Source organism: Schistocerca piceifrons, chromosome 7, assembly GCF_021461385.2.
Source record: "Schistocerca piceifrons isolate TAMUIC-IGC-003096 chromosome 7, iqSchPice1.1, whole genome shotgun sequence".
NCBI classification, from domain to species: domain Eukaryota; kingdom Metazoa; phylum Arthropoda; class Insecta; order Orthoptera; family Acrididae; genus Schistocerca; species Schistocerca piceifrons.
This window is the reverse complement of record NC_060144.1, coordinates 78,455,824-78,516,771: the sequence shown is the minus strand read 5'-3', so window position 1 is coordinate 78,516,771 and position 60,948 is coordinate 78,455,824. Positions and strand designations below refer to the sequence as shown.

The 60,948-nt window shown below is 42.5% G+C and overlaps 1 protein-coding gene across 1 annotated transcript; it reads right to left on the bottom strand.

Annotated features, from left to right (window-relative positions):
- Positions 1-475: 475 nt before the first annotated feature.
- LOC124805442 (myrosinase 1-like) lies at positions 476-49,474 on the bottom strand. Its single transcript, XM_047266004.1, has 11 exons — positions 49,339-49,474; positions 47,049-47,182; positions 36,983-37,117; positions 31,370-31,492; positions 31,107-31,290; positions 26,325-26,419; positions 22,610-22,757; positions 16,517-16,632; positions 5,179-5,313; positions 4,985-5,091; positions 476-614 (listed from the first exon to the last, which is right to left on the bottom strand). Exons 1-11 carry the CDS (start codon positions 49,472-49,474, stop codon positions 476-478), a joined length of 1,452 nt encoding a protein of 483 aa, XP_047121960.1.
- Positions 49,475-60,948: the final 11,474 nt, after the last annotated feature.

Below are 60,948 nucleotides of genomic sequence, written 5' to 3'. Positions count from 1 at the left end.
ACCTTCATAAGGAGAAATGACATCATCATAAAACAAGAGAAATCAGAGCCCGCATGGAAATTTTTGAGTGTTTGTTCTTTTCCGCGCACTTCTCGAGAGTGAAACGGTAGAGAGTTAGCTTACAGGTGGTTCGATGAACCCTCCGTCAAGCGCTTATTTGTGAACTGTAGAGTAATGATGTACATGTAGATATACATGAATAAAAAACTAGATAGCCTCTAAATTATATATCAAGAGTCATTTGTTTAGGTATCAAGATGCCTTCACGTGTTATCATCTCATTACTTTTATCATATTTTGTAATATGGATGATGCAAAGGGGACAAAGGAAAGTAAAAATTTCAATTAAAAACAGCTGTGACTTAGGCTAATAGATTCATTAGTACTGAAAGTAAGAACTTAAACGATTGACAGTGTTAGCCAGAGTCATTTATTTCACCATTACAGACAGTCACGTAAAGTGGTAGCAACAATTTCAGACAAGGCTGTAGCGGAAGTACTCTTGAGGCACCTCTCTGCTCTCGTAGATCTGTGATATGACACCTGCAGAAGCCTTCGGCGTCCTGGTTCTGTTAGGGCTGTCAAAATCCACCTCGTACAGCCCGAATTTTACTCTGGAAAGAAATAAAATGAGTAAGAACAGGCTACGACATATTCGAGAATAGAAACGGAGATCCAGAAAGTGTAGAATTCATTTCTGTCATTCTGGTTGATGATGAGAATCTATTTTTCTCCTTTGATACGGATTATGGTCAGTGGTGACCATTTTCAGATATTTTTAAAACATATCTTAATATGACAAAGCCAGGATGACATCGTCAAAAATACGAACAAAATCAGCTGAAATAAACGAAAAAATGAAAGGAAAAATGTAACCTATACAAATCAAACGTGATGATACAAAATATCATTTATCACAGATTTGTTAACCAGTATGAGGAAGAGTGAGTAATAACATAGGAAAGGCAGTTGAAGAGACAACGAGAGGAAATTTAGTCTCGATACGAGACGGAAAGAAACAGAAAATGAAAGAGGTGAGGAAAGTCTTGATAGTGGAACCGCTGTACTGGTTTCTCTACCGCTATGGTTATACGTAGGCCTGCTCTCCTCAAGCCGATACACATTGCACAATTGAGGGTACTTTGAATCAAGATTGGTGATCTTCTTTTCTATTCTACTCGTGTCTGCCTAAGTCACTTAAACTGTCTTTAGCTTGTTCTCATCATCCCTAAGCGAGATATACCATACTGGCAGCATAATGCTCACCCATTCTTCCTACAGTACCTGGTCACTATAGTTACACAAGTTTTCTTGAGAAGTAAGTCGACTTTCTTCCAAAGTTCCCATGTAAGTCCCCTGAGCATCTCTGTTATGTTTTCGTATGAGCTGTACAGACTTGTTACAATCCTAACGACGTATCTCTGAGTTTGTCTGATGTCTGTAGTCTTACCTGCTTGATAACGAGTCCAAACGCTGGTTCCAAACTGCAGAACTGCTCCCACTAACGAATTCATTTATAGATGAACTGCATTTTCATAGGATCCTTCCAAAAATTTAAGTGTTCTGTTCGCAATTGGTAATACTGCTTCTACGCGCTCGTCCAAAATCACTTCGTTTGATTGTAATACTCGGAAATACTTACGTAATGTGACATACTCAAGGTGTTCACTGCTGACCTTGTAATCGGCTGCTATCACATTCTTTGTCCTTGTTCGTTGCCAACAATTAATCTGCGGTATGATGATAACGAAATTAAACTGATGATAACGCAGAGAGCTCTGATTTCGTCTAAAACGAAGCGTGTTTTTATCAGACAAAACTCAGTGTATATCCTTAGTGACACCTGTTCGTGAAATAGCTGTGCAACAGCTGTTGTTGATACCACCATTATTTTTCGACTTTTGGATAGATTAGTATATCAGTTGCTTTCCTGAAAGGCTTCACATTATTTTGTACACAGTATGTTATATTTCAAGCTTAAATTTATGAAAAGCAATTACTTTATAACAAATTTTAGTTCTGATTTTATAATGATTAAGTACTAGTTCATAATGTACAGTTAAAATTATTTTTTTAGAAACATTTGAAATTACGAAATATTTGCACACCTAAAATATCTATTATTAATGACGCAATCCTGTGCTGTTTACTGTGTTTATTTCTGGATTCATTTATGAAATAGTAATCGAAATTAAAGCTAGTAAATATACATTTGTTACGAAAAATTGTAAACCCTTTGGAATATAATTGTTTCTGCAGAGGTGAGAGTTGTAAGCGTGTCTGATGTGATCGAAAGTATTTCTGTGTGAACAATGTAATTTTGGCTTTGTTAATGTGAAAAATCAAAATACTGTATGATATACTAAAATGTGAGAAAAAATATTTACGTAAAAAATGCTGCAACAACAACCTCCAGATTTATTTCGTTCAAACCAACCGTGAGAACCTGATTTGACATTCTGACCGTCAAGAATCAGACAAGAAGATCTGGAGCCATCTCAACATGACAAGCTAACAAAACTTTAAAGTTTGTTGTAATCTTCGCTCCTCTCAAATCTTCATAAAAGACTTTAATGTGGACAATAGATGGTCGTAGCAAGGAGGAGGTAGATTACATAGTTACAGTATCTGATCACAAGTATCCAGACAAACCTATAAAATGTGACAGTGATCGCTAGATGCCACACGAGGGTGGGGTGGGGAGCCGGGAAGTGTTGCGTTGTTTGTAGAGAAACAGTTACAGTGGGTCGGTCAGACGACCTCAGTGACCTAGAACATAAACTAGTCACTGGGTGTCACCTGAGTAACAAATCCATCGGCAACATTTAAACCCTTCTAAAGCTCATCAAGTCGACTATTGGTGATATGAAAGTGAAGTGGAATGTAGAAGGAACCACCAAAGCTAAACCAAGACCAATCAGACCTCCTATACTGATGGACAGGAACCTCAGACCACTCCGCAGGTTGGTTGTAAAAAATGCATGAAGTCACCTGAAAGAATCATTCGTGAGTACAGAAGTGCTACCAGCTGTCCAACTAGGACAATGTGCGTAGGGAGTTAGAGAAAGTTGGGTATGATGGTCGAGCAACTGCTCGTATGCCACGTGTCTCTGTAGTCAATGTTATGAGACACCTGAAGTGGTGTAAAGAGTGATCCGGAGTGACCAATCACGCTATAAAGTGTGTCCCTCCCCCCGTTGGAGGATTTTTTTGGTGAATTCGTGGAAAGCGATACCTACCATCATGCATAGTGCCAACAGGAAAGTGGGGAGGAGGTGGTGGTACAGTATGGGGATTCCTTTCGTTGTCAAGGTGTGGTTACCTTGCTGCGCTTAAGAAAAACGACAAATGCGGAAGAAAAAATTCTGGAACGATGGCTGTACCAGCATGACAACCTACGCTGTCACAAAGCAGCATCTATAAGTCAGTGAGTTGCGGACAATAACATTCCTAAAACAGACTGGTCCGTCTAGAGTACCTACCTGAACCGAATTCAGCACCTTTGGGATAAGTTAGAACGCCGACTTTGTTCCAGACTCTGCGTCCAACACGAATACATTTTCTGGTTTCGGCTCTTGAGGAGAACGGTCTGCCATTCCTCCAAAGACATCAGACATCTCATTGAATGTGTCCCCAGCTGAGTTCAAACCGACATGAAGACGCAGGGTTGACACACCCCACGTTAATGCCCAGTAATAGGTGTCCAGGCACTGTTGATTGTACAGTGTATGTACAGGTGTAGCTGAGGTGCTGTGTATGCCAGATCTTGGGTTCTAATTATTGAATGAGGATTGATGAGGATTGAATGAGGGTATATGTATTGCTAACTATTGATTAAGATGCTTTTGGAGAAATCAGCGGGTGTGGAAAATAACAACTCGGTTTCGCCCTAAACGAACATGTAAAATAAAATAATGACAAGCGAAAGTTAGTCAAATACTCTGTTCAAGTATTTATTATTAACTCTACTCTGTAGAGTTTCTATTTGTGATACATCACAATTACAGAGACGTAGCAGACTAACAGTTGGACTGGTTTAGTTTTATTTAAGATGGAAATATTTTATAAAAATGTTTTATTGTATATAGGTAAGAGAGTAACATCTTCCATGTTGTGGCAGTCCATTCTTGATTAATTATAGCTTCCTTTAATATTGTTATGTCTCATTATCAAAGAGTAAGGGGGAAATAGCTTATCGAAAACGTTCACTGGTCATCATTCGTTAACATGCAAGAATCACCTGTGAGTTTTAGGGTTACTTTGAGACCCATTATTTGACCTCCTGTTGATGCTAATCGCAGATAATTCATTCGTAGTACAGGAGAACCGATCTTCTTACAGCAGGAATTTAGATACAGCTGGATATTGTCAATGTACATCTCATATTTACAAGAACGCAAACACATGATATAACACGTGAGAATCATATGCAGGAACGGAATGAAATACCTCATGAACGTGCCCTTGTCTATGAGTATTTCTCTGAAGCAACAAACGACTCGAGGTTGTCGCTCAGGCATCTGTAGAGTTTATGAATGAACTGTGTAAGAAATGTCATTTTTCCAAATCAAGCAGTGTAAAGAAGAATGTTTAACGTCTTTACGTGGCTTCTTTGAGGTTGTACACCAATTTGATCAATGTAGGTACTTCTCTGTAATATTTTGGGATCGTGACTGATATTCATTTTGGAAGTTATAGGTATTGTGGTAGTACTCCAGCTGTTCAGGAACCTTGAAATCCGAAGAATTCTGTACTGCTAATAGTATGTCAGTCACACGATGAGTTTTGGTTCTCGTTCACACTCAATAGTATGTACCGCGGACGAGAGAGAGTTCTTTACAAGACCTAGAACAACAGTCTCGACAGTGCCTGTGTTAACTCTGTTATTGCCTATTGCCGAAGAAAATTCTTAAGATAGGTAAAAAGCTACTGCTGTTCCCAATTTGGGAGCAAATGCAAAGGAAAAAAATGCATAAGCACTCACGTGAATCCACTGTTCCATTCCAAGTTGTCCATAAGACTCCATGCAGTGTAGCCGATTACCGGTATGCCGTCTGTGTTGGCAGCTTGTAGAAGAGCCGTTAAGTAAGACTGTAATGTACATCCAACATATTTAAAAGGCACATTTTACGGCGGTAAACTGCTAATGTTAACTGTGACAGAAAGTAATGAACTCACCGTATAGTAATCGATTCTGTCGGTGTCATTGAGGCCACCAGAATTTCCCAAGCCGTTTTCTGTCACTATGATTGGATAACCTGGATATTCGTTAGCGATCCAGTTCAGCAGGTTGCGGAATCCCCATGGATATTGCTGGAACCATAGAAAATGAAGCTTCATTTAACACAAATATGATGAGAGAAGGGGCTCTGACATGGTAAGCCCCCTAGACAAAAAATTTGTCGTGGTCTCCTTCTCTTTCCACCTCTCCTTTTCATCTGTCCGCTGGCACTGCCCGTTCTGTATGAAATAGGTAACAACAAGGAGAAGGAAGATATAACAACGAACAAAACCAAAACCAGCGTCACCATGTTATTAGAATACGACTGTTACAAAACCAATTATTTTTTTATCTGGTTAGGTATCTCAGTTTATATATAGTTTTTAATTTTCTGTTGTTTGTTGTTATTGACTGCTATAAAGTGATTCTTGAGTTTCCTCAGATTTTCATTTTTAGTGCACACATCTTCAACTTTTTCCAGCGTCACTATCTTCGAGTCTGTCCGATTTTCTACACAGACTCAGTTCCTCTGCAGTAAAATATCTCAATTATGACGCTTCACTGTGCTTCGCTTGCCCTCTGTAACCCATTATGCGCTTGATGTAACACAGGTGAAACAGCAACTGTTGAAAACAAAGTTTAGTCGTGAAGAATTTTTGGACTGTGGCAGCAAGAATGCCATGAGAAGCCAATATATCAGTCCATTTGCGAACTCCAGCCATCGTGAACCTCTTTACAACGCAGTGATAAGCAGTGTTAATTTATACTCATCAATATTGATCATGAGTTCGTTATAAATAATTTCGACAACGTTGATTTTTTGCCTTCACGTACGATTTGCAGAAGAATCTGTGTGACCACTTAGAAGCAAATGCTTGATAATGACGATGAGGCTGAAATTGGACAACCGCAGATCAAAGATCTACTTAAAAATTTTCGCTCAGGGGAGGCATTTCATCATTTAACCAGTATTTGCTCTATTGGAACCCAGTTATGAAGAAAGCGTTTGAAATAAAGATAATAATTACTCGAAAATTGACAAATCAGCCACACAAAATAGATACAAGACACTGAAAAACGTCATAGATTAGCACATTGCATTGCCTACCAGAATGTACAAGGCTAGTTATTGTGCACATACTCATCATGTGGTAGGACGAAAACTAATCATAGTAAACTATCACACAGAGAGACACACACACAGCAGCATTGCAAGCACGAGAATAACAAACACATTCAGATGTAGACACTCAACTAGAATCAGGAAACTTTCTTTTGGTTTGCATTAGTCAGAAAGTGCGATTCAATCATTAAGGTGTTGTTGTTGTTGTTGTGGTCTTCAGTCCTGAGACTGGTTTGATGCAGCTCTCCATGCTACTCTATCCTGTGCAAGCTTTTTCATCTCCCAGTACCTACTGCAACCTACATCCTTCTGAATCTGCTTAGTGTATTCATCTCTTGGTCTCCCTCTACGATTTTTACCCTCCACGCTGCCCTCCAATACTAAATTGGTGATCCCTTGATGCCTCAGAACATGTCCTACCAACCGATCCCTTCTTCTGGTCAAGTTGTGCCACAAACTTCTCTTCTCCCCAATCCTATTCAATACTTCCTCATTAGTTATGTGATCTACCCATCTAATCTTCAGCATTCTTCTGTAGCACCACAATTCGAAAGCTTCTATTCTCTTCTTGTCCAAACTATTTATCGTCCATGTTTCACTTCCATACATGGCTACACTCCATACGAATACTTTCAAAAATGACTTCCTGACACTTAAATCAATACTGGATGTTAACAAATTTCTCTTCTTCAGAAACGCTTTCCTTGCCATTGCCAGCCTACATTTTATATCCTCTCTACTTCGACCATCATCAGTTATTTTGCTCCCCAAATAGCAAAACTCCTTTACTACTTTAAGTGCCTCATTTCCTAATCTAATTCCCTCAGCATCACCCGACTTAATTAGACTACATTCCATTATCCTTGTTTTGCTTTTGTTGATGTTCATCTTATATCCTCCTTTCAAGACACTGTCCATTCCATTCAACTGCTCTTCCAAGTCCTTTGCTGTCTCTGACAGAATTACAATGTCATCGGCGAACCTCAAAGTTTTTATTTCTTCTCCATGAATTTTAATACCTACTCCGAATTTTTCTTTTGTTTCCTTTACTGCTTGCTCAATATACAGATTGAACAACATCGGGGAGAGGCTACAACCCTGTCTTACTCCCTTCCCAACCACTGCTTCCCTTTCATGTCCCTCGACTCTTATAACTGCCATCTGGTTTCTGTACAAATTGTAAATAGCCTTTCGCTCCCTGTATTTTACCCCTGCCACCTTTAGAATTTGAAAGAGAGTATTCCAGTCAACATTGTCAAAAGCTTTCTCTAAGTCTACAAATGCTAGAAACGTAGGTTTGCCTTTCCTTAATCTTTCTTCTAAGATAAGTCGTAAGGTCAGTATTGCCTCACGTGTTCCAGTGTTTCTACGGAATCCAAACTGATCTTCCCCGAGGTTGGCTTCTACTAGTTTTTCCATTCGTCTGTAAAGAATTCGTGTTAGTATTTTGCAGCTGTGACTTATTAAGCTGATAGTTCGGTAATTTTCACATCTGTCAACACCTGCTTTCTTTGGGATTGGAATTATTATATTCTTCTTGAAGTCTGAGGGTATTTCGCCTGTTTCATACATCTTGCTCACCAGATGATAGAGTTTTGTCAGGACTGGCTCTCCCACGGCCGTCAGTAGTTCCAATGGAATATTGTCTACTCCGGGGGCCTTGTTTTGACTCAGGTCTTTCAGTGCTCTGTCAAACTCTTCACGCAGTATCGTATCTCCCATTTCATCTTCATCTACATCCTCTTCCATTTCCATAATATTGTCCTCAAGCACATCGCCCTTGTATAGACCCTCTATATACTCCTTCCACCTTTCTGCTTTCCCTTGTTTGCTTAGAAGTGGGTTTCCATCTGAGCTCTTGATATTCATACAAGTCGTTCTCTTATCTCCAAAGGTCTCTTTAATTTTCCTGTAGGCAGTATCTATCTTACCCCTAGTGAGATAGGCCTCTACATCCTTACATTTGTCCTCTAGCCATCCCTGCTTAGCCATTTTGCACTTCCTGTCGATCTCATTTTTGAGATGTTTGTATTCCTTTATGCCTGTTTCACTTACTGCATTTTTATATTTTCTCCTTTCATCAATTAAATTCAATATATCTTCTGTTACCCAAGGATTTCTACTAGCCCTCGTCTTTTTACCTACTTGATCCTCTGCTGCCTTCACTACTTCATCCCTCAAAGCTACCCATTCTTCTTCTACTGTATTTATTTCCCCCATTCCTGTCAATTGCTCCCTTATGCTCTCCCTGAATCTCTGTACAACCTCCGGTTCTTTTAGTTTATCCAGGTCCCATCTCCTTAAATTCCCACCTTTTTGCAGTTTCTTCAGTTTTAATCTACAGGTCATAACCAATAGATTGTGGTCAGAGTCCACATCTGCCCCTGGAAATGTCTTACAATTTAAAACCTGGTTCCTAAATCTCTGTCTTACCATTATATAATCTATCTGATACCTTTTAGTACCTCCAGGGTTCTTCCATGTATACAACCTTCTTTCATGATTCTTAAACCAAGTGTTAGTTATGATTATGTTGTGCTCTGTGCAAAATTCTACCAGGCGGCTTCCTCTTTCATTTCTGTCCCCCAATCCATATTCACCTACTATGTTTCCTACACTCGAATTCCAGTCACCCATGACTATTAAATTTTCGTCTCCCTTCACAATCTGAATAATTTCTTTTATTTCATCATACATTTCTTCAATTTCTTCGTCATCTGCAGAGCTAGTTGGCATATAAACTTGTACTACTGTAGTAGGTGTGGGCTTCGTATCTATCTTGGCCACAATAATGCGTTCACTATGCTGTTTGTAGTAGCTTACCCGCATTCCTATTTTCCTATTCATTATTAAACCTACTCCTGCATTACCCCTATTTGATTGTGTGTTTATAACCCTGTAGTCACCTGACCAGAAGTCTTGTTCCTCCTGCCACCGAACTTCACTAATTCCCACTATATCTAACTTCAACCTATCCATTTCCCTTTTTAAATTTTCTAACCTACCTGCCCGATTAAGGGATCTGACATTCCACGCTCCGATCCGTAGAACGTCAGTTTTCTTTCTCCTGATAACGACATCCTCTTGAGTAGTCCCCGCCCGGAGATCCGAATGGGGGACTATTTTACCTTCGGAATATTTTACCCAAGAGGACGCCATCATCATGTAATCATACAGTAAAGCTGCATTAAGGTGTACCTCCGGTAATACTAGCCGTAGAAGTAAGCCCCTGTCATGAAACTAAAGGGCTCAAAACAACGCGCATTTTCATATACCAGAGAGATCTCTAAATCATTAACTTTAGTTTGTAGATATTTTAGATTATTTGAGGTCATCATCCTGTAAGTGGAAAGAAAGCAGGTGTTGACAGATGTGAAAATTACCGAACTATCAGTTTCATAAGTCACAGCTGCAAAATACTAACGTGAATTCGTTACAGACGAATGGAAAAACTGGTAGAAGCCGACCTCGGGGAAGATCAGTTTGGATTCCGTAGAAATGTTGGAACACGTGAGGCAATACTGACCCTAAGACTTGTCGTAGAAAATAGATTAAGGAAAGGCGAACCTACGTTTCTAGCATTTGTAGACTTAGAGAAAGCTTTTGACAATGTTGACTGGAATACTCTCTTTCAAATTCTGAAGGTGGCAGGGGTAAAATACAGGGAGCAAAAGGCTATTTACAATTTGTACAGAAACCAGATGGCAGTTATAAGAGCCGAGGGGCATGAAAGGGAAGCAGCGGTTGGGAAGGGAGTGAGACAGGGTTGTAGCCTCTCCCCGATGTTATTCAATCTACACTCCTGGAAATTGAAATAAGAACACCGTGAATTCATTGTCCCAGGAAGGGGAAACTTTATTGACATGTTCCTGGGGTCAGATACATCACATGATCACACTGACAGAACCACAGGCACATAGACACAGGCAACAGAGCATGCACAATGTCGGCACTAGTACAGTGTATATCCACCTTTCGCAGCAATGCAGGCTGCTATTCTCCCATGGAGACGATCGTAGAGATGCTGGATGTAGTCCTGTGGAACGGCTTGCCATGCCATTTCCACCTGGCGCCTCAGTTGGACCAGCGTTCGTGCTGGACGTGCAGACCGCGTGAGACGACGCTTCATCCAGTCCCAAACATGCTCAATGGGGGACAGATCCGGAGATCTTGCTGGCCAGGGTAGTTGACTTACACCTTCTAGAGCACGTTGGGTGGCACGGGATACATGAGGACGTGCATTGTCGTGTTGGAACAGCAAGTTCCCTTGCCGGTCTAGGAATGGTAGAACGATGGGTTCGATGACGGTTTGGATGTACCGTGCACTATTCAGTGTCCCCTCGACGATCACCAGTGGTGTACGGCCAGTGTAGGAGATCGCTCCCCACACCATGATGCCGGGTGTTGGCCCTGTGTGCCTCGGTCGTATGCAGTCCTGATTGTGGCGCTCACCTGCACGGCGCCAAACACGCATACGACCATCATTGGCACCAAGGCAGAAGCGACTCTCATCGCTGAAGACGACACGTCTCCATTCGTCCCTCCATTCACGCCTGTCGCGACACCACTGGAGGCGGGCTGCACGATGTTGGGGCGTGAGCGGAAGACGGCCTAACGGTGTGCGGGACCGTAGCCCAGCTTCATGGAGACGGTTGCGAATGGTCCTCGCCGATACCCCAGGAGCAACAGTGTCCCTAATTTGCTGGGAAGTGGCGGTGCGGTCCCCTACGGTAATGCGTAGGATCCTACGGTCTTGGCGTGCATCCGTGCGTCGCTGCGGTCCGGTGCCAGGTCGACGGGCACGTGCACCTTCCGCCGACCACTGGCGACAACATCGATGTACTGTGGAGACCTCACGCCCCACGTGTTGAGCAATTCGGCGGTACGTTCACCCGGCCTCCCGCATGCCCACTATACGCCCTCGCTCAAAGTCCGTCAACTGCACATACGGTTCACGTCCACGCTGTCGCGGCATGCTACCAGTGTTAAAGACTGCGATGGAGCTCCGTATGCCACGGCAAACTGGCTGACACTGACGGCGGCGGTGCACAAATGCTGCGCAGCTAGCGCCATTCGACGGCCAACACCGCGGTTCCTGGTGTGTCTGCTGTGCCGTGCGTGTGATCATTGCTTGTACAGCCCTCTCGCAGTGTCCGGAGCAAGTATGGTGGGTCTGACACACCGGTGTCAATGTGTTCTTTTTTCCATTTCCAGGAGTGTATATCTTGAGCAAGCAGTAAAGGAAACAAGAGAAAAATTCGGAGTAGGTATTAAAATCCATGGAGAAGAAATAAAAACTTTGAGGTTCGCCGAAGACATTGTAATTCTGTCAGAGACAGCAAAGGACTTGAAAGAGCAGTTGAACGAAATGGGCAGTGTCTTGAAAGGAGGATATAAGATGAACATCAACAAAAGCAGAACGAGGGTAATGGAATGTAGTCGAATTAAGTCGGGTGCTGCTGAGGGAATTAGATTAGGAAATGAGACACTTAAAGTAGTAAAGGAATTTTGCCATTTGGGGAGCAAAATAACTGATGATGGTCGAAGTAGAGAGGATATAAAATGTAGACTGGCTATGGCAAGGAAAGCGTTCTGAAGAAGAGAAATTTGTTAACATCGAGTACCAGGTTGAGATTCATTGGGAGAGTCCTTAGAAAATGTAGTCCATCAACAAAGGAGGTGGCTTACAAAACACTCGTTCGACCTATACCTGAGTATTGCTCATCAGTGTGGGATCCGTACCGGATCGGGTTGACGGAGGAGATAGAGAAGATCCAAAGAACAGCCGCGCGTTTCATCACAGGGTTATTTGGTAACCGTGATAGCGTTACGGAGATGTTTAACAAACTCAAGTGGCAGACTCTGCAAGAGAGGCGCTCTGCATCGCGGTGTAGCTTGCTCGCCAGGTTTCGAGAGGGTGCGTTTCTGGATGAGGTATCGAATATATTGCTTCCCGCTACTTATACCTCCCGAGGAGATCACGAATGTAAAATTAGAGAGATTAGAGCGCACACGGAGGCTTTCCGGCAGTCGTTCTTCCCGCGAACCATACGCGAGTGGAACAGGAAAGGGAGGTAATGACAGTGGCACGTAAAGTGCCCTCCGCCACACACCGTTGAGTGGCTTGCAGAGTATAAATGTAGATGTAGATGGAGATGTATGGAAGTGAAACATGGACGATAAATAGTTTGGACAAGAAGAGAATAGAAACTTTCGAAATGTGGTGCTACAGAAGAATGCTGAAGATCAGATGGGTAGATCACATTACTAATGAGGAGGTATTGAATATTGAATAGAATTGGGGCGAAAAGGAGTTTGTGGCACAACTTGACTAGAAGATGGGATCGGTTGGTAGGACATGTTCTGAGGCATCAAGGGATCACAAATTTAGCATTGGAGGGCAGCGTGGAGGGTAAAAATCGTAGAGGGAGACCAAGAGATGAATACACTAAGCAGATTCAGAAGGTTGTAGGTTGCAGTTAAGTACTGGGACATGAAGAAGCTTGCACAGGAGAGAGTAGCATGGAGAGCTGTATCAAACCAGTCTCTGGACTGAAGACCACAACAACAACAACAAGTGGTGGAAGAAGAGAGATGAACTACTTTCGCAAATTCTCATATGCTCTCGTCATCTTATACTGAAATTGCGCCCTGCCTTCGTATATAAAATTTATTGCAGTCGTGACATTCGATTTTATATGTGCGTGGGCTTGTCTCTATAGGTAGTTTTGCTCTTACTGAATGAAGACTGTGGCTAATATTGTTGTTCGTTCCATATGTATATTGGATACTTGTGTTGTTCGTTAGTATGTTTAATATGTGTGCTGTTGTGGCTGAATATGTTATAAATATATATATATATATATATATATATATATATATATATATATATATATATATTGGTTAGTCCTTTTTTGGTGCCTCTGTGAATAACTTTATGACCTTGTGTATTATTTATTGGGCAGGTGTAGTTTTTCTTTTGTATATTTGCATTAGTATACCTGGATTGAAACCATTTTGTTACGCTATACATCGCAATGTGTCGAGTTCTTCTTGTATGTAAAAGTGGTTTAATGGTAGATTTTGTACTCTGTTGGTCATGGCTTGGAAGTATTCCTCCTTGTGTGCCTCTGGGTGGCGTACTTCCAAGCTGTCTCGACGGGGGAAAAGGGTCTCTCTGTGATCGTTTCCGAACGCAGTTGTAGATGGCATCGAGTCTGCATTGTTGCGGCGTAAAGTCAAGCGCCGGGGCGCGAGTCGGAAACGAGAGGGCGGAGGGGGCTGCGGAGAAGTCGTCAGCCAACTGCACGCTGACCGACCCCTCTCCAGGACGACAATGCGGCGGCAGCGGCCCCTATGCGAGGAGGACATAAGTTATGCGACCGACTGGTCGCGGCCCACTTCATCTGGAACATCAACATTAGCCACTTCAACATTACCGACTTAGGAATAGCATATACCAAAGAATAATTTTGTCTGTCGCCCTTTGCTTACGACTCATCAGTGTAAATGAAAAGTTAAGTATTGTCATTATTTCCCGTAATAAAACTCATTAATGTGATTTGCTTAAATTGTCTAGCGATCCGAGAAAGGCGGTCTCCTATACCCCCATAGTTGACGACTAGGCAGGATTCAACATGCATGACACGCGAATTTTTTAGTGGACGCCAGCGCAGGACTTTAAATTTTCCTTGTACAGTGCAGTGGCGACTTGGGTATATCCCGCGAGTATCTGGAACAATGAACTTTACTTCTGCTAATTATAAAATGCTAGAACTTTATTACTATATTGGGGGGGGGGGGGGTGGAACTAATTGGACTGCTGGATTTAAAACAAATCAAATGGCTCTGAGCACTATGGGACTTAACTTCTGAGGTCATCAGTCCCCTAGAACTTAGAACTAATTAAACCTAACTAAACTAAGGAAATCACACACATCCATGCCCGAGGCAGGATTCGAACCTGCGACCGTACGGGTCGCGCGGTTCCAGACGAATCTGAAACAGCTTCAACGAATCTGGAACTTTGAATAATTTAATTTAGGTACGGTGACTTGATTACTTGCTTATTTTTTCTAGCTCCTTCAGAACGTAGCCGGCCGCGGTGGCCGAGCGGTTCTAGGCGCTTCAGTCCGGAACCGCGCGACTGCTACGTTCGCTGGTTCGAATCCTCCCTCAGGCATAGATGTGTGTGATGTCCTTAGTTAGGTTTAAGTGGTTCTAAGTTCTAGGGGACTGATGACCTCAGATGTTAAGTCCCATAGTGCTCAGAGCCATTTGAGCGATTTGAATCAACACCTAACGTTATCTGGAACTTTTCAAGTTTAAGCTGACCAAGCAAAGCAGTCTGTGGGCAACACCGCTCGAAGGCGAGCGCGCGACGCCCCGGCTGGCTGATTTCAATGATAAAACTCGGAAACGGCGCAACCTACCGGACTTTTTTCTTCATTTTTATTTCTTAGTACACCCTGCCCTGCAATATCCCGGCAAGCGTTTCAGACATTTTTGTCGACCCTGTGTAAAGACAATATACGAAATTTCTGGCTTCCACTTGAGCTGTCTTTATAGTTACCAGTGTTTATCTCAGAAGTTCCTCGCAGACAAGGATAACGAATGTGTATAGCTTCATACCACGATGGTTTAACAAGAATATTCTGTACTGATTACTACTATTATTTTTATTTCAACGTGTGTCTGACAACAATACTCTACGTAAATCCATAACTTAACAGCTGATGTGAACAAATAACGATCTAAACAATGCTTTCATTTTATGAATATATGTTTATTGGTGTATATACAAAAATCCAATAAGGAATTTACTTTACACTACGTGATCGAAAGTATCCGGACACCCTCAAAAACATACGTTTTTCATAATAGGTGCATTATGCTGCCACCTGCTGCCAGGTACTCCTTATCAGCGACCTCAGTACACATTAGATATTGTGAGAGAGCAGAATGGGACTCTCCGCGGCCCTCACGGACTTCGAACGTGGTCACTTGCGTCATACGTCTCTACGAGAGATTTTGACACTCCTAAACATCCCTAGGTCTACTGTTTCCGATGTGATGGTGAAGTGGAAACGTGGAGGGAGGCATACAGCACAAAAACGTACTGGCGGACCTCGTCTGTTGACTGACAGAGAAATGGTTCAAATGGCTCTGAGCACTATGGGACTTAACTTCTGAGGTCATCAGTCTCCTAGAACTTAGAACTACTTAAACCTAACTAAGGAATCACACACATAAGTGCCCGAGGCAGGATTCGAACCTGCGACTGTAGCGATCGCTCGGTTCCAGACTGAAGCGCCTAGAACCGCTCGGCCACAACGGCCGGGTGTGACTGACTGAGACGGCCGACAGTTGAAGAGGGTCGTAATGTGTATTAGGCAGACATCTATCCAGAGTAAATTTGGATTTCATTGTGGAGGGTCTGCTCATAAGCCACACATCATGCCAGTAAATGCCAAACGACGCTTCGCTTGGTGTAAGGAACGTAAACATTGGACGATTGAACAGTGAAAAAGCGCTGTGTGGAGTGACGAATCACGGTACACAATGTAGCGATCGGATGGCAGGGTGCGGGTACGGCAAATGCCCCGTGAATGTCATCTGCCAGTGTGTGTAGTGCCAACAGTAAAATTCGGTGGTGTTATGGTGTTTTGCGTGGCACTATCACACCACAGGCCTACATTCATGTTTTAAGCACATTCTTGCTTCTCACTGTCTAAGAGCAATTCGGGGATGGCGATTGCATCTTTCAACACGATCGAGCATCTCTTCATACATGAGAATAACGTCCCTGTAATGGACTGGCCTGCACACAGTCCTGACCTGAATCCTATACAACATCTTTGGGATGTTTTGGAACGCCAACATCGTAGCAGGCCTCACTGACCGACATTGATACCTCTCCTCCGTGCAGCACCCATGAAGAATGGGCTGCCAGTCCTCAAGAAACCTTCCAGCACCTGATTGAAATTATGCCTGCAAGAGTGGGCCAACACCGTAATCATTTCCAGCATTACCGATGGCGGGCGCCACGAACTTGTAAGTCATTTTCAGCCAGGTGTCCCGATACGTTTGATCGCATACTGTGCTTGATCTAACCTCAGTTAGCATTACTGAAAGTCGCCCATCTGGCGGAAGGTCTTGCACAGCTTACTTACCCCACCGCCGACACTGATGACGCCCGAGTCTCTGCTCTTGGATGGGGATATTCCAGCTTCACCTGACGTTACGATACTCGTGAAATAATGATTCACTCCAAAGAAGTCGGATGAACCTACAACAGAGTTTTATTTCTGCTATGAATAAACATTTCGGAAGAGAGCGTTTCCTTGAGGGGTACATATATTAGCATTCAGTTAAAGCTAGAATCTATGTTCATTATGCTTAACACTCTGTGAGGTAGTCTGCACTTTGTACCTGCACAGCGAGTGAACTAATGTGTGCGAACTTAGCTTACCACTTAGCGCGCAAATGAACAAATCATCTGAACTGCTTTCTCAAACCCATGGTGTTAAACAGAAATTCTATATAAGTATGGCCCTGTAAAGCAGCTAATATCAGGTGCGGATCATAACAAAATTCATTAGAAATGCTGCTGTCACGTAATTAGGATGCATGAATTAATAAAAGTGGAAGTTTGAGGACTATTCTAGAAATACAAAACAGCTATTCCCTTTTTTTCTACATATAATTTATCAACTGTGCTTTGAGGGGTCAAATGGTACACAACAATCATGTTCAATTACTTTTGACAATAACCAAATATTTAACTCTTGGAGATTTGAACTGACGATTATTAAAATATTTATCTCTATATATGAAAAAAAATTTATCACATGAAAGAATGATTAGCTCATTTAATCTGCAATGTCGTAGCTGGTCAATGCACTGAGTTGGAGGAGAATAAATTTACTTTTTGAACCAATGAAAAAACTCCCATGTACTCAATGTGAGGTTAGGTTAGTATCCTAGCTTTTGATATTCAATGGTCAAAGTGTACGCAGGTTGGAGTGAGCAAAATCTCGACTCAGCATTTACTGTGGCCTAATGTGTGATGCTACTTTACCAAGCGGCATCTGCAACAGTGTTGTCTCTGTGGTGGATCTGAAACGCTAATTCCCTGCTCTGGCTTTGATTCAATTCGATCAGTCTCAACATTACTGCATTCCGTAGAACGTTAATTTTTCCCTAGTCGCAATAATGGCAATTGCACACTCGCTAAGGGTTGGAGCGACGCCCACAATTTCTTTGCCCGCAAAAATTACTGCAGGAATAATTAACTAACTCTTTGCTATCTGTTGCTACGATAGCAAATCTCTCAACGCCCTCGCTATTTTCCATACACTTGTGCAATCCGCTGCGAGACGAGAGAGATATCTAGAAATTTTAGTTCTCAAAATGCTTTTATATAATAAGGGTGTCTCCATCGTGTCGCGTCTGCGTCGCCCAGTATGGCTTCAGCCAATCGCCGTCTCGTTAGAGGTTAATTTTATTTTTCTTGCCGTATCGCAGCCTAGCCCTGTTAAAGCCGTCCACCCACTTATCCTTGGTCCCTGCCGTATTTACGTTAAAAGGAATAATGTATTGTTCTGGCCTTCTCCCTCTTTGCACTAAAGCTCGTCGTTCTCTTGTTAAGTGGTGATTCCGATGCCATTACACACCTGCTCGGTTCGTCTCCAAAATGCATTTCACTTTAACTTGTTTATTTATGCACCTGTTCATATTGATAGATATTGTTTTGTTACTGAAGTTAAAATCTTCTGGGTTATTAGGACGCGTCATGTTTCTTCTAAAATGTTCGACGTTTCGACCCCTCTGCTGGGATCTCCCTCGGGATATTTTTGTGTCCACTACTGCTAGAACACTGTCTAAGACGAGTGTCGCGTCTACGTATAAAGGGGAAGTTTTCTGGCGTTCGGGCTGGAGAAGTGATAGCATTGGTGAAAATTCAAATGGCTACCATTGGTGGGCCATTGTCATAGGCTAATATTCCGGCTCTGATGCAGAAGAAGGGGCGTTGGTAGCTCATCTCCTGTGGATACCATTGGCGGTCCATCGTCATTGGATAGAAAGGCACTATTCCACACTTATGCTGGAGAAGGGTTGTTGGTTGAAATGCCTGCTACCACTATTCGTTGGTCGTCATGAGTGGCTAGATTCGAAACGGACAGATCAAGAGAGGGGCAATGTTTACCCAAAATATTATTGTCCGCCGAGGTGACTTGCAGTGCGTTGTTTGTGCTGCTCACAGACCACGGCCGCGTATTTACTTCCTTACATATTGTTTTGTTAATTTTCGGTACTTGAGATTACTGCAATTAGCTTTTGTTGATATAATATGATTATTATTTTCTGAAGATCTCAAGCTGTATCGTACTGTCATTATGGATCAAGCTCATGTAAGGTCTGTAAAATCCAGATGCCTTACAACTCGTATAGTATTAGGCGGTTACAGTAATGCGCCATCAGTTCACACAATAATCATGTCAGTTTTAAGACAACATGAGTAATACTAAATGTTGGCAAAAAATATACGTACCATCAACAATGAATACATCAAGTTAATTCTGATTTTTTTTTTTTTTTTTTTTTTTTGCTTATGATGTTGACTGCATCTACAGCTAATTGATATGGTAAGTACAGTTGATTCTTAATCATTTTAAATTATATTAAATTAAGCAGTTGCAGACATATTTACAATGAATTTTTTCTGTATAAATAAGCTGCGATAACCTGATCTCAAAATATTTAGAATAATTCAAAACATATGTAACGTAACACTGTAATAGAGTCGGAGAAAGAAAATCCCTAGCAATTGGCACCGCTGTTGTCAGGTTTCGACTATAAAACGCAAATGCAACAGGCGAAAACAGTAGCCACATGTACATTGAGGCGCAAAAAACTGATAAGCAAAACCCTATGACCACTGCACATAGGACGTTTGACGCCGCCTGGGGGCGTTTTGGGGACGTAACGTGGTAATAAAGGTATATAATCTGAGTAGACACGGATGGGGATCGCCCTAGCGAAGATATGGGCTGCAAATGGGGAAATCCATTGAGATAAGCGACTTTGACAAAGTGCAGATAATTATTACGCAGAGCCTGTAAACTAGTATTTCTAAAACGTTGAGGCTGGTCGAATTTTTACGTGCTATTGTTGTGAGCATCTACGGAAAGAGGTGGAAGGACAGTGAAACTACCACTAGGCGCTAGATGGTCGGACGTCCAGGCATGTTTGCTCTGTAAAGTAGGATAGATGGCGATCTCCGGCATCTTTGCTGAAAAACCACAATGCTACTGCATGCAGAAGTGTTTTGGACCACATCGCTCATCGGACATTGTTGAACATGGAACTCCGCAACAGACCCACTCCCCCCCACCGTCCGTATTCACACGGTGACCCAATGACATCGTCAATTACGACTGCGCAGGGCACGGCACCGTTGGGATTCGACTGTCGACACGTGGACACGTGGACGCTCTTCGGGCGAAACCCATTTTGCTACCCTACGTCTCTGTGGAGACGTCCACAAACGCCGTCATCGAGGGAAACGACGGCTCGAAGCGTGCAGCGCGCCGCGGGAGCAGGCTGGTGGGATCAGTGGTATGCTATGGGACACATATCCTGCACTTGCGTGAGACCTGTGGTAGTACTCGAAGATGCGCTGACAGCTGCAAACCACCTGCATCCATTCATGCTTGGTGTCTTCCCCGACGGCGATGTCATCTTTCAGAGGAACAATTGTCCATGTCTCGGAACCAGAACTGTGCTACAGTGGTTTGAAGAGTATTATTGTGAACTGACGTTGATTTCTCGGTGACCAAATTCGGCTGATGTAAATCCTGTAGAACTCATTTGGGCCGCTATTGGACGCCATCACCACGTACGCAAATCAGCGGCCCGTTATTTACATAAATTACGTGACCTGTGCGTAGACATCTAATGCCACACGCCTCCACAAATCTAAAAACAAACTGTCGGATCCCTGCTAGTCAGAATCAGTGATGTATTTCTCTCGAAATACGGACAAAGAAGCTATTAAGTAGGTGGTCATAATGTTTTGGCTCATCATTGTAGAGTTGCGATGCAACTGAGGGCTATCCATAGAAACGTACACAAAATAGCGTTACGTGACAGATTGAGGTGGAAGTGCGAAGTAGCCACATCAAGGCCACGACAGCCGTCAAGGATTATCTTTCGACGACTCGCAGTAGACGAAATTATAACTGAACCCACTGTTTTTGCATTCTCCACTTGGCCCAGTACTCTTGCAATCACCATGATTACTCAGAGGACGAAGCTAAGTTCAACAGCCAAGAAAAATTGTGACTGTGAACGATTTTGAAGTGTCGTTATGATGTTATGTACCGTTCCAAAATTCCCTCAGGTGTAAAACTGGAAATAACCCTTAAAAGATGGGTTCCTGGCAGGAAAATAAACAGTGTGAGCTCTATGAAGTCATGTTCAACTCTAGGAGACTGGCATGACGTGGTGAAGCAGCTGAGTTGTGAGGGACCCATATCAGTTTGGACTTACACGAGACGTCAGATAAATTTGTAGGCAATAGAGTGCAGCGTCAAAGATTAGTGGCCTGCTTATGTCACGGGAGAGCATCGGAAGAACTTCTTCAGGAACCTACATATCGCTCCTACGGTAATCTTGAGGGGTTCCACTATCTGCTGCCTCCAGTATCTTATGAATGAACGGAGGAAGCCGGGTTCCCTTCCATTTGAGCCCACACAAGCAATATTGAATTCTACACGGAGTTGTTCGATCTCCAGCCCTTGTACGAGTACATGAAAGTAACTTCACTGATATAGTGCGCACTAGTCTTGTTATCCTTCGTATGGAATGGAACGACCTGCGCCTTATTCCTCCTGCATGCCACCCTCCGTCGGTACAACAATCTGCAAGAGACTGATGGTAGAGGAGGGACCATTTTCTTTGCATACCATTTTCAAACAAACCGTGTAGTACTTCAATGTTACCAGTTCCGCACGCATAACAACAGTGGTACAAGCAGAGAACGTATCGTTGACAATAACAAAGGGTATGTGATTCTGCGTCCCGTGACACTGCTAATAGCGAATTCATACAGGTACCATATAGCATTAGCAAAACAAAGTTTGTATTTGCTGGTGCATATTCCTGAGACATATTTTTGCTGGCAGTCAGTCTTCAGAGCCTTATAGACATCACGTATATGTAACTGATTTTCTGTCCATTCCAAATTTATCAATAAAGTTGTGACTTTGAAAATGCATCAAGGCTACATAGAGATCCATTTTATTTACTGCGTCACGAATTTCGTTACGAAACGCCATTACATACTTCACTTTTATACTTTATTTACAAAGCACGGAAAATGACCTTTCACTAATTCACAGATTTTTTTTCTTGGTGCTGCTATTTTCACGGCCGGCCGGAGTGGCCGCGCGGTTAAAGGCGCTTCAGTCTGGAACCGCACGACCGCTACGGTCGCAGGTTCGAATCCTGCCTCGGGCATGGATGTGTGTGATGTCCTTAGGTTAGTTAGGTTTAAGTAGTTCTAAGTTCTAGGGGACTTATGACCACAGCAGTTGAGTCCCATAGTGCTCAGAGCCATTTTTTTGCTATTTTCACAAAAACTAGTATGTGTGTTTTAAGCAATAGAATAGTATTTGTTCAACGCTTAATAGTTTCTCGACACTTGTTTCGAACACAAAAGTAAAAACTTCATGTGTTGGGTCTCATCCGAGATTTCATACTGCTGTTCAGCTGTTTTCAGAAACTCATGTTGACATTGTGACATTCTCTTGCAGCCCTCTACGTAAAGTTCATTAACCACAATTTATTCACGTCATCTTCCACATCAACGCTCGACAGTGCTCTATGAAAAATGATTGGAAGCTAACAAGGGATACTGGTGCATAGGACATTGGTCTCTCATTTTTTATGGTTCTCAACCAAATACTGGCAGAAACAATTTCTTCCAAAAGCTACCACCTGATGGCGAGTGGGCAAAGGGGGTTGGATGTTAGTGACTCGTTACGTGCAATAAAGATCCGCATGTGACAAATGTTAAGCACAAACTGTGCTTGAACTACATGAAAAATTTCCTTCTACATTTCTAAACGAAATAAGAAGAATGTGAAGAGTAAAAATAGTACGTACATTATTATATCTGATGCTCTGTTGAGGAAATCACAGCGTTAGTTCTGTACTGAGCATCGAGGGAAAATGGAGATGGTAAAACAGCACATGCTTACCCCTGATGTATGCGATCTCCTCTTGAGTGAAAGTTGGCAACCGTGATCGGGGTCGCCCCTCTGCTGCACTGTTTGCATCTACCCTCTGACGCACTACAGCTGGGTAGTCGCCGTCTTGACTGTAGATGGGATGTGCGTAGAGTCCAGCCTGATCAACACCAAGGAATATAGATCTTGAAATTTTGTAAACATGCCAAATATTGTCAACTATTATTTCAACCACAGAAAAAGATTTGTTTATGAAAAACCAAATGCTATGGTATCAGCAAAGAATTTTATGTGACATGACAGTTTATGTGCAACCAGTAGATAATCAGCTATTGGCAGTTAGTATGGTTTCCTCTACTGAAGTAAGATTCCAAGACTTTCAGCTGGAAACATTTTAAATTAATACATTATGCTGTGATATTCTTCTCAGGTTTGCAACCAGATCTTCAAGTCAAGCTGAGACGATATTTCAGCGCTTCACCAAGCTGTCATCTTCAGGTGAAATCCAGCTGATGCTGCTGTGCAACCAGTGTCCCTACATGGACCAGCATAGAGTAATCTGCACATCTGCCAAATGCTGTTAGTGCTGCCTCCACTGCAAAATATACAGTAGTCCTGTCAGATTATGAGGATCCCTGACAGTTGGCAGCGCTGTTACTGGCTTTCAGCTGCTTAGTGCTCATGCCTGCAGACGAAAACAATAGTCATCTGTAGAACTACGACGACACTGAGGCGCTCCATAGAGACGTTTACGAAGTCGCCTTATGGGATTGGTTGACTTAAGCGGACCCCACTGCAGCAGCTGCCAGCGATTCTCTTATGCCGATTCGTCTATAGCAGTGCTACCAGTCGTGAAGGCAAACAAAAACGAGGTATCACTACCACAACTCATCTTTAGATCCTTCTGTCAATGAAGCGCGTCGTGTTTTAATGAATGTCAGCACTAGGTCCCACGACTTGCTGGGAGTATACAGCCTTTGACCCAAAAATATGTTCACTAGCCAGACCAATTTCAATAGACTGTCGCAGAACACAGTTCGAGATAAGAGAAGTGGCAGCAATCATCTGAGTCACATTAAGTTTCATTGTCTTTCCCTTGGGTAAACAATGCTCTACCAAGCGGATTTTTTTGGGTTCTTGTAACATTGCGTGGTGGTACTGGTACATCCACCTGTACTCAACAGTAGGAATCTTACCACAGTGGCATGGAATCTTACAAAAACTGGACTTCTTTGACACCAAATCACCTGTATCAGAATCCAAAAAGACATTTACGATGGCTGGTGGGCGAAAGACAGTCTTGTTAAATTTCTTAAAATTCTCCGTATTTTAGCTGGTATGCTCCCAGTATATGGTAGGAAAGCAACTGATGTCGACTCACCTCGCTACAGTGAATATATGAACATGGAGGCATGACGGATCTGCCTCTCAGAGAATCTCTTCCACTTAAATACAGAATTTAGGAGTTCAATTTCCTGTGTAAAGCTCCCCGTGTGAGATATGGTATATGCTGTTTGTAGCAGCGACCCAAGAATCCCACTGCGTTGGTACCGTGTGTGATAGCTATACTGATCCAGATAGCGATCAGTATGCACAGGTTTCGAATATATACTATGTCTCAGAGTGTCATCATTCTGTTTGCAGACGAGAACGTCCAGGGATGGGAGCTTTCCACCAGTTTCCACATCCAGGGTTAAGGGAATTAAAGTGTTCCAAGGAACAATTAAGGACATCGGATCTATGTGGCCAAACTAGAAAAGGTCCTTAACATTTCTCTAGAAATATCTTGGTTTTAAGGTTGCTGCCCTCCATAAATTAATTAGAATGTGTGGGCCATAAGGTACTACCCGTAGCGAGTCCCATGATGCAACACTGAGGACTCCCTGCTGACCCATATGTAGGGGCCCCGGCTCCAGAGCAGCATTAGTTGGACGACACTCCGCAATACCAGCGTCTCCCCTGAATTCGACGCCCAGGTGGGCCGTTGAAATACTGAGTCAGCTTGCCGTGAAGATCCGGCTGCAGAAGCCAGAAGACCAAGTTATAACGCTGGGAAAGCTTATGAAATCACAATGTACAGGGTGGTTATAAGGTCTCGATCCATTTCTGATTGTAAGGAGTAACGGGTGTATTTATGTAATACATGATTATAATCATTTAATGTGATAGCATGGCCTGTTGTATTTTTCCAGGATAATCAAGAAGACTACTTATGATAGGAGAATGTGTGGCTGTTGTTAATGCATGATTGCGACATGCGTGATTGTGCAGTTTATCTTATCTAGTCCGCCCCCGGTAACTGAGTGGTCAGCGCGACAGACTGTCAATCCTAAGGGCCCGGGTTCGATTCCCGGCTGGGTCGGAGGTTTTCTCCGCTCAGGGACTGGGTGTTGTGTTGTCCTAATCATCATCATTTCATCCCCATCGACGCGCAAGTCGCCGAAGTGGCGTCAAATCGAAAGACTTGCACCAGACGAGCGGTCTACCCGACGGGAGGTCCTCGTCACACGACATTTCATTTCATTATCGTATCTGGAGGCTCAATAGGAGTTCACTAGAAAATTTCATAAACAAACACCAACGAGGGCAAACATCCGGTTATTTGTTAACAAATTCCAAAGAAATGGAAACCTTCCCAATGAATCACACTACGGGAGAATTCTAGTTCCCCAACAGACTATTCAGTTAATCAGAAAAGCAATCGAAATGTGTCCTAACGCATCAAAACGTCGTTTAAGCAAAGATTTAAACGTTGAATTTGACAGTTTAGACTTCACGCTAAAGAAATGCTTCACAAATTAGATAATGAAGATTATCCAGCTCTCAAAGCTTTGTGTTTTAATTTGACAGAAGGTGCACACAATGAACTTCTCATGGATCACAGTTTGTTTACTAATGGCGCCACATTCCACATCTTCGCAAAAGGTAACAAATACAGCTGCCGTTAATGGGTAAGGATCTACCTCAAGTTACCATCGAACGGGGAACGAGACACGAGTAAAGTGAATATGTGGTTTGAATTCACAAAGACTGTGATTTATGAACCCACCATGTTTGCAGAAGAGACAGTTACAGGACACATTCATCTTGATACGCTGGAACAACTCCTGTAACCTCAGTTCCAGCAAGAAAGCAATGCTGACACGGATGCAGCCCGTGATTTTGCTCTCATTGTAAGCGAGTACCTAAATCGAAGATTCACCTGAAGATGGAGAGGCAGAGGCTCAGCAAGGCTGTGGCCATCACGTTCATCTGATTCCGGACTCTTGGATTTCTCCCCTTGGTACTTCAGAGTGTATTCAAGTTAGGAGAGTTAACAAAAATATTGATCCTCCCACGTATGTGTCGCGAAAAGATCATCAACGTAAAATAAGAGAGATTCAAGTTCAAGTGCAGTCTTACCAATAATCGTTCTTTCAGTGAAACATTCGTGACTGGAACGTAAAAACGTGGGGGGGGGGGGGGTGTCGTGATAAAGAAAGTACACTCTGCCAAGCACCGCAGAGTGGCTTGCTGGGTACAGATGTAGATATAGATGTATGGTATGGTAGTCCATAATTAGAACTTGACAGCGACAGACTGAAAGTTCTGAACTGTCCTCGGGCATTTAGCCGAGTGACTATCCCAGAATATTTCAAAATAATTTTTCTCTCTGAAAGCCTGAAATAACACAACGGTCAACTTGTTTTCGAACTAGAAACACAGCTGTAGCAGATACCGTACTTACATCAAACTGTAGCTGTCGGTCTGCGGCTTCCAAGTCTTCTGTCGAATTTGATGCCGGTTCACTTCCCCCGATACTCAGCGTGATTCCTACGCTGCCTGAAACAGATTGCCATTTAGATAATCACTGAAATATACTATGCAGAAATTCTCGGCTTCGATCTCAGGTTATCACCAGGATTTTTTGTCTTACCATTTTCACTTTTTTCTCCTCTCGCAGTATTTGTTAAAGTGAAAAATATCTTTACGAGCCCCGTAGACGAATCCACTACTCCATGCTCGGAGTAAAGCTCAGACTGGTGCAGACCAAGTGTACAAAAGGCACAAGCTGGGAGAACAGACAAAGGCATGGAATTCATGGATTGTCTTGTCTGCAAATGTGGATCATGGACTGCGTCCAACAGCTTTGGAATTTGGTCTTCCGTCTTGCTCTCTATAAGATGTTGTTTGCCTCTATGTGCTTTTGTAGGCCCTCAGATCCAAGTCAATAAAGCCTTCAAACTATCCAAACACGCTTCGACTTTTGCGGCGGAGATAGTGGCAAGCACACAACTTCCTGCTTAAAAGATATTAATCGTGTGCTACTCACAGTGTCCTTAAAAATATTCACCACCAGAGATACAATAAAGCAACCAACACTTACAAACAGCGTATGCTAATGGAATATGTCCAGCTGCATCTACAGGGACTGTCCTCAATTCGAAATTGATATATATAGATCACCTGATTGCTTGTGATGTTTGGAGCCACAGAAAATGTCAGTGGCAAGAGATGTGGAATATGCCCCAACAAACGAAATGTGGAGATAATGCAGCATGACAACCTCAAGTTCCTTCAAGACCATTGTTTACGAGGACACACTTGGAGCGGTCAATGATTTCTACCATCATTCGACAGCACTTTATCCACGCATATTTTCTCTACATAGAAACTACTTTACCGGTTCTCATGTCTGTGAGTGTGATTCTGAGTTGGAAACTGATGTAAATCACTTCTTCCTCTCGTGTCTCAAATATGAATGTGGAAGACTGGTATTTTTGAAGACCCTGATGAATGTCAGATACCGTCTCAGTGAGCATCTTCTATTTTGCTTAGTAAAGACGTTCACCTTTATAAAGTGAAACATTTACTCTGCAGCAGAGCGCACCCTGGTATGAAACTTCCTGGCAGATTAGAGCTGTGTTGCGGACTGGGACCCGAATTTGGGGCCCTGGCCTTTTGCAGGCAAGTGTTCTTCCAACTGAACTACCCAAGCATGACTCGCGACCAGTCATCACAGCCTTGGCTGTTAATCTGCTTAAAAGTATAGGAAAAATGTTCAGGTTGTAATGGTAGTCATATTTTCATTAATGATTAAGATATTGTGTGAATTAATAATACAAAAATGCCTAATTTACTTATAATTCTATTTGTTAAAAAATTGTGACATCTTGAGCCTTTAAATCTGTAAATATACATTAATGTATTTTCTCCACATACATACAATGGTTTGATACGCATTTGAGAGACGTCTTTGTATGTATAGGCCAATATCTCCATTTTGCATGACGGAGTGTATACGTCTTTAGGAAGTCACGTGTTTATATCATTGTACAAAACGATCAATGGACGAATAAAACTGTTATTATTATTATTCTTGATTAAGATTATTATTATTCTTGAATAAGAACATGGATTTCCTATAACTCCCCACCAGTCATTAAAACTTAAACTAACAATAAAAGCCTTGTGATAACTGGGTGTTGTGTGCTGCCCTTAGGTTAGTTAGGTTTAAGTAGTTCTAAGTTCTAGGGGACTGATGACCATAGATGTTAAGTCCCATAGTGCTCAGAGCCATTTGAACCATTTTTGAACAATAAAATTTAGTTTAGGAGGATCCTAAAGATTTATTGGAGCTCATCTCCTTCTACTCCACTGATGAAATTCTTAGCAGAACCTCCTGATGTGTATATGGTACTAATTATATCAAACAATGAGTGTCGTGTACAACCAGAATTCTATTCAAATTCAGAGCAGTAATGCCATCCTTGTAAATATGAGTTGTAAAATGATTTTTATATTTCACATCTACATCTACATTTAAATACATATACGCAATCCACCATACGGTGCGTGGTGGAGGGTACCTCGTACCACAACTAGCATCTTCTCTCCCTGTTCCACTCCCAAACAGAACGAGGGAAAAATGACTGCCTATATGCCTCTGTACGAGGCCTAATCTCTCTTATCTTTGTGGTCTTTCCGCGAAATATAAGTTGGCGGCAGTAAAATTGTACTGCAGTCAGCCTCAAATGCTGGTTCTCTAAATTTCCTCAGTAGCGATTCACGAAAATAACGCCTCCTTTCCTCCAGAGACTCCCACCCGAGTTCCTGAAGCATTTTCGTAACACTCGCGTGATGATCAAACCTACCAGTAAGAAATCTAGCATCCCGCCTCTGAATTGCTTCTACACTCCTGGAAATTGAAATAAGAACACCGTGAATTCATTGTCCCAGGAAGGGGAAACTTTATTGACACATTCCTGGGGTCAGATACATCACATGATCACACTGACAGAACCACAGGCACATAGACACAGGCAACAGAGCATGCACAATGTCGGCACTAGTACAGTGTATATCCACCTTTCGCAGCAATGCAGGCTGCTATTCTCCCATGGAGACGATCGTAGAGATGCTGGATGTAGTCCTGTGGAACGGCTTGCCATGCCATTTCCACCTGGCGCCTCAGTTGGACCAGCGTTCGTGCTGGACGTGCAGACCGCGTGAGACGACGCTTCATCCAGTCCCAAACATGCTCAATGGGGGACAGATCCGGAGATCTTGCTGGCCAGGGTAGTTGACTTACACCTTCTAGAGCACGTTGGGTGGCACGGGATACATGCGGACGTGCATTGTCGTGTTGGAACAGCAAGTTCCCTTGCCGGTCTAGGAATGGTAGAACGATGGGTTCGATGACGGTTTGGATGTACCGTGCACTATTCAGTGTCCCCTCGACGATCACCAGTGGTGTACGGCCAGTGTAGGAGATCGCTCCCCACACCATGATGCCGGGTGTTGGCCCTGTGTGCCTCGGCCGTATGCAGTCCTGATTGTGGCGCTCACCTGCACGGCGCCAAACACGCATACGACCATCATTGGCACCAAGGCAGAAGCGACTCTCATCGCTGAAGACGACACGTCTCCATTCGTCCCTCCATTCACGCCTGTCGCGACACCACTGGAGGCGGGCTGCACGATGTTGGGGCGTGAGCGGAAGACGGCCTAACGGTGTGCGGGACCGTAGCCCAGCTTCATGGAGACGGTTGCGAATGGTCCTCGCCGATACCCCAGGAGCAACAGTGTCCCTAATTTGCTGGGAAGTGGCGGTGCGGTCCCCTACGGCACTGCGTAGGATCCTACGGTCTTGGCGTGCATCCGTGCGTCGCTGCGGTCCGGTCCCAGGTCGACGGGCACGTGCACCTTCCGCCGACCACTGGCGACAACATCGATGTACTGTGGAGCCCTCACGCCCCACGTGTTGAGCATTTCGGCGGTACGTCCACCCGGCCTCCCGCATGCCCACTATACGCCCTCGCTCAAAGTCCGTCAACTGCACATACGGTTCACGTCCACGCTGTCGCGGCATGCTATCAGTGTTAAAGACTGCGATGGAGCTCCGTATGCCACGGCAAACTGGCTGACACTGACGGCGGCGGTGCACAAATGCTGCGCAGCTAGCGCCATTCGACGGCCAACACCGCGGTTCCTGGTGTGTCCGCTGTGCCGTGCGTGTGATCATTGCTTGTACAGCCCTCTCGCAGTGTCCGGAGCAAGTATGGTGGGTCTGACACACCGGTGTCAATGTGTTCTTTTTTCCATTTCCAGGAGTGTATGTCCTCCCTCAATCCGACCTGATAGGGATCCCAAACGCTCGAGCAGTACTCAAGAATAGGTCGTATTAGTGTCTTATAAGCTGTCTCCTTTACAGGTGAACCACATCTTCCCAAAATTCTACCAATTAACCGAAGACGACTATCCGCGTTCCCCACAACTGCCATTACATGCTTGTCCCACTTCATATCGCTCTGCAATGTTACGCCCAAATATTTAATCGATGTGACTGTGTCAAGCGCTACACTACTAATGGAGTATTCCAACATTACGGGATTCATTTTCCTATTCATCTGCATTAATTTACATTTATCTATAGAGTTAGCTGCGATTCTTTACACCAATCAGAAATCCTGTCCAAGTCATCTTGTATCCTCCTACAGTCACTCAACGACGACACCTTCCTGTACATCACAGCATCATCAGCAAACAGCCGCACATTGCTATCCACCCTATCCAAAAGATCATTTATGTAGATAGAAAACAACAGCGGACCTACCACACTTCCCTGGGGCACTCCAGATGATACCCTCACCTCCGATCAACACTCACCATCGAGGACAACGTACTGGGTTCTATTAGTTAATGATACATGGCTACAGTGGCCTAAGAATTGTGATGTGCAGCTCAGTGTATTGAACATTTATAAGGGTTATAACAAATTTGATATTACCTTATAAGTAAAACACGTTTACGATTTTTGCGCTATTGCACATCCATGAGAAGTATTTAACTTGAGATCTTATTAGATACATTAACATGGTTTTTCTTCGAAAATGTTTTTTGCGTAATATTGTTTTCTGACGTGTTCAGCTTCCTGAAGGATCCCTTGAGTGTGGATATATTGAAACGAAATGTACATCTAACCTAATTCAGTGTATCAGGCAAAGCGTAGCGATGTTTAAAATCATACCATTTTGCGTGGCCCTGTACTGTTCGTCGTACAGGCGATAGACGAGTCCATGGGCCCTGATCACGGTGTGTGAGGCCAGGTAGTCGCCGATGCCAGACGCGTTCTGCGAAGGCGCCTGACCGCCAGAAGAGGCGTAACCACCGGTGAAGACTGCCGGCTCGTTGAACGTGATCCACCATTTCACCTGAAGAATCACGGCTGTCAGGGATGCGTCACAACAGAAAGAAACCCGTGTGACAAATAGTGGAGGCATGGGTACTCACTCTGTCGCCAAAGTTGTCAAACAGCACCCTAGCGTACTCCACGAAATAGTCGGCAAGGAGCGGGTTTGGCCATCCGCCGATGTATTGCAGTGCTTGTGGTAGGTCCCAGTGATACATCGTCACCTGTACAGCAAATGCTTCATAATTAAATTTATAGTTTCAGTCTCATACCATATCATATTTTGATTACGTTTCTCCAGTCATAAAATTGGCGGCTTTCTAATAAAACCATGCCTCTATACAAAAGTTTTACAGTGGGAGTACCTATTTTCGATGGACTGTAACGAAATGTCCATGTCTCAGTAATGGCTGGCTGATCATGCTGTAGTTATTATTGCGTTAGGGCCTGACAGAAATTTCGATTTCCCAGCAAAAGAAGGTTTGGGGTTAGCACTTTGAAATGTGCGCACTGCCACACAATGCGGTCACGTAGCCAGGTCAGACACACGGATATGGGCCTTAATGCTGGAGCGCTGTGCTCCTCAACTTCACGTTGTGTACTTGAGTACCTTCTCGACAACGTGTTTTATGATTCCTGAGAATAACTTGTGTTATAGACTAGATTTATTACGGACTCTCTATTGCTGCGATAAACTACTGTGCGCTTACCTCGTGAAAGTAAATTCCACTAGCATATGTGGCTGTTCAGTTACTGGATATTAGATCCAAGTGAGCTTGTTCATTTGTCTGATTTAGTGACTGTCTGATTCTAACGCTTATCTAAACTCCTGACTGGTCCTATGCGGCATATGATCGATTCCTCTCTCGTGTCTACCTCTTCTTATCAGAGAAGCACATACACTCAACGACGTCAAATATTTGCTATGTTTTGTCTTTTCCTTCCTCCTGCAGTGTCTTCCCTTTATACGAGGGTCACTCCAAAAGAAATGCACACTTTTTTTTTAAATCCATCTTTTGTTCTACATGTTTGAAAGCTTTACAGTGTGTAGATACATCCTTGAGGAACAATATTTTCATTTCGCCACATAACTTCCATCCCTCTCAACTGCCTTACGCCATCTTGGAACCAGCGCCTGTATACCCGCAAGGTAAAATTCTAGACCAACCTGTTGCAGCCACTGTCTGGCAGCGCGCACAAGGGAGTCATCATCTTCAAACCTTGTTCCACGAAGAGAGTCTTTCAGTTTCCCAAAGAGATGATAGTCACATGGAGCCAGGTCAGGACTGTGAGGCGGGTGTTTCAGTGTTGTCCATCCGACTTTTGTGATCGCTTCCATGGTTTTTTGACTGACATGCGGCCGTAAATTGTCGTGCAACAGTAAAACATCCTGCTTCTGCCGATGTGGTCGAACACGAATCAGTTGACCTAGACGTTTCTTCAGTGTCGTCACATATGCATTAGAATTTATGGTGGTTCCATTTGGCATGATGTCCACAAGCAAGAGTCCTTCGGAATCGAAAAACACCATAGCCATAACTTTTCCAGCAGAAGGTGTGGTTTTCAATTTCTTTTTCTTGGATAAATTTGCATGATGCCACTCCAATGACTGCCTCTTCGTCTCTGGGGAAAAATGATGGAGCCATGTTTCATCACCTGTCACAATTCTTCCAAGAAATTCATCTCCACCATTCTTGTACTGTTCGCTGCATACCGTTTTTCTTGTTTCTTTGTGAACCACTATCAACATCCTGGGAACCCACCTGGCACAAACCTTTTTAACGCCAACACTTTCAGTATTCTGCAAACACTTCCTTCCCCTATCCCAACGTAGCGTGACAATTCGTTCACTGTGATGCGTCTGCCAGCAGTCACCAATTCGTTAACTCTCTGCACATTGGAGTGTGTGTAGTACGAGGCCTGCCGCTGCGAGGACAATCCTCAATATTGCCGTGCCCGCTTTCGTCACGCAACCTGCTTGCCCACCAACTAACTGTACTGAGATCAACAGCAGCATCTCCATACACCTTTTTCAACCTCTTGTGGATGTTTCCCACTGTCTATTTTTCACAGCACATTAATTCTATGACAGCACGTTGCTTCTGACGAACGTCAAGTGTAGCAGCCATCTTGAAGACATGCTGTGATGGCACCACTCACGGGAACAGGTTGAACTAAGTTTGAGAACAAGCGGGAAGCATGCATCTATTCACTGTAAAACTTTCACACATGCAGAATGAAAACTGTATTTTTACAAAAATAGTGTGCATTTCTTTTGGAGTGACCCTCGTAAATCCCTCTGGTGATATGGAAGCTATTAACTGATGTTTGAACACTTCTCCTGCATCTCCTTTTAGTTAATGTTCTACGTGTTCTTCTCTCTCGCCGATTCTGCGGAAAGCATCCTCATCGCTTATCACTACACTTAATTTTTAGTGTCCTTTTCCAGCACCACATTTCACACGCTTCGATTCTAATGTTTTGCGTTTTCCCCACAACCCCTGTTTCATCCCCAGACGTGTATTCTCATAAATTTCTTTGTCAATTAGTGGCTGTGCTTTACTATACTTGCCTTCTTTGTGGAATGAATACTGCCTTTGCCTGTGGTAACCCACTCCTTGCTTCATCCATCATGCACGGCTTTGTTTCCTAGTTAGGTGAATACCTTCATGTTGCCTAGTAAATAGTCTCTAGTTTTGATGTTAATTTAGCTGCTAATCTCATTTCTGCTGCTTCTTATAACTTTTGGCTTTCTCTGGCTTACTCACAATCGACATCTGTGCTCAGTAGCCTGTTCATTCCTTGCAACAGGTCCTGACTTATCCGCAGATTGGCTACAGGCGGCAATGTTGTAAATGAATCTTGACCTCCTTCACCCAATATTTGAATTAAATCTCTGAATATTTCTCTTTTTTCACTCATTACTTCTCCTCTGAAGATTTCTCTTATTTCACTCATTACTTCTTTGACGTACACATTCACCCGTGGGGAAGAATAGCTTCATTGTCGCTTTGTTGTTCTGGTCTTCAGTTCTTCACTTAACTACCGCAACCTGTATCCATGTGAAGTAGTTTACTGTAGTTAAAGCCTTGGTGTGCCTCCGTAATTTTTATCACTCGCCTCTTCCTCCTCACCCCCACCGTTCCCATTACCAAAATGACTATTCCATAACGTCTCAGGATGTGCTCTATCAACTGAGCTTTCAATCAAATTGTGCCGTAAGTTATTTTTCTCCCAAAAACAATTTAGTACCTCTCCATTAGTTATTTAGTCTACACACGTAAGCTTCAGCCTCATTCTCTGGCACTTAATTTCATATGCTTCTATTCTACTTGTTGCAAGAATTTACTATCAACGTTTCACCTCAGTACAAGGTTACAGTTCAGACTAATACAATGAGAAAAGACTTACTACAACTTAAATTTATATTCTATGCTAGCAAATGTCAGAAACGCTTTTATCACTGGTGCCAGTCTTCGTTTCATATCCTTTCTACTTCGACTAACGTCAGCTGTTTGCTGCCCATACAGTAATACTAATCTACTACTTACAGTGTCTGATTTTCTAGTCTAATTCCCACAGCATCGACTGATTCACCCCATTACACTTATTTCAATTTTATCGATTGTCTCCTTATAATATCTTTTCAAGACACTTTCCATTCTGTTCGACTGCTCTTGCAAGGCATTTTCCGTCTCTGAAACAATTAAGTGGCTATCGGCACACCTCAAAACATTAATTTCCTCTCCCTGTAGTTTAATTCCCTTCCTTTACCGTTTGCTCAATGTACACACTGAATAACATCGTGGGTAGGATACAACCTTTTCTCACTCCATTCTCAACTACTGCCTGTCTTTCACGTCATTCGGCTCATGTAACTGTTATACAAGAACTTTCATCCTCCGTATTTTATCCCTGTGTTCTTCATTATTTAAAAGTGTGTATTCCAATCAGGATTGTCCAGTTTTCTCCAAATTTACAAATACTATAATAGAAGGTTTGTCTTCCTTCACTCTACCGTCTAAGATGACGCATTACCCTGCATGTTCGTACATTTCGCCCAACCCCAAACCGACCTTCCCCAAGGTCAGCTTCAACAATGCTTCAGCAAATAATTCTTGTCAAATGTTGCATCTATGTCTTATTAAACTGATTATTCTGTAATATTCAAACCCGTCGCCACATCTTTCCTTCGGAACTGCTATTATTACATTATTCTATAAGCCTGAGGGAACCTCATCTGCCTCATGTGTTTTACACACTAAGTGAAACGGTCCTGACATGTGTTTCCTCAAGCGCCTCAGTAATTCTGAGGGAGTCTTGTTAGCTAAAGGTGACTTGTTTCGATTTATGTGTTCCGTCAATTTTTTCTCTCAATATCGTATCACCTGCAGCATACTCATTTACTGCTTCTTCGCTTTCCATAATACTGTCTTCCAGTTCTCTTCCCTTGTGTAGCTCTTGTATATATTTCTTCCATCTTTCTCTTTTCCCTTCTTTTCTTAGTACTGGACTGCCAGCCGAGCTCTTGGCACTCATGCAGCATTTTCTTTATTTCAAGGGCCTCTATGATTTTCCTTCAGGTGGCACTTATCTTTCCCATAATCACGCATGCTTCTGCAACCCTGAATTTCCCTCCGCCCCTTTCCGATTTTGTCACTTAATTGTCGATCATATTCTTCACAGGCTCTCCTCTGTCAACTTCAGCGGCTGCATTTTTAAGTCTCCACTTTCCCCAATTAAATTCAATACCTCGTGCGTTATGCGGAGATTTCCACAGGGTTATTTTTGACTTTTTTTATCCTCACCTGCCGTCAGAAATCACTGCTCATAGCGACCAATTCGTTTTATATTTCTTTCCTCTGTTTCAGCTGATCGTTCCACAATGCTCCCTTTGAAACTAGAAACAAACTGTACCTTCCAATTCACCCAAGCCTTGATTTACTACTTTTTCAAATATAATCTCCAACATTTATGGTCGGAATCGTCATCAGCCCCTGGGACTGTTTTGTTGTTTAAGATCTGGTAGTCGAAAACCTGGTAGTTTAAAACGTGATTTCGAAAGCACTTACTTTATATAACGTAACTAAAACCCTCTAGTGGCTAGAGCTCTCTTACACATGAACAACATTGTTTCAAGATTTTTAAACAAAGTGTCTAATCATTGTGCTACATGCAAAATTCGTCCAGGGGGATTCACAGCATTATTAATGCCATTTTGAACTACAGTCATGTGCAATGAACACTAACGAACTTCTTTTTATGTGTACCGTTGTAATTATTCATATTCTTACTTCCTTTGAACTGGGCTAGTTTATTAACAAAAGATGACGTTGGAAGGTTTGTACTGCCAAACTATTGTTAAAATAGCCAAGGCTTACTGCAGGATGAAGGTCGTGTCTTAAGACAAGATTTTGTGGAACGAAATCATCACTTAAAGATATACTGACATCCCACAAACAACTAGCAAATAAGACTTGTAATATATGTTAACGTATTTATTACTTGGTTTGCAAGACTTCCCACGACCCACCATGTAAGAAATTCTAAGTCTAGTTGAGCATGAAACTAGAGTAGACTTCTTTCCTTTTCAGTGCAAGTTCACGTGCGCATATACGTGAAGAAAGAAACACTTTGCCCCGTTTATGAGTTCTTGATTACACACCAGCAACGTTTTGTTTGCTCAGTCCTATACCTATGTGTGTCCCTCTTACCATGGGCTGGATTCCGTTGGCGAGCAGCTCGTTGATGAGGTTGTTGTAGTAGTCGATGCCTGGCTGGTTGATGACGTCAAGGTCTCCAGTGGGCAGGATGCGTGCCCAAGAGACGGAGAAGCGGTACACGTCCGCCTGTTAGAAAATAAGTAGAATAATGTGAGCTACATCGTAAAACCAGCATCACTATTCCTAAATACTAAATTGAAAGAGTACGATAACGGTCTGTTAACTTCATCGTATGTGTCCTTCAAGAGTTGTTCTGCAATGTTCAATAAACCACAATATGTGAAAAGTAACGGTAAATACTGTGTTGAGAGTAATAAATACACATCATTGTGTGTTAGAGTATGATATAGAGGTTTGTAATGAATGGGTGTAGTTCTAATTCGAGTGCTGAATTTATCGAAATATCACCGAAAGGAGCTATTTTATTACACATAATTAGAGAGAATCATTTTTCAAAATTCTGCAGTAAAATTAAGAGAAGTAGTAAGTACACTACTGATCCTTAAAGTTGCAACACCAGGAAGGACAGCAAAACACGAAATTTTACGTATTGTGAATATACAGCAGAGCAGGAATGATACATGATTAAATTTGTAGATGATTTGGATGAATACAGATGCGAAAATTTGCCCACTTAGCTGACATTTCAGGCAGCAACATTGATTCTAACCTGGTTAGGTCATCCAGTTGACATAATCTTGGATCATTTCATTTCATTCTGTCTCAGCCTTACGCTAGCTACATTTCACAGATTCGTGAGTGCTGGTCTGCTAGTCTCTCAACACCCCATGATCAGATGGTTTCGGTAGGTGAAAGATCTCAAGAATGTGCTGGCACGTGAAACAGCTGAATAATCTTTGTATGGAGTTAATAGTGTCAGAGTTGTCACAGGCGCTTTTTGTGGTGGTCGCTCGAAATCACACATTGATCTTCAGGTAGCAAGCTAGCGCGTTCGGCTTGTGGTATGCAAGGATTCCAAGGAGGTTGCATGCTCTGCCACAGCGAAGAGAAGTGGCAACAATCCCTGTTGAATCATGAATGACATCCGGTGACAGGTAAGCCACATGCACAGGTAGAAAACAGCCAGCTCTTTCCCTGGACAATTAGGCACTTGGCGCTCTGGGTCAGAACCAAAGACGGCCTACAGACGCCCAGAGACCCCTTGGAGTCACCCAAGAGGCAGCCCCATATGTACGGCACTAATTGAAGCACCGGCAGCATCAGATTTCGCAGTGGCGTGTAGACCAACAAGTAGTGGAGCTATTACCTAAATGTAGGTGAGGGTTAGTGACTCTTCTGCTTGAACAGAGTACGTCTCAGGGATAGTAGCAGTCGAAGGCAACATACTGCTTTGTCTGGGCTGCAACTGTTTATGGTACCTTTGCCCAGTTTTGATGTGACTTCATCCCACTTCTGCTACATAGGGACTGAGGCAATATGATATCAGGTGTGGCCTGATATAATGGAATTTGCCTCTGTGGCAGACTGAAATCTTGTACCATGCCACTTCAGCAATTTTCCAGCCCTGGCAGAAAAATTACTTGCACAACTAGCTGGCCCATCTGATTACGAGTTGTGAACTCTGCCACAGGGGTGTTGGCATAACACTCCTTCCCCCTTTATAAGATTTGGTCCATCAAATCCCAGGTTGACGCTAAATCTGTGGTGTGTTAGAAACTACAGAGTACTGTTACATTTTTCTGTACACTTATTCACACTTTAATACCAAATGTCTTTCTTCTTAGTCCATTAGAGCTAATATTGTACAGAGACATGTACACTCACGTCTACTTAAACACTAGGGGTGAGCCACTCCGTTGGTTTACAATGAACTGGGAGTTTGGAAGCACTGTAGACAGACAAAGATTGTGTAAGCAAGGACAAGGATTACGTCGGCGCCTAAACACAAGGATCCTATCACTGTGACTTGATGTTGGTATCTACTGTGGTACTGCTGAATATGTTGGAATATTCTTTCTGTGCTATGAGCCCATGCCAAGAGCTGAGTAATGTTTGACTCAAGGTAGCAGACAAGAAGGTCAAGATCCTAAGAGTAGTACTCCCAAAAGGACTGTCAGGCAGTAGTGCAAATGTTAAGTTTGAAGCTATAATCACTGTTATTGTTGCCAGAAGCCGAGAAGTTGGTACTGAGATACCACACTGCATACCATTTGGTAGTAACTCGTTGCCTCACAGCTCTACACATTCTGTGTCTTTTGACTGCTCTTGTTCATAACTGTTGCTGTTCATAACATAGCTGTACCACATATAGAGCACACCAAGTGAAGTCCAACCCTCTGAAAATAAGGTTGTGTAGTAGGCATGTATCATGAGGATCACTCCGCACCAGTCCCTCCTAGAAGTGACAGTCTGGACTACTGTTGATGGGCGCCCAGTAATTTCATCTCTCTGACATCACTCCAATTCGTCTCTTGACATTAATGTATCTTTCTTCTCATCTTGAGTAATCTCAAAATGTCTTCACTCTGACTTTTACAAATTTTCTAAAATTACTCCATTTTATAGGCTTCCATGAAACTCACATCTGGCATTGGTATCTGCTAGTGTTACGTATATTAACACTTTGATGTTTTTGCAGTCAGTATTGACGCCCATGTTGTGAGATGGCTATGTATCGTCAGAATTTTTTCTTCGAGAGGTATAACCAATTAAAGTGTAGTTTGCAGCTCCTCCCATGCCTGTTGCAGACCATCTAGAAATTGAGTCAGTGTTATCAGGGTAGAAGTTAACTGTCCATGGTGTATCACTTGCTGTAGGTTAGCTGCTTTATGCAAGCATCCCCAACACTATTGGCAAAGGTATACAACAGACTTGCCATGTCCAAACAAGTGCCTAATATGTCTAACCAGACTTGTACCTTGCTCACATCACTATTCATTAAAGTGGTCGTTCTCCTTAACTTATGAATGTACAGTAACTGAGAAACTGTTTCATCAATTCTGATATAAAATTGGTGGCCTGGTCCATTATTAACGTTTCTGAACACCGATACCCAACAAGGAACTATTCACCATGGTGTGAGCTACTGTTTAAGATTACTGAGTTGGAATAGCTGCCATTTGCACATTACATAAAAAATGTTCTACTATAGTCAGACTATTGCAAGTCCGTGCCAGTATGTAAGCAAACAGACTCAAGATTCCAGAATGAGATTTTCACTCTGCAGCGGAGTGTGCGCTGATATGAAACTTCCTGGCAGATTAAAACTGTGTGCCGGACCGAGAATCGAACTCGGGACCTTTGCCTTTCGCGGGCAAGTGCTCTACCACTGAGCTACCCAAGCACGACTCACGCCCCGTCCTCACAGCTGCAAGGTCGCAGAAGAGCTTCTGTTAAGTTTGGAAGGTAGGAGACGAGGTACTGGCAGAAGTGAAGCTGTGAGGACGGGGCGTGAGTCATGCTTGGGTAGCTCAGTTGGCAGAACACTTGCCCGCGAAAGGCAAAGGTCCCGAGTTCGAGTCTCGGTCCGGCACCAGTTTTAATCTGCCAGGAAGTTTCACACTCAAGATATCCGTACCAATCATTTCAGCCTCCATTAACCTCTGAAGTGGAATAGTCAGCTCAATGTGTACACAGTACATAGCTCTTCAGATACTGTGCCACATCCTTTTAACACATTCAATATCAGTACTGTTTGGCCACATGCCATTCCATGGTTCTCTGACCGTCATGCCTTGATAACACATGATCATGTATCTGGCTTGACACCTCCCCATGCATCATTTCCGGAGCCATAAAATGTATCTTCTCGCATAGTACATTTTGGAACTGTCACTGCATTGTAGGGAGTTTACAGTCTTCATCAGCTGTTTCCTCTGCCTGACACTCCACAATGGTATGACCCACTCTCTGTAAAAAATAAACCATCCAGCAGAATCCATCTGCATTCATGTGACTCTTCTCAGGTCGATGGACTATCTCGAATTCGGTAAGCTTCTGTGCCAATTGCGATTTCATAGATCAATCAACCACAGCAGCCATTAATAGTGACATGATCCATTATTAGAATAAATTTTCTACCATACAGATATCAGTGGAAATATGTTACACCATAAATGTGGTTTTAACAGTTGCTTTCTCCATCGTAGAATAATTCCACTTTACTTAGCTAATGTGAGGCATAGGATATCGATTTCCCCCCTCCAATTACTTCTTGAGTTAATACACAGCCAAGCATATAATTATTTGCATCACAAATCAATATGGACTTTTTTTCTAAGTTTGGAATGATTAACACCTGTCTAGTGGTCAACAATTCTTTCTGTCCTTTCAACATGTCTTCATACTCTGATTTCATTGAAATTTTATTGTGCATTTCTTTCAATAAGTACGTGAGCAATTTCTGCAAGTTTTGGGATAAGCTTTGTTAAGTAACTCGCTAAATGTAAACATGAGTGTAAATTTTTCCCTGTGTGAAGTGTATGGAAACCTTATTTAGCATTCAATAATGTAGAATCCGTCCAAACTCCATCACAACTAATCATATGGCCCATATACTGTATTTTTTGTAATCTGAAGTGAGACTTCTTTAGTGGTAAGTGTGCTGCATGCAACATCTGGAACATTTCTTTTAGTCATAGCACAGGCCATCCTTTGCAAAGACAATTATGTCTTCCAAATACACCACACACTGCCTTTGTTTTAATCCTTACAAAACTTCATATAACAATTGATGAAATGTAATTGGTGCATTTTTCAACCCAAGCAGCAGACAGTCGTCCTAGTAGTGTCGTCAACGATATATAAATTTCGTTTTTGGTCAGTCCTCCAGAGCTGCTTCCAACTCCCCAGATTCATGGTGGAAAAGTATGTGCACTGCCCCAAATTGTTATAAGTTTCTTTTATATTTGGTACTGGATATGTGTCTTTAATCAGATGACTAATAAGATATCTGCAGTCACATCTGAAATGCTAAGCTTTGGTTCCATCAATACCTTTCTTCCCTGTGCTCGCCAAAGATTACAACTTTACTCGATAATACTGTTCCGTAAACATTGGTTATTGAACTCCATCACCGGCTGTGGGTTATGAGGTAGAAGTACGGCTTACGATGCACATTGACTAATTCCCAATTTGGATTCTTTGTTGTGTTACTTTTGGCACTGGCGAAGCCAAAAAACGATTAAACAGGTCTTCAAACTCCAACAAAATTCCTTTTGATAGTTTTATTTTCTTCCATTATTATACTGGTGACTTTTTTATAATTAGCGTACGAATTCATCTTATCAGTAATATCTTCCTCAAGAATCTCCAAATTGGCGACCATGAAATCTGTGACAAGTCCATGTCTTCAGTCTCCAGATTATCTAGTCTGATGGACACCACCTGCTCACTATCAACCTTCTACATCTGCAACTATTCTTCCTCCTATGACGCTGCAATAAGCCTCTCCAAGGCTGTCAAATGTATGAGCATTCCTTAATTCTTCATGATACATCACATACGTTTTCGCATCTCCTACATAACATAATTTAGCCATATGTAACAAGTGTGCCTCTGATCATAAACTCAGCTCCCGAGTTGTCAAAAGGTTATTCACAAGTGTCAACACACCCTCTCCTGCTTTACCCAAAAAGTCCTGGTAGCTGCATTAGTTTCTAGGAGGGATACTGATAAGTTGTACAAGGCTCTGGTCTCTTGTAATCACTCTAACTTCTTATGTTAGTTAAAATTAGCTGCCCTTATCCGAGGCACTTGCTCAGACTGAACCGCTCTGTAGTGGTGACCCCGTGTTCCCTACATTCACTCATTTCAAATCATGTGTATACAACAACAGGACAAAATAGAAGGACAAATATAGGAAAAACGTAATACTCATATCACATCACAATTTTGCCTACTAACGTTGCTTAATCCCTACATGTGAATACTTATCATGCACACTCTCTGCATTCTTCAGCAAACTGCAGAGGGGTTTTGCATTTGAAACAGGACACTGCTGAAGATTGAGTGAATGGGGCATTATGCTCCAGGAAATTGCACTTCCACACCTAACTAGGCACAAACCAATATATCTTCCTCTAGTATTTTCTACCGATTCAAAACAATGCTTAGATAATTTTCACTACTCACTCTTTTAACATAACTCTCCAATGTAATTTCTTCCCTATTGTCAATCACTGGAGCAAATAAAATCAGTTTGCCCTCATTCATCCTACTGAGACGAAGATGCTGAATGCTTACACACACGTCGATGGCTGTAATTGGCTATTTCTGTCAGCAGTGTAATAGTGTCTGAGTTGTGGACACTGTTATATGCCTGGTCGATCGACTGTAGATGCCATTCAAGATATAAGGTGCGTACTACCAGTTTCTTGGAAACACTCTATTAGCAATTAAAGTTTTTATGTGTTGTGACTTGGCAAGACAGCCAAGCCACTATGAGAGGAAGCCGAAAGGCACGCGTTTAAGCTCACGCAGGCTGGCGTGAGGTCTGGAACAGTTAAAGGAATAGAGACTAGCAAAAAAGGTACGTAGCTTCTGGAATACTTAACTTTAATCCATAATTGGTGAACATCGGTCTGACGGTACATGCATCACAAGATAAATAGCAAATGATAGTGGCGCCTTGCTAGGTCGTAGCAAATGACGTAGCTGAAGGCTATGATAACTATCGTCTCGGCAAATGAGAGCGTAATTGGTCAGTGAACCATCGCTAGCAAAGTCGGCTGTACAACTGGGGCGAGTGCTAAGAAGTCTCTCTAGACCTACCGTGTGGCGGCGCTCGGTCTGCAATCACTGATAGTGGCGACACGCGGGTCCGACGTATACTAACGGACCGCGGCCGATTTAAAGGCTACCACCTAGCAAGTGTGGTGTCTGGCGGTGACACCACATTATGCACTGTGACACCAGCAGCTAGCATGTATAGTGGGTAGATATGTAGAGAAGGCTGGGTGATCTGTCGCTGGTGGGCAGTACACCTTGGTGTTGGCAGCAGTCGAGGACAACATACCGCTAGGTCTGGGCTGGGGGTAGGTTTGCCGAAATTTGTTATGGCCAGTCCCTACCTGCAGTATGTAGGGACCATGGCAATGCAACATCAGACCACAGAATGAGGTAATTATGTTCGACACTGTGGCTAGCTGAGGTCTTGCCTCAGCGATATTCCAGCACTGGAAGCGAAGCTAATCTAGCCGCTAACTGTCGTATCTGACCAAGGCTTGCGAAGATGTCTGGAGGGGTGTTGGTGCAGCAGGAGGTGTCACGATAGTTTGAGAAACATGCAATCTTTTATTATCTATGTGAAATATGTCACACAGTCCTCGAAAATTGCCCAAAACTGGGGCCCTTAACAAGTCAGAAGGTAAAGGCTACTATCTGTACTACCGCCTCTATGAACCAGAAGCGTACCAATACCTCATACCGTCACATCAAGTGCTGGGTTGATAAGACTATAAAAAATGCTGTCTGGAAACGTTAATTCTCATCAGAGACACCACACAGGAATCCGTCCATCGTGAAGTTTACACACAGCGCTGAGATTCGTCTGGAAACACGACGCTTTGTTCCTCATGTGCCCACTCTTGTCGTTGTTCGCTCCAGTGTTGGCCCACTTCTCTCTGGTGCAGGCAAGTGAAGCTACAACGATGACTTACGTACTGACACTCCACAGTATTTCTGACGTCGTCGCACTGCCCTTGTGGATACTATCTTGCCGGAAACGATGCCGTTCCCTGAATCAATGTGGCTGTACGATCCAGCACGCCCTAGCAAACTACACTCATGCTCGCAAATTAAGAATAATTGCAGAATGTGGTGCCACACAACGTGGCACTACACAGAACTGGCGCTAATAGCATAGGTACATAGGGAACACACACGACACAGATCTGTAAGTCCACGGTATTCGTGATGAGAAAACCGTCCTGAAACACATGTGCTACAAAACGCCACTGTTTCCTGTGCATGTACCCCGACATCAATATGGGACACGATCACCACGTACAGGTACAGAGGCCGCGCGACGGGTTGGCATACTCTGGATCACGTGGTCGAGCAGCTTCTGGGTTATAGCCTCCCATTCTTGCACCAGTACCTGTCGGAGTTCCTGAAGTGTCGTAGGGGTTTGAAGACGAGCAGTGCTATGTCGACCGAGAGCATCACAGACGTGCTCGATCGGGTTTAGGTCTGGAGAACAGGCAGACCACTCCATTCGCCTGATATCTTCTGTTTCAAGGTACTCCGCTACGATGGCAGCTCGGTGGTGCCGTGCGTTATCATCCATCGTGAGGAAGGTGGGACCCACTGCAACCGTGAAAAGGCGGACATACTGGTGCAAAACGGCGTCCCGATACACCTGACCTGTTACAGTACCTCTGTCAAAGACATGCAGGGGTGTACGTGCACCAGTTATAATACCACCCCACACCATCAAACCACGACCTCCATACAGGTCCCTTTCAAGGACATTGTGGGTTTGGTATCTGGTTCCTGGTTCACGCCAGATGAAAACCCGGCGAGAATCACTGTTCAGACTATACCTGGACTCGTGCGTGAACATAACCTGGGCCCACTGTTCCAATGACCATGTACTGTGTTCTTGACATCAGGCTTTACTTGCCCTCCTGTGACCAGGGGTCAGTGGGATGCACCTTGCAGGTCTCCGGGCGAATAAACGATGTCTGTTCAGTCTTCTGTAGACTGTGTGTCAGGAGACAACTGTTCCAGTGGCTGCGGTAAGGTACCTGCAGTACTCCGTGGCTGACTGCGGACACTGATGGTGAGATATCGGTCTTCTTGTGGTGTTGTACCTGTGGACGTCCCGTACTGTAACGCCTGGACACGTTTCCTGTCTGCTGGAACCGTTTCCATAATCTTGAGATCACACTTTGTGGCACACGGAGGGCCCGTGCTACGACCTGCTTTCTTTGACCAGCCTCCAGTTGCTATAGTATTCTATCCCTCATAACGTTATCAATATGTGTTCCTTGAGCCATTTTCAATACAGAGTCACCATTAGCACGTCTGAAAACGTCTGCACACTTACTCGCTGCACCGTACTCTGACGTGCACCAACACACCTCTGCGTATGTGGACTACTGCCAGCGCCACCGTGCAACGACTGCAGGCGAGATGCACCGCATGTTCATACGCTGAGGTGATTTAAACCCGCAAATAGCCCACCAGAGTATTGTTTCACCATGTATCGGCATTATCCTTAATTTATGAGCATGAGTGCCCCCAGTCGTGAGAGGGAGGTGAGATACTGCTCCTGAACGCATAGATTCCACATTCGCATGACATTCGTAGGATTCCATCCACTAAGAGCAGAAATACTGCAGACTATAACCCATGTGCCACAGCCGAACGCCGACACGTACTGGTAGACGCTTGTCCTTGGACGAGGCACAACATCATTTATTCACAAATGGTTCAAATGGCTCTGAGCACTATGGGACTTAACTTCTGAGGTCATCAGTCCCCTAGAACTTAAAACTACTTAAACCTAACTAACCTAAGGACATCACACACAACCACGCCCGAGGCAGGATTCGAACCTGCGACCGTAGCGGTCTCGCGGTTCCAGACTGTAGCGCTTAGAACCGGTCGGCCACTCCGGCTGGCATTTATTCACAAGCAAATAAGTTTCAAATGAGTGACTTAATGGGTTTTTCTTCTTTATATACAGAATGTAGATGCTGTTACTTTTACCTGTTTTGTGCGGTTGCTTTTAAATTCTAATCATTTGCATGTCCAAAAATGTACAGGTTGGACAAAGTGAAACTGGCCGGGATGCACCTTAAGACAGATAACCCATCTTAATAGAAACGTATCTGGCGTTAAATAATGTAAACTATTTTGCTTGTCTTAAGGCGCGTGAAAAGTTTTCCGGGCGTTTTATTGTGGACACCCCGTAGCACACTTCATGTGAATTTTACGTTTGTTGCATGCCTCGCCCTGATGCTGAATTTTTTTCTAAGCGGCGGTGTACTTCATTAATGTGAGACTGAAGAATATCTGCTACGAGTGAGTCACACCACAACACGGTACATTCACCGAGTACCACACCTGCGCAACGCCAGCGACTACTCACGTTGAGCGCCTTCAGCATCTGCACGTCCTCCTGGTATTTGTGGTACGAATCGCAGGCCACGTCACCGTTGTCGCCATTGGTGCCGTACTCTGGGTGTTCGTGTAGCATGTGGTCCCAGATGTTCTCGCCCTTGCCTGCATACACAGCGATGTCTCATTGCAAGAAGAGAAGCGGATTTTTTTATGGCATGAGAGAGAAGACACAGGACTACACGACACAGCAAGAAAGAACATGTAAGATAGCTGCCTGAGGCCATTGGAATTTATGAAGCTTTCTAAACAAGTCAGCTGCGTGAGAGGGACCGAGAAATGGCAGATACAGAAAGTGGGAAGCAAAAGCCTGAGATATAAATAGCGGATCTTACGCTTGATGGAAAACAATGCGAAATTATGCCAATCAAAAGCAGAAGTTAAGGCAGAGGGTCTCTTGTGTGCTTAAAATGGAAAGTGCGAGGAGTCACAAAAATCTGACGCGTGGGAGACAGCCTTTCACTGCGATTATGGCTTGTTTTAAACAACCGGAGTTATCATTACTTTGAATGTGGCTACGTCATTTATTTTTCGCCCTGCTACGACAGTGAGCCGAAACTGTGTTACTGTAGTGTTCTACAGACTCAGGTCGGAGCACATACAGTGTTCTTGGGGTGAGTGAGGAACAAGTGCACGTCAGAGCACTCCACTCTCCGTCTTCGCGCCTGAAACGACCGCTCTCAGCCCAGGTCCGTTGTTAGCAGTGGATTTCGTATCATCACGACCTTCACGTACATGGCTTCCCAGTTCTTCTCATCGCAGGATCTCTTGTGTTAGAGAGCCCACTGACTGCACCTCGTTACCAAGTTGCAGTCTCGGCCTGAGTACTCCAGCAGTAAAGATCGCGCATGGAAACGAATTGAAAGTAGCTCAGCGATGCGAGGAACAGCCAGAACCAACACATCGTTCGGATTCCATGTTGAACTGTAGCCGTCCTTTCTCCGGTTTGATTACGGGCGTAGGTTAGGGACACGCAGGACGCAAAAATGGCGCCCAATTGGTTCAAATGGCTCTGAGCACTATGGGACTTAACTACTGAGGTCATCACTCCCCTAGAACTTAGAACTACTTAAACCTAACTAACCTAAGGACATCACACACATCCATGCTCGAGGCAGGATTCGAACCTGCGACCGTAGCGGTCACGCGGTTCCAAACTGTAGCGCTTAGAACCGCACGGCCGGCGCCCAATTCAAAGACTTTTAGCAGCCCATCCACGCATACAAAATTATTATTATTATTATTATTATTATTATTATAGTGTCTCGGCTACCCTAGTACATTCCCCAGTCTCTTACGTGCCCCATGTTTATCATCGCAAAGTGAGGCACTGAAAATAAACAACATGTTTTTTTATCATTACGTTATACTTGCCTTGCTGGATGTGAGGCCCTAGGATTCATTTGTCATATGTTTGTCTCAGAGACAGAAGATGGTCTATTAAAATGAAGTGTGCTTGTCAGAAGTAAATGTGTAAACCCTTCTGAAAAGGTACTCATACTCACTGTAAACTCTTTTTATTGCCAATTATCTGTGCAGTTTAAGCACCAACATTGCTGTAAATTTTCACATTCACGTAGTGCAGCCATTTTCCTTCTTTTTCTTCCCACATAAAGTGCCACACTGCACTCACGAAAGCTTTTACATGATTTCAAAATTTATGTCACTTTTTAATCTGAACATTGCTAAATATATACTTTATAATTTAGAGCGAAAAGTCGCAAATACACCACAAAATGGTGCAGTCAGGGGTCTAAATATTCTGAATAAGAAGTTGTTTACTAAATGAACCTGCTTCAGTGAAATTTTTTGTTGCTGGATAATATTACATGTTCTTGAAAGTAGTTCCAATAAATTAGTATTTAAGCATTAGGCAACGCAATTCGAAAGCAAATATTTTCATGTCGAAATGTCTCTTTTACTATACCGCAGGATAAGTTTAAGAAGGTATGAGCACTGCTAGTGAACGAAGTCTGCTATCGGTTTTCATCAAATCTACATTAATTTCATCAGCTATAAATTCGTACTGAACCCAACATTTGGACGGGACTTCGGATAATATTAAAAGGAAGAGACGCATGGGTTCGTAGACACGGTTAAGTAAGATCAATTCAGCATGAGCGTTAGTTGTAGATAAACTGAGAATAGCAAGCGAGCACACGTATAGTGAAGTATTCTCAAATGAAGAGGAATTTCGAGAAATTTATTTAGAACACCTAATGATACAGAATATGGTAACGTAGATGTTAATTCACACTCACCATCCTCATTCCAAGCCCCTTCGATCTGGTAAGACGCAGTGGCGGTCCCTAGCAGGAAACCTTCCGGGAACTGGTTTACTGCCGTCTGTGCCGCAGCAGCAGCGAACAGTCCTGCCAACAGTGTTAACTGCAGCATATTGTAAGGTCAATAGTGTCGTGCAGCCTTTGGAGCTTGTGTGTGTGCTTTTATATATACATAGGCTCTGAAGTACCTCATTACAGTACTCAGCGACAAACAAACAAACAAACTCGTCTATCACTGATTATCACTGGGTAAATCAGATAATTGACTCTTCTACAATACCTGTTTTTCGATTATTGGTCAATGTTATCAATAAAGGAAGCACGGCAAACGTGACTAGCAACAGTACGCACTGTGCAAGAGAGAGGCTAAAACAATCGATAGCAGGAAGTCTGAGGAAGGCTTCGATCAGCAACTCTGTACTGAGGTTTGGTTTGTGGGGCGCCCAGCCGAGCGGTCATCAGCGCCCGTACAAAGTCCCAATTTTATCACACTTCCAATTGGTACACGGTCCAATCTATTCACTGTCACGAATGATGATGATTATGATGATGAAATAATGAGGTCAACAAAAACACCCCGTCACCGGGCAGAGAAAATCCCCACCCCGGTCGGGAATCGAACCCGGGCCCCGTGATCTAAAGGCAGCAACGCTAACCACGTTTTTTTTAAAAAAAAAAAAAAGATCTCGTTTTGTTCCCTTTTGTTCGTTGCATCTTCTCGGGGCGGACGTCGTAAGACATCCATTGAAGTTCGTTGTTGATCGATTAACTCAGTTTTTTTTGTTACAGAGGACAGTTAACCCTCTGACTGAACATGGTGAGCTACCGTGGCGGTAGACCACAAGCTGCGGACAACATCTCTGTACTGCTGGAGAAGTAGACTTTGGGTCGTCGTCCAATTAACTTGGTTTTGGTGTTCATTTCTTATCACCAATCACTTGAGGCTGATATCCTAGTGTCTGCCCTTATTCCTTTTACAGGACGGTAGTTCTGTTTCGGACTTTTCAGCCAGTTACTTCGAATAGGTCATCCGAGGACCACTTCCCAATTTCAGTTCTTCATTCTCTCCTTTTCTTCCAGTATGCTTTCATCTGTCCACTATGTTTCTTCCTTCTGTCATCTGACCATTTTGAACGACTCTTTATCTACCCAGTCTTAGAATCCTTCCATTTTCAATACTTCTTTCCCGAAAGGCTTCTCTGTTAGTCATAACCGGCCGCGGTGGCCGTGCGGTTCTAGCGCTGCAGTCGCAGGTTCGAATCCTGCCTCGGGCATCGATGTGTGTGATGTCCTTGGGTTAGTTAGGTTTAAGTAGTTCTAAGTTCTAGGGGACTGATGACCTAACATGTTAAGTCCCATAGTGCTCAGAGCCATTTGAACAATTTTTTTTTTTTTTGTTAGTTATAACGTCTGTTTTTATTTTGTTTCTTTCTAAAACCTTTTTCACTTCATTGACCCAGCATGTTGTTGACTTCTTACACCACAAATATTTGAAAATCTTATTAGTTAATCTACTGTCTTGCATTCGAAATAAATGTCCAAAAAATATGACTTCTTTTTCTCATTATGTTTGATATATTTTTGTATTTTGATATATTTCATCATTACTTCGTAATATCCAACCCTCTGCTGTGTTTCTATGTTTTGTAGTCCTAATATTTTCCTTGTAATTGGCATTTCCAATACTTCTAATTTATCTAAATTATAGTTAAATGCCATGCATTCGCTGCATATAGGCATTCTGACTTCACTACTATGTTGTAATGTCTTAGTTTTGCATTTTTGGATAGGCACTTTTTATTATAGAGGTCTTTGGTGAGACCAAATGCTCTCCCCACTTTATGCAACCGTTCGTCTATTTCTGATTTTTCCAAAGCATTTTCTTGGATTATCCCCCTGAAGATATGTGAATTATTTTTGCTTTCTCTATTTGGCCAATATCTGTTCGCAGGAATCTTGGAGCACCCCCACGTTTTTTACAAATTTTGTTTTTTTTTTTCTACAGAAATCCACAAGGCAGTTCTCCTCTTTATCTCTTCCAGGAGATTTATATGTGTTGCAGCAGATGCCACATTTTCAGAAAGTATAGCAAAATTATCTGCAAATGAGAGACAGTTATTTCGATCTTTTGCAAGGCAAGATGTTGAGTTCAATAAATTTTTTGTTCCAAATCCTCACTGTTCCCAAAGCAAAAAAAAAAAAAAAAAAAAAGAAAAGAAAAGAAAAAGATATATTACAAAAAATTTGAGTTGGTGGCAGGTATGGGGACAGCATCGTGGCCAGGCCTCTGAATTTTTGACCCCTGTCCTCCATGTCCCCACCTGCCTGGCACGCACTCGCACGTCATTGGAAGTGGCAATCTGTTATTTATTTTACTTTAGTTACTACTTCAGTTTTGTTCTACGGTTTAAGCCACATATGAGCTCACATGGGAATAGTGGAGCTGCTCAGTGACAGGAATGGGGGAGGTATTGTGGCCAGGCGTCTGATCTTCGACCCCTTATAAAATAAAATGCAAAAAATAAAACTGAAAAAATATGGTGCAGTAAAAAAAAAAGAAAAAAAATAGTGCAATTGTCAGCCTGTCAGCCTAATAAGAGGAAGTCCAGGTTCGAACTTCAGCCGGGCACAAATTTTCATCTGCGGCCGTTGCTGTATTTCAACGCCCTGTGACAATGTGGGGGTCTGTCCTTCGATATTTAAGATGCAATTTTTTTTGACAAATACAAAAAAATGGCTCAATCAGATAGAGCGTCTGCCATGCAAGCAGGAGATCCGGGGTTCGAGTCCCGGTCGGGGAATAAATTTTCAACTGTCCCCGTTGATATTTATCAACGCCTGTAAGCTGATAACGGTCTGGATTTCATTACAATTTAATTTACGTTTAAAGCGCCTAGAAATAATTTTTTGCTGAATTTCATTTCAGAAGGATTCCAAGGTTTCTCGTATCCAACCTTTTGACTGCAGTTGTTGGGACTCCCCAGAACCCTTGGTCCCAATGCATTTCGTGACGCAATGGTATGTTTCTCCCTCGAGTTACCACCTGGGGTAGTGTATTCATTCTGCGGGCTTTCCATACTGCAACAGAGATTGCATTACATACAACATAAAGAACTGGATTCCAAGATAAGATCGGATTGTCAGTCCAAAATTTGATTTTTTTGTTTGTGGTTCACTCCACTAAGTTCTTCCGTTCTCTTCAACGTCAGGAATTAAATCAGACTTCCTCTCCTGCCTTCGAGAGCGTTGACCAGGTTTCACCTGAAAACCTAGGCAGGGTCCCTCGCAGGGTACTGCCATTCGGAGGCAGATGGTCCGATGTTTTTTAACGAGGTTGTTACTCCTACCCCTCCTCCTTCTCCGTGACTTGCTACGTGGGGTCCCGTCTTTCGGATTGGTAATAGTGGAGTTATTATTATTAGGGATATTATCATACTTTTGTGCGTGTCAATTTTTTCAGTATGTGTGAATCAGTTAAAACTCAAAACTTTCATTTATAGTCGTAGTTCCTGATCCCACAGAGTAAATAGCAAAAAGGAATCCTTTCTTTCAGTGAGCGCAAACAGTAATGTGGACTTGCGGAGTGGAAATTATGTCCAGTATGTTCTCCATCGCTTTCTGGCTGACCGCAAAAAATAATTTTCAGGCGCTTGTAAAGAGCGCATAGACAATTTAGGTGTATTTTTATAACGTCATGATAAGTATCGACCATTTTGATTATTTACCCACAGCCCCAAATATGGTTTTAATTGGCCGGGAAACAGATCTATGAAAGTGATCGATACAAACTGGGAAACTCTGTTGTTACCAACAGGATAGCGAAATGAAATATGCCAAAACTAGCGCGAGAACAGTGTTAAGATTTCCTCGTGAATGTAGAAAGAAAATTTTGAATGTTAGCCACAGTAACCTTGAACGTGACGGAAGGAGGTAAGAAGACGACCGGCTATTAGAAATTATATCTAATGATAAGGATGATGTGAAAGCTACGATGGAACCACTCTCTGACGATGAATCCTCAGAATTAGAAATTGAAATTGACGAGAATGGTTCCGTTAAAGTAATAAACCTAAAATCTGACGGTGATTTGTCAAAAGTAGAATCGGAGATAAATTTCTGCGAAATTATAACCAATTTCTGATGATGATGAAGTTGAAGTCAAAAAAGAGAAAATGGAATTAACAGCGTTATCAGATGATGAAACTGAATTCAGTATTTCTGAAATTCAGCCAAGTCATGGAACGCTAGAAACTCCTTTAAAACGGGTTGAAATGTCAAGTGGCAAGCAAAAGAAAAAGGGAATCAATTACTGTTTTCTAAACTTGAATTACATCACAAAGAACTGAAATCTATTAATAAGACACTAAAGGATGAAATGAACTAAAAAATGAACAGCTTAAAATTATAAAACTCATAATAAACAACATTATGTGCAAGTCACAATAGGGCAACGGGTAACTAAATTGCATAGTGTTTCTAAAACCGAAATTGCTGAAGTTCTTAAAGACATCAGAAATACAGATTTATCAGAAAGAGTAGACAATGAACTAGAACTTGGCTCTAATCGGTTTCGGAAAGTAAGTAATAAAGTAAACGTTTCTCAGAAGGATACTAAGAAACTAAAATCTGTGTGAAATTTTCTGGCAGAGTGGAGACAGCAGGACTACAAGTACAAATACTAAATACTAGTATTACTAGTACAAAAAAAGGAAACTCTGGTAGCTCTTGGTAATACTACCGTACATCATGTTGCTGCAGTTGACGCAGCTTTAAGCGAATGTCGTCAATTTTTACGTTTTGATCCTGACAAATTTATCCGTTATAGTTCTTGAATGATTTTGAGGATGTTTCACCAAATGCTTGCTCAGAATGTCAAAAAATTTCTTTTATAAGAAGTCATTTGTCAAGAGACGCTTTGCGATGATCAGCTGACATAATGCTTAGGTGAAAAACTCTTTCTGAATTTAAAACGGCATTTCATAATGAGTACTGGTCGCGCAATAAAACATGATGATCTGAGAGAATTTTGGAGGGTTAAAAAGTTTCCAAGTCGTGAATGAGTCAAAGAATTCTCTAGGAAATGGATGTCACGGCTGTCACATTTAGTCGGCCGATGTGGTCGAGCGGTCCTAGGCGCTTCAGTCTGGACCCGCGCGACCTCTATGGTCTCAGGTTCGAATCCTGCGACGGGCATGAATGTTTGTGTTGTCCTTAGGTTAGTTAGGTTTAAGTAGTTCTAAGTTGTAGGGGACTGATGACCTCAGATGTTAGGTCCCATAGTGCTCAGAGCCATTTTGTCAAATCAAACAGAAATAAAGAAACCGGAAATGATGATCGTCTGGCTAAAAGAGTAAGCTGCCTTGGTATATTTAGAAAAGAATCATTTCTGCACATAGAGATAATGTGAAAAGATTCATTGAATATCTGAAAAGAGTGGAAAGAGCAGCTGCTGTTGAGGAAAAGGTGCAGAATAATAATAGGTCCTCTAACAATCATATAAATAACCGAAATAGTAACAGTGGGCACGTGAATATTGGAATGGAAGTTCAGAATACACGATATAATTATCGTGGTCAAGGCTGTGGTGGAGGAAGACGAGACAGACAGCCACCGAGCTTTCGCAGTAATTATTATGACGGCGGCAAAAACAGGCGGAGCACAGAATGCCACCCGATCTGATTCTGAATTGAATGAACACAACAGGCTGTCGGTCGGAATCTTAACTCCCGTCTGGCGCTCACCAGGCGGCAACAATAACACAGCCAGTAACAAAAATACAGACCCCAGTCAGTCAGCACACGCAAACCGATGTCAGGGATGATGAAATAAGAACAGATGGTACCAGTAATGTTCTAAACCACTCTCATTATCTATTTGACAGCATTTTCAGCACATTAGAAAAATGGGACGAGAAGGAAAAAGAAAATACTACACATAACAGGGAAGAACAAATTAACTGGTTCAAGCCAGATGAGGACGAAGATGAAGTAAAGGCTTACATTTTCGAGGCTAGTGGCAACTGAAGGATAAAGTTTCGGTAGAGGAAGTAGAGTCAGTTTTGCAAGGTTTTGAGGAGGAGGAGTTGTGAAGGGGTAGTAATAATAGTGAAGTCAGGGGATCTATTACCTATACTGACTTGTCACAAATTGTAAAAGCAGACGACGGTATATAGATATCAACGTTGCACAGAGAGGCAGCTGCTCAGATGTAGAGACTAGTTTAGTTGATGTGCAGCAAACAAAAGTAGAGGATATCATCAATTGCTTTGATTTAAAAATGATGCACAAGTTGTAGAGGGCGGCTGCGGAAGTAGAGGTTGATCAACTCGTGATCTAAACACAAATGTACTTGCAACTGAACAAAATTACTTTAGCTGGAGACAGATTGAAAAAGATTTATTAGAAGGCTTTCATAAGGAACCTGTTCAGGCTATAATAACTCACCCTATTACAAAAACTAACATCTCAGGAATAATAGTGCGTTTTCTTCTTGATAATGGCAGTGAAGCAAGTGCTTTGTCCGAAGCATTCTTTGATTCTATTCCTAATAAGAATGAGTTAACTGACATGAAAGTAAGTGGTTTAAAAACAATAGGTGCAAATGGAAATGTTTCTGGACCAGTATAGTACGAAGATTTCATACCGACTGGTGTAGGTGACATAAAAATAGATCATCGTTGTTTGATCGTGTTCAAGTTAAGTGTCGAAATGTTGATCGGTAAAGGCCTTTTAAGTAAATGTATAGGAAAGACTGACTTTCATCAGAGCTACTTAGCGTTCACTTCACCAGATTCTCGAGTGATTGGAAATTACGTGAGGAGTAATAATGAAGCATAGGAGCTGACTCTTAGAGTAATGAGGAATAAGGAACACTTGCAGGGAGGTAGTGAATCCGGGTAAAATGTGCAAGGTATAATGTGGAAGAGAACTATATCCTCGAAGAAACTGGAGCTAAGGTACAGTTAACAAATAAAATTTCTGATTAACATAGGGCAGAATTCAAGGAAGTCTTCACCATTCATCACAATGAATTCTCTAATACGCCTAATGAAGTTAAAGTGTATCAATGACGTAAAACTTGGGGAGGAATTTTTCAAGAAACCTTACCAGATATATATTGTGAGAGAGGAAGTTATTAAGAAAGAAATTCAACGTATGTTGGCATGAGGAGTCATTGAGCAAACAATTAGTGAATGTAATAATCCTGTTGTGTTTAAGCGTGAGGAAAGCGTAAGATAGGCGCTAGACGCACGCTGGCTGAATAAAATTGTAATAAGGGAGCAGCTGTGGTCTAGGGGCAGCGTCTTTTTATTAGTAATCAAAACGTCATCGGTCGCAGGCTCTAAACCCGCCACCGCTTAAATTATTGATTAATAATCAGCATAGGCTGCTGATAATTCCGGTATAGGAAGTCACCCTCATTCTGCCAACGGCATTGTCAAAGAGGGCGAAGGTTCAGGGCACTCTCTTATCCTTGGGGTGAGAAACTGGAAGAATCAGCAATGATCAACGGCAAGAGGATGCAGAAGGCAATAGAAACCACTGCATTAAAGACACATAACGTGTATTCACAGGGTATGTGGCCTGTAATTGAAAAAAGTGTCATCATGATCTCTCCATTGGCAGAAGATTTCGGAATTGTCCCCCATTTAGATCTCCATTAGGGGCATGCCAAGAAGGAGGTGACCATGAGAAAAAGATTGTATAATAAACGAAAGGATAACGTTCTACGGGTCGGAGCATGGAAAGTCAAAAGCTTGAATGTGGTAGGGAAGATAGGAAATCTGAAAAAGGAAATATAAAGGCCCAGTATAGATACAGAAGGGGTCAGTGATGCGAAATGAAAAGAAGACAAGGTCAGATGAGTATAGGGCAATGTCAACAACAGCACAAAATGGTATAGCCGGCCGGTGTGGCCGTGCGGTTCTAGGCGCTTCAGTCTGAAACCGCGTGACCGCTACGGTCGCAGGTTCGAATCCTGCCTCGGGCATGGATGTGCGTGATGTCCTTAGGTTAGTTAGGTTTAAGTAGTTCTAAGTTTTAGGGGACTGATGACCTCAGAAGTTAAGTCGCATAGTGCTCAGAACCATTTGAACCATAGAATTTGGGCTTTGGACAGGTAATGAGAGAGGAGAAAGACTAATTGAGTTCTGCAATAAATTTCAGCTAATAATAGCTAATACTCTTGTTCAAACATCACGAGAGGAGAATGTATACTTGGAAAAATAACCGGGTGATACGTGAAGCCGGCCGGTGTGGCCGAGCGGTTCTAGGCGCTTCAATCTGGAACCGCGTGACCGCTACGGTCGCAGGTTCGAGTCCTGCCTCGGGCATGGATGTGTGTGATGTCTTTAGGTTTGTTAGGTTTAAGTAGTTCTAAGTTCTAGGGGACTGATGACCTCAGATGTTCAGTCCCATAGTGCTCAGAGCCATTTGAACCATTTTTTTTTTTTTTATACGAGAAGATTTCAGTTAGATTACGTCATGGTCAGACAGAAATTGCGAAATAGGATTGTAATGTGTACCTAGGAGCAGATATAGACTCAGATCACTATGTAGTAGTGATGAAGAGTGCGCTGAAGTTCAAGAGATTTGTCAGGAAGAATCAATACGCAAAGAAGTGGGAAACAGAAGTTCAAAGGGATGATGAAACCAGCTTGAAGTTCTTCAAGGCTGTACATAAAGCAATAAGGAATAGCTCAGTAGGCATTACTGTTGAAGAGAAATTGACATTTATAGAAAGAGCAATTACAGAAGTTGGAAAGAACATAGATAAAACAAAGAAGGTAACTGTGAAGAAACCGTAGGTAAAAGAACAAGTACTTCAGTTGGTCAATGTAGGAACAAGTACAAAAAAGTTCAGGAATACAGAAATAGTTGCTAAGGGATGAAATAAATGGGAAGTGCATGGAAGCTAAGACGAAAAGGCCGCTTGGAAAATGTGAAGAAATCGAAAAAAAAAAAATGACTGTTGGAAAGACTGACTCAGCATACAGGAAAATCAAAAAACCTTTGATGGCATAAAAAGAAAGGGTGGTAACATAAGAGTGCAACGGGAATCATGATGCTCCTTGTGAACTAGTATTGAAGCAGTAACTCCATAACCTCTTTTCAAACATGGCTGATTTTCCAGTCCTATTTCAGAGCTCTGTAGATGAAAAGAAAGCGTAGGCTGGGGCAAACATTCGTAAAAGAGCCTTGGACAGAAAAGAAAGCATGACGCAAATCTACTCCCACTACATTTAACATTGGTGAACTAGTGTTAGTCAAAAAGAAAGAAATATACAGGGTGATTCAAAAAGAATACCACAACTTTAGGAATTTAAAACTCTGCAACGACAAAAAGGCAGAGCTAAGCACTATCTGTCGGCGAATTAAGGGAGCTATAAAGTTTCATTTGGTTGTACATTTGTTAGCTTGAGGCGCTGTTGACTAGGCGTCAGCGTCAGTTGATGCTAAGATGGCGACCGCTCAACAGAAAGCTTTTTGTGTTATCGAGTACGGCAGAAGTGAATCGACGACAGTTGTTCAGCGTGCATTTCGAACGAAGTATGGTGTTAAACCTCCTGATAGGTGGTGTATTAAAAGTTGGTATAAACAGTTTACAGAGAATGGGTGTTTGTGTAAAGGGAAAAGTTCTGGACGGCCGAGAACGAGTGATGAAAATGTAGCACGCATCCAGCAAGCATTTGTTCGCAGCCCAGGAAAATCGACTCGGAGAGCTAGCAGAGAGCTGCAAATTCCACAATCAACTGTATGGAGAATCCTACGAAAAAGGTTAGTCAACGTCAACTACCCGAGGCGATGGATCGGCCGCCAGGCAGCCCATGACAGAGCACTTCATCACTGGCCTCCAAGAAGCCCTGATCTTACCCCCTGCAATTTTTTCTTATGGGAGTATGTTAAGGATATGGTGTTTCGGCCACCTCTCCCAGCCACCATTGATGATTTGAAACGAGAAATAACAGCAGCTATCCAAACTGTTACGCCTGATATGCTACAGAGAGTGTGGAACGAGTTGGAGTATCGGGTTGATATTGCTCGTGTGTCTGGAGGGGGCCATATTGAACATCTTTGAACTTGTTTTTGAGTGAAAAAAAAACCTTTTTAAATACTCTTTGTAATGATGTATAACAGAAGGTTATATTATGTTTCTTTCATTAAATACACATTTTTAAAGTTGTGGTATTCTTTTTAAATCACCCTGTATATTGAAATTTCAGTGGAAATAAAGAAGTTTAAGCATGTTTATAAAGGACCAATCAAGACAATTGGTAAGCCTCACGCAAATACTTACCGATTGGAATACCCAAGAGAGTATTAGGTCTACAAAGCATTGCAGATCTGAAGCCATTCAAAATTGACAGTAATTACTACTTAGTTTCTGTAGGGAGTCCGCCACTCTCTGGCAGATACATAGTTTGGCGTACCATGCTGTCCCAGCTGAACGAAATTTTATTTGTCCTTCAAGTTTCATTCTCTTCTTCTGTTCTATCTATAGTAAGTAAGGTATATAGGCCTTCATGTTGTACAAATGTTATTGCTTTGTAATTTCTTTCTAGTAATTAAGAAGGATTCCTGAATGTGACTATACCCAAATGATGAATTATAAGAGAATACAGAATGCAATAGTAAATTCTAAATGTTAAAATAACAGTGGGTAACTTTTAGCACCAATGACAGAAAAATATTGGTAAGGTAAAAAAATAATAAATGAGACCCACAAAAAGGTTTAGTAACAGTAAAATACAAATTCCTAAAATCTGGAAGCATAAACTCTGCATAAATTAATAACTTTCAGTTTTTGATGTTACTGAGCAACACTCATACAGTATTTCTTTTTAAAGAAACAAATCACCATTTGACTGTTTTATTATTTATTTATGTACAAACAAGGTTTCGGCCTTTATGTCATTTTCAAGTATTTGCTAAAAGCAAAAACTGCACACAGTAAGACGACGTAAAATTTCAAAATATGTAACATGTCCTAAACAATGAATTAGTGTATAATTACGAAATATATACTTATATTTTACGTCTTTAATAAATATTGGAGGACTTAAGATGTTGTCATGTTCAAAGTTGACCATAAACTAAGTAAAACATTGGCTCGCCACGAAACGGTAGACGTAAAATCGCCGTCTGCTAACAGATCAGTTAATAATCGTGGGGGCTCATCATATTCAGTAAAAACAGGTTTACGTCGGTAAATGAAAAATGAAGAAATGTCCTTAAAACGTAATTATAGTGAAATCACAGTGGATGAGAAATAGAACAACTGAACATTCCGCCGACAAAGTGTCAATATATATGGCTATTAATATTAAATATCTTCAGATTATACGTAAAAATCTTTGGGATGGCTCTGCGCACCATCATCTTTGGAATATGAATATACTGGACTGTCAAAAACTGTAAGTGAACCTACAATAAGTTGGATGTGGAACTAAGTCTAAAAGGAGCAACACGAAATAAAATTCAAAGACAGTGAACAACATATAAGCGCCATTGATAATACAATACGAAAGTAAAGTTAACAACAGGAACTTGGGGGAGTGTGCGGTGTGGTGGAGGTGGTGGTGGGAGA

Bases quoted from the DNA above. Each gene is read 5' to 3' on its own strand.
- LOC124805442 (XM_047266004.1), bottom strand. From the start codon at position 49,474: ATGCTGCAGTTAACACTGTTGGCAGGACTGTTCGCTGCTGCTGCGGCA. The intron at 5,314-16,516 runs GTAAGTAAGCTG...CTATGGTTCCAG, and splicing joins TCATCAGTGTCGGCGGTGGG to CAATATCCATGGGGATTCCG. The intron at 615-4,984 runs GTGAGTGCTTAT...ATTTCTTTCCAG, and splicing joins GAATGGAACAGTGGATTCAC to AGTAAAATTCGGGCTGTACG.